General features: G+C 45.6%; 1 protein-coding gene across 1 annotated transcript; it reads right to left on the bottom strand.

Moving 5' to 3' along the window:
• Positions 1–35,449: 35,449 nt before the first annotated feature.
• LHX2 (LIM homeobox 2) lies at positions 35,450–54,511 on the bottom strand (the record flags this gene model as incomplete). The annotated part of the gene is made up of 5 exons (XM_084219700.1): positions 35,450–35,737; positions 41,670–41,875; positions 50,333–50,715; positions 51,345–51,547; positions 54,284–54,511. The coding sequence occupies 5 exons, from the start codon at positions 54,509–54,511 to the stop codon at positions 35,450–35,452; spliced, it is 1,308 nt and encodes a 435-aa protein (XP_084075826.1).
• Positions 54,512–72,089: the final 17,578 nt, after the last annotated feature.

The following is a 72,089-nucleotide window of genomic DNA, read 5'->3' as shown; positions in this document are numbered from 1 at the left end:
ACCCCAGAACCTCTGCTGCCTCACTCAGACAGTGGGGATTTGTTCTTTCAGGATGTTCTACAAGTGCCTTAGGACTAGATTTCTGAAAGCAAACCCTTGGCCTTGTTGCTGGCTTTAGGCTCCACTACAGCTACCCTGGAGGAAATGTTTCCTTCATCCTGGCTCCTGGAGCAATGCCCAATGCACCAGGCAGCATCTCCTGTATTTTAACTGTCTAGTAAATCCTTCAAATGCTTCTGGCTCACAGTTCAAGCATTCGAACCATCCTTGTCCCAGGATAACAAGCTACCCCAGTGTACAAAGAGCAATAGTTTATGCCTTTCTATCTGAGCACACAAGAGAACAATAGCAGAATGTCACCATTCTTAGCTAATTTGGCACTTCAAGCAAGAACGGGGCTTTTATCTCTTCCTTTTCATTACAACATGGTGAGACAAACATTTGATATCAATAAGTAACTAAGCTGGCTGCAGAGGACAAACAAATAGCTGCAGACGGTTGTTTGGTAAGTGATGAGCCTTTTTGGGCTCGATCACCACCTGTAGGCAAGCTTTGATTCAGACATGAGATCATGGAGGAGAAAGTCAGGCACAAAGCAGACATGGATGAGAGCGGCACCCCATCTCTTCTGGTACCTGGGACAGCAAACAAGTGCAACTCCTGTAAATGCCAGTGGGAGAAGGGGCAGAGGACATTTCTCCAGTGCAGCTCTTTTTTCTACCCAAATTAATATCTATTCTTTGTACAGGTGCTCCTCCCTATTCCCACCCAAGCACACAGACTGCACTGTGTGATGATATCAGCGGTGCAAAGGCTGCTCCAAATAAACAGGTTCATGTCACTAGAGAGAGTCTTTCTCACCTGTGTATACACATGAGCACATGCCACATCACCAGCCTGAAAAGCCTTTCCTTGGCACAGGAAACTTAGTGGCAGCAACACAACAGCTCTCGTTCACAAAGCCAGGAGGAGAATTACTTGAACCATAAGCTGCTGGATCTGTATAGTGGGGAGAATTTGGTTCTGCTTCAGGGAAGTGCAGCCAGCCTGAGATGCTGCCGAGGCCAGGAAGGAACCTCAGCGCGTCAGCCTGGCACAGCAGGACTGTGTATGGAGCTGGCTCCCGTCCCTGGAGGGCTAAACCTGACACAAATGTTTCCAAATTCCGACTCCAGTCCGGGACTTTTTGGCCTGACAGCATCTTTCGCCTTTAAGCAAAGCTCAAATATCAGACAGCCGCTAAACCAAAGGGGAGCGGAGCCGTGAACAGCACCAGCACGGCCGCGGGTGAAGGGGGGAGCGGCTGGCGGCTCGCACTGCGCTGCCGCCAGTCCAGCGGGAGCGGCAGCAGCGCCTGAACCAGGCGGGTTTAACCGGGGGTGCGTCGGCCGCCAATATCAAACGTAGTAGCCACTAGATGGCAAACTCACAGCCCGAACTGCGCGCACTGACCGCCAGACTCCTCCAGGGCTCAGGGATCAAGGGTGCCCAAAGCCAGCGGGAGGGCGGGGACGCGGGGCTGACGCACACCAAACACGACTGGTTCCTTCAACAGGTTCCGTCCCTCCGCGTGTTTCCGTCCCACCACTAAACCGCACAAAGATGAGCTATAAACGTGCTGCCAACTGTGTAAACCAGTTCCTGGTGTTAATGTGGAGGTCCAAACATCCCAGGCACAGCTATGGCAGAAGGGACAAAACAAGATTCCAACACATCCACTAAAAACATATTGCTTAAGCCAGAAAAAAAGCCCTGCAGCCTGCAAATAACATGGCTAAAGAAGCCCAGATTGCAGATGATGTATTATTCATTGCTAACATCTCTGTAAGCCTCCAGCCAATCTCATTTTCTCAGTGCTGGCTGCCGGAGACGTGGGGGCACTATGTAAATCAGCAATATCTTGCAAATGACTGTTACATATTAGCTGTGTGGCTCTGAAAAGAAATTAATTGCATGGTAGCCAAAGCTCTACACAAGCAATTGTCTTTGTCTAGCAAAGTGGCCATTTGTATTTTATCTTAGCCTGTTATTATCCTGAATCAGTTCTTGAGCAAAGATGTAAGCTAGACTGGGTAAAGCACTCCTCACTCATTATATGCCAATAATTTTTCTAAGTAGAAGTCCCTTCCAGGAGCTGGAGTCACAGCAACGGGCACTCCAATGTGCAGGGGGTCTGCAAAACGTCTCGGTCACACTGAGCCAAAATTCCAGCCAAGATGCTGAAGGCAGCTGCCCACCCCACACCCAGAGAGATGGATGGCCAAAATTGCTGTGCATCTGCAGGAATACAAAGGCAGCAATGCCATGGTAATTTTACAGAAAGCTCTGAACTTCTCCTTTAGCTGCAAGAGGAAACATCCCTTGCTTCAAGAATAATAGAAAATAGATACATTTTTATTTAGTGTCCAAAAAACCTGTGATTTTACCATGCTGCTGTACAGGGCACAACAAACTCTGAGGTAATTCATTTCCCTTGTATGCTGTAGCACAGTAGTTACAGACTATAACACAGAGCTGATCACAACTAATTTCATTTTTATGCCAATTCAAGCTAATGCTCCCCAATAGTAAGGTTGTTTGGGCACTCAAAGTAGCAGCAGTGCTGTGTACCCAGACTCAAAAACTCTTTTCATCCATAATTACTTTCAGAATGCCAGGAAAGAATAAATCCTGCAAACATTACTGAAAATATTTTCCTCACCTGATGATACTTTTACATGCCCCTTAGCAAATTCAGCGGAAATATAGGGGATTCTACTGATCCCTGGTTTAGAGTGTGCAAAGTAAGTCTGTCACCAGAAGAATTCATTTGCAAGATTACACTTTCATAGAACTTTTCAATATATTTTGCACCATCAGGGCTCAATTACAGAAACTCCAGTAGATCAGAGGATCACCACAGGCAAGATGTGCTTTGGTTGTGACACACAATAACCATTGCTCCTTGTGACCGTGAATCTCAGCTCCAGAAGAAGATATTTTCATTGATCTACTTTCCAAGAATCCAGACTAAGGTACTCTGAGGTCCATTCATGTGTTCAACCATATATACCCTCTCTGCTTTGCCTTTTTTAATTACATGGATTTACACTGGAAAATTTCTCCTGAAAGTGTGCTAACCAACAACACATTGCTCCCTTTTGCTATCCTGCTCCCTTTTGCTGTCCTGATTCTGCTATTTCCCTCATTTCCATCCGCTCCTTTAATTGTTGACCCATCTCATGATGCGTCCGTTATGACCAACATATTTGATCAGTATGTTGCAAACCTGAGCACTGCACTTGCCCATTTAATGAGCAATATTTTAGACATTTCCCAAACTTCCTGTCACCAGCATTAGCTAACACACGAGCGACCCAGACAGACTCTTTTGTTCTGAGCAGCTGTGCTGTAAAACAAGCTGAGTATCTCTGTGGTCACAAACTGCTCTCCAAGGTCTCCCCATCCCCTGTCTGCCATATGTTGCCCCTATAGCTTGTACAAACTCTTTAATTTCCTCTCTATCCTGTTGCATTTCATCAGGTTTCACTAAAGCACAACCCAGCATCCGAAAGCCTGACTGTTCGTGGTGCTCTGTGCTCTGCTCTGTTTTGCAAAGGGCACACAGCTTTTTGGTGTAGATCCTTACATGGCCTCCCATTCAACTTCTCTGGTTTTTAGGGTTTTCAAACCCTTCTGTGAGCCTTGCAGCCCAATCCACGGGGAGCACTGTGAGCACTGGAGGTGCCACATCCAAAGCAGTCCACAGCAAAGAGAGTGCTGGGTGGTTGCACTACAGTGGGGATATCTTAGGTCAAAACCAGGAAGTCAAAGATACTTAGATAAGAAAAACCACACCATATAGCTATCAAACAAACACAATATCCAGCTCATCCATAACTGTGGAGAGAAGGGCTTGTGCCAAGAGCAGATTTTGAGAAAAGCAGGGAGAACCTCAGGTTGGAAGCAGCCATTTGTAAAGGCAGAGGCTGTGCTGTATAGATATCATTTGCCCTTCTCAAGGGGAGAGTTTGTGTCCTCCGTGGGTTCCTGGAGTGGTCACACTAACATGACATAGCAGCAATGCTGAGATCGAAGAAACATTCACGATCTCTTGAGCTCTGAACACAAAGAGGAGCTGCTTTAGGTCTTCTTGGTTTCCACTTTGGAGGCCAGTGAGACATGAGGGTGCGTCAAGCGTCGCGTTGGAAGGATGCTAATGTGTATGTATGACCAGTCTGACGGGCAGCCCCGCTACCTGCAGGTTCGCTCAGCTCCGAGGGGGCTCCTCCCCCGGCAGTCCGGCCCCGGCAGCTGCTGGAGTTCACTCACTGCGGAGGGCCAGCATTTGAGTGGCAGCACTGCACTCCTGCAGCTGCAGCCCATGCACGCGTATTTCTGCCTGGACGTGGCCGTGTGAGGGCCGCTCCCCGGCCGTGACCCCGCTGCCTGCACTCTGCACTCAGCAGAACTTCGGGAGCACCGTCCCTGCTCCAGGAGACACTCCCGAAGTCAGCGGAGCTCAGTCAAAATATCGCTTCCCCTGCTTCCCCTGTATCCCGCTGGGGGACAGCACACTCTCCACTTCTCTGAACAATCTTACTGAGCTGCAAGCATCAGCAGCACTAAATTCTGCTCTTTTTTGGGAAGGAGCCAAGACTGCCAATGTAAAGCACAGGATGTGATTTCCTGCCCCTCCTGGAAAAGAAAGCTACAGTCCAAAAGGTAGAGAAAGAACTATTAATCCAAGAACAACCATTTTAATGTGGATGATCACATGATGCAGCTGCAGAAATGCCAGTTCAATTTAAACAGAGCTTGTAATGTGCTAAACATGCAGGAGTTGTGATACTGAAAAGGAGATACCAGATTCAGGTGCCAAGAAGAGGAACTACTGTTCACAGTCTCTTGAGGAAAGATGGCCCCAGGACCACTGCTCTTCTGACAGAACTCTTTAATCAAGAAAATACTAAAAAACCCATTAAAAACTAGTGGAGATTCTCCACAGAATCTCCTACAGTTCTACTTTATACTGTGGATATGAGCCGATTAGCAGCAAGGTACTGGGCTCCTTGGGAAAGGAAAAGATTATGGAGTGAAAAGAAAACCAATGAACAGCCCCAGCAGGTTTACTTTTGCACAGGCTTTAAAAGAGATGGAGAAATAAGCAGTGCTATTGAGTTGGTGCAGAGATGGTCTGTACAATTCCAGTAGCTACTGCCTGCTTAAGCACAATGAAATAGGATGAATAGAAGCCCCAATGTGGCTGACTCACCCTCATTACCCAACAGCCTAAAATGGGGGGGTGGTCTTCTGAGGAGATCAGAAAGTGTATTTTCAGATACCTGGAAGTATGCGTGCAAATGGATTATGCAGCCCAAACCACAAGTGCCCATTATTTTCCATCTGTATGGCTGTAAGAATTCTCCTCTGTACAACTACTTTTGTTTTCAGTGTCTCCAACCATTTGCAAGATTGACAGACGTGTGTGCAGACACACAGCCCGTGCTGTCATGGGGACTTACCTTCTGTTCTTTTCCACTACAGTTTTCCTCAGCCTAAAATAAAAGCATGTTATGTGCAAAAAAACATAACACAAGAGTGTTTATTTGCCTGTGAACACTATAATCTTCATAGATCAATATTAAAACCCTTCACACTTATTTTCACTGCCTACTTCAATTGAGCTTAGCAATTCCAGTGTATCTTGAAAGAGTGCTGAACAGCTGCAAACTAGCCAGTGGATCACACTCCCACAGATGATGTTAAGAGTCCAAAGCTCTTCATGTTTGACTGTGGGATATGAACAGGTCAAATAAGAAGTTACCCTGTCTGGGATCAAGGTTTCACAATCCTTGCAGACTGTTACTTGTTTCTACACTTCTTTGATTTTATGCTGTTTACTTGGAAACCGTGACATTACAGGGGTTTCTGTAGAAGTAGCTCAAGGCCGATTGGCTTCATCAGAGCCCATCATCTGTGAAGTTCAGGTACATCCCAACTTCATAGCCTCTCTGCTGATTGCTTAAAGGTAAGGTCTGAAGTGATGTTTCCAGCACTAATCTGACAGGTGTCCAGAGAAATGCATCAGGCTATACAGTGATCAAAGGATGGGATTAGGAGCTCAGGCCCATCACCTCCAGATCTGCTCAGTATTGTTCCCTGTCCTTTGCCAGATTCCCTACCCTCATTTACAATGTCTGAGACACACAGCACATTTCCTGGGTTGGGAAGGAGGAGGATGTACCTGGCCGGCTCTGGCAGGCATTGTCTGCTGTGGCCGTGCTCGGTGTCACGTGGAAGGTAAGGCTGTCAGCCCTGCCACCAGCACCCCGGCTGCTGCCTCCAGCTTGCAGCTCATGGTGTGAGTGGCCAGTCCAAGGACAGCCAGTGATCACAGAGATCGCACAGGAGAAGGCAAAGGGATGATAATAAACACAGCTACTCGCTCTTGCTTGTGATTAGTAGCACCAGAAAGGATGTTGCTGTGGCCAGAAAGACCAAAAAGCAGGGCACCAGGCCTGTTTTGGAGACAAAATGACTGCCTGCATGTATGTATGAGAGTAAGACAGAAAACGTGAGACAAGGGGGAGAAGAACAGGTGGAAGCACCAGGTGATTTTTCCAAAGCCCTGCCTTCCACAGAGGAATGGGTCACCCCATCAACAAACGGCTCAAGCAGTTGTGGCCTTCAATGACCTTCCAAACTGAAGGGAAGAGGTAAGCACAGATGCAGAACAAGATCTGGTGCTGACTGAGTCCTTCCCCAATGCCTGCAACTCACCCATCCCATCTTGTGTTGGTCTCTCTGGATATCTACAGCCCAGAGCTCACGTGAGTGGATTCCCACTCAGGGGTGTCCCCAGGATGCAGAAAGACATGGATTATCTAATCACATCTGTATATAATATATCTGCATTGCAGCAGAATGGGCAATCTCAGCACTTTCCAGTGGTATTCAGAGAGTCTTTCTTCGTGTGAGCTCCCAGAATTAATCACCAGTGCATGAATTTGGCTTCCCATCCCTTTCCCCAGCTGACAGGAATTGATGGCACCAACTGCCGTCACCATGAGAAATAAGTGATTCCTTCACTAGCATGGCAGACATATGCCAGCTAGGAAGAGAAGATCTGATCATCAGACTTGCTTGTTTTGGCTTTTCAATGCACAAAAGGCTGGTTTTCTCAGAATTAGGGTGACTGCGACAATCTGTTTTTAGACAGAGTTAGAACCACAAGATAAAAGAGGCAGAAATCTTCTCATCTGCATATTTATCATCAAAATGCAGCAACTGCATAATTTAAGCTTAGTGTTAAAAATATTGTATGTATATTTTAAGGTTTTCCTACTCAGGTGAAAAGGAGACATGCTTTCACTAAGGAGGTTAATTATTTTCTAATGGTGTGAAAACAACACAAAAAAAAAGGAATCAAAAGGAATTTTTTTACCCTTCCCCCTACCCTGAGGCACGATAGAGAGGTATCTCTGTCCATATCCTTCACAAACACACACAGTGAACTGACTCAGAACAATAGAGCAGAGGATGAGCTGGTATCCAGAGTGCTACTGAGCCCTGAGAGTCTGGACACTGGCACAAAGGTGCAGGTGACAGGACACCTGTAGAGAGAGCAGGAATGTCGGAGCTCAGGTGACTGCCCTAGCTGTGCATGAGATCCCTCTTCTTAGCAGAAGGACTTCTTGACCCAGAGGTGCTCTGGGTTATCAGATGTCCCACTGCCTGCCTCCTTAATAGAGACAGTTCTTATGTGACCTCTGCTGCTGTCCATACAGATGCGATGCTCCAGACAGGACCTCACTTTCCCACTAGGAAGCATCCTGTCCTCTCCAGCACTGCCCAGAAACCCCACGGCACAATCAGTCACTGCTCAGAAATGTCTCTGGGAGCTTGGCAGCCCCTCCAGCGCAGCAGAGCGGGCTGGCCAGCAGACCATCTGCTGCTTTCCCAGCTGACACAGCTTTCCCATGCTCTCTGCTGGCTGCCTTTGCATCCTCACACGGCCACACCATCCACTCTGCTCCGACAGGCCCATCCCTAAGATCCCAGTCCCTGTAAGTACCTGATATGCACACGTGCTTCTGTTTAAAGAGACATGTTGGAAGGGCAGTGCGTGACAACTCACCACAATCTGAAGACAGCCTATCAAACCAATAAATCCCCCCTCGCTCCCCAACAGCTGTAGCCCAATTAAACTCAACAGTTCACAGGTGTTCATGTAATGACTTTAACACAAAAAAAGCACCGCTCTCTTTAGGGGCCTTTAAAAAAATTTAGAGCTCTTTAAATTTTATATACCAACAACATCAAACCAAAGTAGGAAATAATAAAGAAGGAAAGGAGATAGAGCAAAGAAAATACACAGTGTCAGCATCAGCAACAGCCTAATTAAACAATAGCCAACAGGAAAATGCACATTCTGCTCACCCAGCCGTGGTCCTTCTGGAGTTGTGCAGGATGCAAAAGCAGTTTCCTTCTATTCCTTTCAGCATGGCTGCACCAGCCCTCTCCATTCATGCAGTCCCTCAGCCTCCCCAGAACAGAGCTGTGAATGAGCTCTCACAAGCAGCGCCAGGGCCTGCAGCTATCACTTCTCTCCAACGCTTCGCCTCTCTCCCTACCACGAGGTCGAGCCTGGGCTGGTCTCCCTGGTGTGCAGGGGAGGCAGAGCTGCTCACCTCTGGAAGTGACAAATGACCTCACTAAGTCCCATGGCCTTGCAGCACACGTTGGCTGATGGAGGGAGTGCTGGGGAAGCTGACACCATGGCTAGTCGGGTTGTCTGAAACATCTGTTTGCTGTGTGCCAGCAGCAGGCTCTTGCTAGGTGCCTCCTTGTTCCTGGGTTTCCTTGCACCTGGCTGGCAGTTATGGCCACAGCATTGTTATTTGCTTTTGTAGTTTTCCCACTGCTAGCAGGTGTTCTCTCTCCTTCTCACTCACCTTCATTCCCCTTGTTCCCACAGACCTGCAGGCATGAGCCCCCAGCAATGTCAGGATGGCAGCTAGGAGCTGCCACCTCTACTCACTGCAGGAGGGATGAGGAAACAGGAAATACAATTCCCATAAACCTAGGGAAGGCTGGAAAAGAACCAATTCTTGTGGGACCCTGCAGGGCTCTGAAGAGGCAAAGAGTTTGCAGCGCCTCAGTTTCAGGGGAAACCCAGTACAAGGCTTGTTACTGCCCCTGTTTTGATTATGTGTTTGTTTCCCGTAGTGAAATACTGAAGCCAAAGTGAATCTGACACTTCTGTTTTGAAGCAATCCTGGTTTCAGCTCTTCATTCTTATATAAAAATATGAGGTCCTCTTATAAAAGAACGTTGGTGTCCAAAAGACATTTCTAAGAGGGGCAGTGAAAAGATACTGCTCTATTATAAGCCAGAAGGTGCTGGGAGGGGAAATCAGTTTCTTTCCCTCTTAGGGAAACCCAAGACCCTAAGAAACTGAAATATTTTGAGGCTTCAAAAATCAAGTTACAAATGCCAGAACAGCGCAGAAGAAATCTTTTCCAGAGTCTCTAAACAGGGAAAAGGCCATCTTGGCAGGCCTGTGAAGCCAGGAATTTGGACAGGGGCAAAGGGGCAGCCATCGTCCATCCTCTCTGCTTAGTGGGACTGCAAAATGTGATCTCCCTACAGAAAGGAGATTCACAGAGCAGTATGGAGGCCAGTACTGCCCATGTATCTCATTCATGCACTTACAGCACCTAGCACACAGGGCCCAACCTGGGACTTTCCTTTAGGAATTATTGTAATATAAATAGTAAATAAGTATGAATAATTATGTGAGGATGATAACCAGTGATTTAGCTATGAAAAGGCCCCAGGATGCAAGTGCTAATCTCCTGAGATACTTAGCCATCCTTTCAAGATGCTTGAAGACATATAAGTAGGCTAATTACAAAGGAAAATGTCTCTTGTATATAAATCTCATCTAAATTCAGAAGGGATGCAAAAAACAAACTGAGAAGATACCCAGGAAAAGTTCAATAATGTTGCTGGGAAAGGTTAATTTTTAGAGATTTTTTTTAAGATAACCCAGAAGATCCTTAAATATAAAAATAGTTAAACCTTATATAGCAACTGTGAGTGTCACACCAGAAAAGCACTCTAAAATGAGTAGAACTATTGAACTGTGGAAGCATCATGGAAAAAAAACACAATTTCATTTTCTTAGTTTAGTTTCAATTTATAATTCACACAAGTAGCTTAAACACGTCGATTTGAGATCAAAACAGAACTTCAGGTTACATAGCATCTGTTCTATAGGAGGGTGCTGTGTGCACTGAGATAATTTTAGATGAATGTGTTATAAACAAGATCTGTGGAACATTGCAGAGTAGCAAGTTTTGAGAGAGAAAAACATACAGTTTAAATTCATAAATTGTTTAGAATGTTTAGCATGTGGTTGTAAAGCGATCAACCAAGTGATCTGTTTTCCAGAGTGGGACAGCTTGCACAGATGAAACAGCCGCTTCATCAGTACTTCATGTAAGACTCGTTCAACACTCAGAGGAACAGCTTCACACTCTGCAAACATGGTGATCCTAAAGCCAGAGCTTTTAGCCACTGCTCTTGCTTTTTCCCAACACCTCCCCAAGCTGTATATCTAGAAATGTAAATTAGATGAACATTGTATATTTCTGTATAGTTCTTTTTTCTGCTATGGGAAAAAGAACACGTGTATGTGTAACACAGGAATTTCTGACATACTGTGCATCAGGTCATGGATACAAAAGTACACTACATTCCAGATTCTCCTTCAGTCAAAACTAGAAGCAAGTTCGTGATAATGGTGTGGTTTTGGTCAGAAAAGGCATTTCATATGTCAATGCAAATGATGACGTATGAAAATATTTCTCCTTTTAGAAAACAAAATCTGAGATTTAAAATAATGCTGTGAAACAACCTACAAAACAGAAGAAAAAATCCATTCAGTTGGTAATGATAATCCTCTAAAGACTGCAGTGGAACATTTCCCTGAAATGTCTCCTCCTGTACTCGGTTATTTATGGTTTGCTTTCCAGCCTGACTGCAGCAACTGACACCCTGCACAAGATCAGCATCAGAAGGAAAGCAGCTTCCCCAGAGACAGCCACACCTTCAGGCATTCCTTACCAAGCCATCAGCACAAGGCACTACCTGAGTCCCATCCCGCTGTGGTGCTCCTGATAAGCTCCAGGTCACACCGGACCCAGGGCCCGTGGGGAGCAGCTCACAGGGTGGCCTTGTTCAGCTCAACACCGGGATCTGGTGGCTCTGGAGATCTGCTCAGGTCTGAGACACTGGACAAGTTCTCACCTGAGTGAGACCTGTGCTGAATTGTCACATCACCTCGAGCGGGTGTTTGCAGGTGCCCCCTGGCTCAAGAGATCAGGCTGTGGTGAGTGTAAGGTGCCCATCTGCTGTCTGCACTGGCTGCTCACATGGCATGCTGTGACCTCCTCCCACCCTTCTCCAGACACCAGCCGCTTCCATGCATCCATCTTCTCGCATATTGAGCCAGTGCACTGTCACTCCCAAAGTTTATATTTAAATAAGCCCTTCTGTTGAACTCGAATTAAATATAGCCCTGTTGAATCTGATACCATGAGAGAACCAAGGTTGGAGGCGAGAGAGAGAATGAGGAGGAGATCACAACTGAACAAATACATTTAAAGCTGCAAAGTTAACACCCGGCTGCACATCTGACTCCAACGCACACTGGGGTTGTTTCTTTTCAGTTCAGCTATAGTATTAGTTGCAGTGAGGTCACCCTCACATGTCCTTCTGCTTTATGTCTCTTACTAGGCAGACACACACAAATCTTCAAATTTTACAGACAGAATGAAAATTCAGACCAACATTTGTCTCCCTGACCTGTCAGCACTTACAGCAGTGTCTGACTGGCTGAGGTACAAGAGGGCAAGTCAGAACCTCTGAAAAGGCAGGTGTCTCAGGACTAATTTTGGAGCCTACTGACAACAATAACAATCAGTTCTTAGTTAATGTCAGAGAGCAACAACAAAGCCTGCGGCAGCCTGTACTGCAATTCCAGCCAAGGGCTCATTCTGGGCTGTCTCCTGATGTGGGTGGCCCTGCCAGCCAGTTTTCAATCAATGCTTAAAATCTGGTTTGGGGACAGTGGCCTGGGTGGCTGGACCTGAGAAAGGATCAGCACTTAGAGTGTGCACATTAGCAAAAATGTAATTAAGGAGCCCAGGCATAAAAAAAAATACAAGAAAATGTGTTCATAGCAGTAAAGGAGGCAACTTGTGCCATTGTACAAAGAAAGTTCACAAGAAGTAATACAATAAAGATAAAAACCAGATCTCCGGGACTGTGAGACTCAGGTGTTCAAATCCACCGGGTTGTGTCCTTAATGCCTAAAACTTTTTATTAGGCTTCAGGATGAACAGCTTCTAGCAACAGAAGAGATTTCATCCAGGTCAGTCAGCCACAAAAAGACTCATCAGTCATCACATGATAACCCTGACTGAACCATCTATATATATTTAAAATACCAGTCCCATTAGTTGCACTGGAAAGAACCAAGCCAAGTTGTTCCTATTTCTGTCCCAGTATCCTAAAAGATAATCCTAAAAACTAGTCTAGGCCTCCTTTGCTGTGGCTGACTGACTTGCCTTACAGATAATTGTTGTCTTTGATAGCGATGAAATCCACTACACCCAGTTCCAAACTGCACTGGGGCAAGGAGCAGCAGAGGGAAAAGCATGTGGAGTGAACCAGCTGGGCTGGCAAGAGTTAAAGCTGCTGTGAGTCCTGGTGCCTATGGACTGTCTGCAGCACAGATAAAACACTGAGTGGAAACATAGGATAGGCAAGCCCTGCTTTGTCCTCATGCAATCTCTTCAATTATTTTTTGTGTTGTGTATTTTACAAAGGATAAATCAGGGAACATTTCAAGAAATGTTTTCTCATTCTAAAACTTATCAAAATATTGCTGACACTGATCCATGGCTGGGAATGTCATTCCTGAATAAACATGATGTCATTCTCATTCCATTCATACTTCTCCTGGACAGCTGCTGTCAGCCTCAGTGAAGAAAAATGCCACCTCACTGGTGACAGCTGCCACTTGAGGTACTTTGTATATCAGCCTCCATAGGAGTAAAAAAAAAAAAAAGAGAGTCAGTCATGCACATGCTATTTAAAGTCTGTTGCATCTTGATGAGAAATGCAAAAGTTAATATGGGGCAGGTTGCTCAGTGTCAAAAGTCTGGACAATGAAGAATAAGGAACTTTTCTGGTCTCACCTTCCTAAGAAGCAAAGCTCAGGCAAGGCCCTCACACTCAGGCTGTATTTCCTTAAAATAAATTTATATTCTTATAAATTGTATCACAACAAAACGAATGAAACAACCATAGCAATCCCAGAATGGTTTGGGTTGGAAAATGCCTTAAAACCATCTTGTTCCCCACCCCTGCCATGGGCAGGGACCAGGTCACCCCAAGGCCCATCCAGCCTGGACTTGAGCACTTGCAGGGATGGGGAATCAACAATTTCAGTTCCAGTACTGGAACTTCCCCAATCACGTTTGCTGGCACCCAGCTCTCCTGCAATTGCTGTAGGAATTGTTCTCGGCTGGGGTAGCTCTCCAGTTGCTTTCCAGGCATGGAGACAGACAATCCCTGCCCCAAAGAACAGCCCAGACTAAATCTGTTTTCTGTTCTTTCTGGCCTGCAACTTGCGCTGCTGCTTCAGTGTCAAAGGGGCAGATGTATAATCTGGGAAGCTTTCCAGATGCATCTTGAGCAAAGCAAAGCATTGTGAATCACTGGTACTAAGCAGGATCTTTCCATCTGTCACAGTACCCCTGGCAGCACTCACCATGCACTCACAGTACACACAGGATGACAAGCACCTCATGGAGGGGACACCAGCATCTACCAGCGCCAGATTCTCAAAGAACAAATAAATAAGTGCTCTTGTCTTGCACGCTGTGGTTTTCATCACACAGACTGTGATCCAGCAGCACTACTCTGCCCCCCAAAAGAATGGCAGCAAGCCCATGCAGGGCAGGACCACCTTTGCAGCCATAAATGTTGCATTAATAAGTTTCTTTCTAGTACTGGGCCATCACTTTAACTTTTATTACTTCTCCTGTCCCATAAATGCTCTCAGGTGCTCTTCCAGGGAATCTGAGCAGATTGCCAAACAGAGAAGAATGACAATGACATGGCCTCTGGCTCTCCCCTGAAACAGCAGCTTTTCTGTCATCCCCTGGAAATGCTCCAGTTTCTTTACAGCTCTGGAAACGTGGCTCAAGCAAGGTTGCCAACACATGTTCCTCTGTGTCAGACATGACTCTGATTCTGGAGCTGTGAGGAGCCTGTCAGCTATCATTCTGCCAGGAATACCACAGCCCTGGCTCCTCTGCTTTCAAATTCAGTCTGCGTTAGGTTGAGTAAGAAGAGCTGACAGGTATCTGAAAAAACAATAGCAGCTCTTGCTTTAATTTGCATGCCTAGCCTTGAAATCCTTTGTCACAAACTCAAGTGGGCAGCAGATAAAAACTAAGTGAAATATAATGATGCAATTCACATAACTGCACAAAGAGAACATCTCTGCGCCTAACCTCACACTTTCCGATGCTCTGGTGCAGATTTGCTGTGTGAAAGCATCAGAAAATAAGTGGATTTCCAGCATGTTGGAGTCATCTGGTCAAAACGAGGTTTACTGAGTCTCCTGACAGGCTGTCCAGCTCTCCAGATTTCAGAGCAGCATGTCACCAGTCCTTTCTTTAACCTGCTCAACCCTAACACCTAAGCATCCCTGGCCCTGCTGGGCCTGGCTCCAGGACTGTCCCACATCAGGCTGCTCTGGCATTTTGAAGACAGAAAGAAAACCTCCATGCAGGCTTTTTTTTTTTTGTGTGCTGTCTCTGCCCGGACATAGAGGTCCTCTGCTTCTTGCCCAGCTCTTCCTGACAACCGGTATGCAGGTGCCTGCTCTGTTCCTGCCCCATGCTCCGGCACGGCCGGGCAGCACCCACACACCTCGGGCAGCCGAACCCGGCGCCTGTCAGCACTGCCGGCCCCTCACACCTTGGAGCGGGAGGGAAACGAGGAGCACGAGCACCTCCGCATGAAACACAGCCAAAGCGCAGAGCCGACACAGGACGTCCACAAACCGATATAGGACTTCCACAAACCCTTGTTTTAAATCAGCACTGAAATACTGCTGAACTCTGCTCCACGGCAAAGCCCTGCATGCCCACAGCCCTCTCCCCGTGTCAGCTGCCGGCCTGGCAGCCGCCGATCTCCACAGGGCTCAGGTGTGACAACACCAAACCCCACGTCCCACTTAATAAAGGTCTGTGAGCCTGCCAGCCCAAGTTCCAGGCGCTTGTGCATCCCCAGCCAGGCCCCGTGGCCTCCTTCTGCCCCGCGCAGGGCCGAGCCCGCTTTAGGGAGCCACCGAGCATCCACCCACACACGCCTCTAGCCGCTTTCCCCTCCAGCCTTACCTGGTGTCGGCTTCTGGGCGCTCTTTCCTCACATGGTGCCCATCGTTGGCCGCCTGCTGCTCCGCTGGGTGCCCGCGGCACCGCCTGCGCTGCCCCGCGGTGCCCTCAGGGCACAGCGCAGGGCTGGCGCCTCACGGAGGTTCCGGCACTGCCGCCGCGCGAGGGGTCACTGTGCTCAAACGAGTTCTGGGATTTCCTCCCCTTGAGGATAAATCACTCCCTTTGCAGAGGCCACAGCCTCACCCGAAGCCCCTTGCACCTGAGCAACGCCGCGACTTCCTCCGGGCATCCCCTCAGGGTCCTGAGCTCTGTGGGACGCCTCTTATCGGAACACGGCGGCCTCAGCAGCCCGGCGTCACCTCAGGAACGGCGCCCACAGCCCCGCTGCGGCTTCTGTGGGCAGCCTGTGGTGGGCAACGGCTGCCGGCCGCCCCGGCTCCCCACAGCGGGACCCGCTGCGGCTCCAGAACCCTCCGACACTTTCCGCAGGGCAGGGCTGGGACCCTGCGGGACGGCGGCGGCGGAGGAGCTCTGCCCTCACGGGCACGGCCGGCCGGGGGCAGCGGCGTGTGGGGGCCGCGGCGGTGCTGTGGGAGCGGAGCGGGACCCGCCGCTCCCGGCCCCGGAACGGCCGCCCCAGCACCGAGTCCCGGGGGAGGGAGAGGGCTCCCTCCATCAGCGGGCAACACAGGGCCTGCAAACCTCAACAAAGGAAAGCTCTAGAAAGGAGTTAATTAAAGAGTTCCAGTTCCCTTCGACGCAGCCCCTGGTCCTTTGTGAGCACAAAACGAAGCCTGGGCATTCCCACTGCTAATTATGAATAAGTTGAAGAGCTCTTTGATATTACTGCTGTGGTTCAGGCTGGTGCCGTAGAGTGCAAATAACACCCACATAAAACCTCCGGTGTGTTGGCTGCAGCCTCTCCCCTGTTCTGGTCATTTACATTGTGTTTTGTTTATTTATGTTGTGTTTTGTTCATTGGCTTTGTTTTCTGTTCAGTTACACGTGTTCTGTTCATGTCAGTTTCTTGCAAGTTTCGGCATCAGTCTGCGTATTTCTGGAACTAAAGCTGTAACTGTTTTCTCCAGAAAATTCTTAAAATTGCTCCAGGTGAAGTTAGCCATGTACTGGCAAAGATTTTTTCCTGTAAAAGGCCCCTGTATTTTTCCCTTCACCAAGTGATTCTGCAGGTGGCATACGTGCAGACCCGTGTAAGGCCGTGGCTGCAGCACGTGTTCCATCTTTGGCCAGGGTTCACCAGAGGCTCTCTCTCACAGCTCCGGCTGTTCCAGCGCGGAGCCAAGTGCTGCGAGCGGCTGCTCGGGGCTGTGTGACCGAGGGGAAAGCGGCTGCGAGCTCACAAACACGGACTGTTCTTCCAGAGCTGCCTCTGCTCCAGGGCTTACTGAGACATGCTCCGAGTGCTGAAATACGCAGCCACCTGCCAGAAAGGTGGCAAGGTGATGGCAGGTCACACTAACGCTGCCTCTCACTGCTCCGTGCCAGGGCATCCAGCATTGCTGGCTAATGCCAGGTCCATATGGGATGTGCAATTAGACACGGTGCCAGTGGCCTGAGCTTGAGGTCAGCTCAGTACATGGTCAGTGTCACAAAAAAACCCAGCATTCTGGACTTTAGTTGCACTAAATGTTGCAAACACATAATAACTGTCAGCTCCTCTGCAGGCTGCGTGGAACAGCGGGCAAGAAAACCGTGTCACAAAGGGGAGAATCTGGAGCTGTTTTCTCAGTGCCATCACCCTCAGGACTCGCCCCTTGCAGCCAGACTTGTCAGTTTGTTACAGACCTGCCCTCACCCCTTCTGGCAAGGCTGACCAAGGGCATGGCTCGTCTTGGCATTGATTTCCCCCAAAATTCCCCATGAGAACCCCAGGAGCAGCTGTAAGATGTTCCTCAGGTCTGCTCCAGAGAGGTGACACTGTCCAGCTGTCCACAGGCCACACTGGGCCTGACCTTCCCAGCTCTGCTAATCAGGGCCAGCTGCCACCAGCCCCCAGCGTGAGGATCCCACTGGAGCAGTAAGGGAAGCAGAGAGCGATATCTGTGCAGGGGAACGTATGCTTCAAACAGGGACAAAATCAGAAAGCAGAAAATTAGAGCTTCAACCACAAAGTTCAAAGAACACAGGGAAAAAAGCATGAAAAATAATTTTGACACTTTGAAGTAGAACTCAATTGTTCCATTAAACTGTATTTTTAATAAAAAATAACAATAACAGCATTCCAAATATCTATTTTATAAGCTTTACTAATGTATATTTTTTTAATACATGTCAGAAATTCTTACTTGAGGCAAATGCAATATTTATAGAAAGCAAGAGACTTCAAAACAGCTCCAGAGACTTTAAGCTCTCGATTTATTCACAGATTTAGAATAAGTCAGGAATACAAAATGACAAAATGTACATTTTTTATATTGTTTACTAATGTATTGTCTCTTGTCCCTGATCCGTCATTTTCCTGACTGGAGGAAACACATTCAGCTTCTTCACTCCCTTTAATGCTACACATTTCTGGAGGGAAATATTCCCATTTGGTGAAAATCTATCACAATTCTGTCTTGCAGAATATCACTCCCAGAGAATTATGTGGAGATCATTAATAAATACATTTTTGCAATGACAATCATTTCTTCTTTGGTCATGATTTGTATCTATTATTCGCTTCAGCCTCTCCAGTTCCCAGAGAAAGTGCTGGTGAGAGTGAGGAAGAGCAGAGGCAGCAGAGCTCCGGATGAAACCAGAAGGGAGCTTCTCCATGGCTATAAAGGCAAGGAGATGTCGGGCCAGTACAGCCCCAGGAGCCCGCGGTGCCTGGACAGTCCCCGCGCTGTGCTGGGCTCGGCAGGAGGAGCGGGGCCGGCGCCGGGGCCGGGAGGGGCCGCAGCTCCCAGCACCGGGGCTCACCTGCCCTGCCAGAGCCTGCCCTCAGCCCCGGCCCGGCTGACACGGACAGCTGACCGAGAGAGTCACAACAGTCACATTCGTACATCTCCCGTTTGCAGAACCAACGGTGCACGAAAGCACAATGTTTAATAAGCACATCTGTATGCAATGAATCCCTCCTCCTGTATCCTTGAGACATTCTTCAGTCTGCAGCCACCTCTGAAAGCGCAGAATTTCTGCTGCTTCCTTCTCACCTTCCTCCTTTCAGTCAGAGGTGACAGCGAACAGTTTCACTGTGCTGCCAGCGCTGTACCCAGGAGTGGCACTGTCCCTTCTCTTGTTTTTTCATGTGGCAGTGCACCTACATTTTTACAGCCAAACCTAAGCACTGCTGGGACGGAGCACTGAGAAATTTCGGAGCAGCCAGCCTTCCACCCCACCTGTGCACAGCACAACATCGCTCCAAGGAGGATGAAGGGGAAAGCCTCCAGGAGCCTTGCAGCACAAACTGAACTCTGCTGTCCTGAGCTCTGGTGGAACAAAACTGTGATGTTCGGTAGCAAATACCTCATCAGGGAAATTTCCTAGCCAACACTATCTTTTGCTCAAAACACATAAATCCTTTTTACTCACTTATTTTTATTTCCACACCATGTAAGTTTCAGAATGAAAATTGTCAGATGTTCTTCAAAAAAGTAATCCAGCTTCTGATTTTGGGGTGTAAATTTATTCTACATACTTCACTGTGTGCCTGCCAGAGGACACTGGGAAGCAAAGGAATTTGACCCACATACACAAATAACTATACACACAGCACAACACGGATCTGGGCAGACACAGGGTTATTCTTCTTTTCCAGGAAAATCCTGGATCAGAATTAGTCACAAAGGCATGCTACCCTGGCAAAAGATAAGTCCAGAGCTCTCCCAAGTGTGTTGCTGCTGAATCAACAGTGGGAGCACTTAGGCAGCTCTGGGCTGTGTTGGACACACAGCAATGAACGCTGGATGTTTGCTCCACACCCCACAGCAGCCACCATGTGCTGTGAAAGGTGTAATTGCTGAAAGATGAGCAGCACACACTGCAGAGGGTTTCTAGTCTTATTGGACTTGTCCTAATGTTTCTAATTTCTACCACTGTGTGAGATTTCTTTTACTGTTAGAAGTAAGTGCTTTAAAAACTGATGCATTTGTATTCATGAGCCCACAAAAGAGTAACTCAAAGCACAAATAGCAACAACTTAAAACTAAGTGCTGGGATTTTTTTCCCCTGCCGCCTCAACTGCAATTCCTCACATAGTGTCTTGAGTCCAGCAGCTGGGCTTTAAGAAAAACCAACAGCATGTGACAAAACCATGCGAGTTGTTAGAAGTAGAGCCAGAGGGGTGGAAGAGACTGGTGAGTCAGTTTGTCACAGAAACATGTCTAGAGTTTAACTGGCTGTAAAACCCAGCAAAGCCTATGTGTTCTGGGGCACCAGGCCAAAACATGCCCAAGAGTCTCCAGCTGTGGATGAAGAAGCTTTACCACACAAAGAAACTGGGGCAGTTTCACTACTAGCACCTGGTACACCCTTTGACCTGAGTTATTTGATTTTATTTGTCCCAATATACACAAACCCACTGTTTTTCACAAATCCCAAGGACAAAGCTTTGATGACACCAAAACATCCCCCCGTGTTCCCAGGTGCTGCAGGAGCACTGCTATCATCAGGTCTTAGTGCAGCAACTGAATGGGGGAGGGGGGAAGGCTGCTTGTGCTTTGGACATGCTGGATGAGCAGGACCCACCAGCTCCTGGGCCACAGGAGCTCCTTTCCTCCCTGCTACTTTGTCTTAGCAGGATCTCACATTCTTGCATCTTGCTCCAGCGCTCATTCACAAGGCTGACACGTATGGCTGTACCCTGTGTGGCCCCTGCTAATTCATGACAACACTAGTGACTGACAAGAGCTGGCACCTTCCCCATCAACACACACTCTGGGCCAGCATGAGCAGCAAATCTCTGGTCGAGGAGTCTCTTGAAGAAAACGCTGGAGTGAGTGCTTGTGGCTGCATCGGGCAAGCACTGCTCAAGAGCCTTGGCTCCTGGGGTTGGAGTGTGTGATCTGATGTTAATATTAAAGTACAAATATGAATGCTGCGGCTAACACAGCCTGCTGCATGAGGCCAAGAGGAGAGTTTAGAGCAGAGAAGTCCCTGCAGCCTATTAGTTCTGTGGGAGGCAGCAGCCAGATCCTTGCAGATGTGAGCCCTGCCCTGCTCCATACATGAGCACGGCAGGGCTGGCAGCTCCTCGCAGGCCAGACGTGTCACACACTGCTGGGAACATCTGTGCTGCCCACCCTGCCCTGCCCCGTGCTGGGGTGACAGATCAGCCAGGTGCCACAGAGGCACAGCCAGCAATGCCCCGGAACTGCTAGTGGGGAAAAGAGGTCAAGCAAGAAAAGTGGTATTTTTACATTTTTATGCGTACAGAGAACCAATAATTAGAGCTCTTGGTGTGTTCTATATTATCCCCTCTGGTGTCACTCTGTGCCCCTAAAAGACCAATGTTTCCTGCTCTTCCTCTCTTTTCACAGAAAGCTGTAAGTGACATCTATGCAGGTGGAGAACAAATTCTGTTCCACCAACTTCTGACACATCAAACCTGACAAATATACAAGAGATGCAAGAGTAGCTAATGCTGTGTGCTCATTGCCTTTGTGCTACATCACCACTAAGGAGCATACAGAGGGGGCCAGTCCAGAGCAAAACTATTGTTTGCAATTGCCTTTTCCTTTTGACATTTTCATTGTATGTTCTTTTAGGATTGTAAATCTCCTGCGATGTCTTTACAACACAGCTGTGAGGAGGCAACATCTAAAAAGCTGAGGAAGAAAATGTCCTGCCACCTGGGATCAGCACTCTTCATCTCCCCAGTAACATTCAGGAGTCTTGGGCTGCTCTGGCTCTCTTCTCTTCCACTCTGATATTTTTCAGTCAATGCATGCCTGATTCTTTTTTTGTTCTTTCCTGAATTGCAGGTAGCTTTGAAAAAACACGCATGAACCAGCCCTGCCAGGTGAAAAATAAAGGCTCCTGATTGCTATCATTATTATTATACCACTAGACATTTTATTAACACTAAAGTGTGACATTTCCCTCCAAAGAAAGGCTTTCTCCTGCCCTTCTGCATGGCTACTTTATTGAATCCAAACTCCGTTTCCGAGGATCCTCACCTGTTTAAACGCTGCTGTATTTCTAAAAGCAATTTAACCTTTCATCTTTTATGGATGGATCCTTTTTTAACAAAAATCCTATAGGGCCATTTTTCTCCTCATCTCCTTGTGATCTCAGCGATATTACGTGATGTAGCTTTTGAAGAAGAAATGCCGAAACAGCAGCTTCACCACCTGCAGCTAATGCAGCAGGAAGACGGAAAAGGCAACCTGGAAAAATCCCTTTTCAACATTTCTCTCACAAGCTCCTGGTAAGAATCCCCCAAACCGAGAATGTCTCTTGCATAGAAATGAAGGGCAAGGGCTCAGGAAGGCGAGAGCAGCCTGGAGATTTGCCGCTTTGTAAAACCCATCGGTTTGTTTTCCAGCCTCCATCCTCTCAATACATTGATGACTCAGACACCACCCAGCTTTAATTATTTATTTTTGGCAATGGCTGTGTGTTGTCCAAGGTAACAGGAGCTCCTGGGATGAAGAACACAACCAGTGCCCAAGAGGTGCAGCGTTCAGAGACAGAACAGTTTTCAAAGCATTGTTGGATGATTTTACTGCTTGCTTACTGCATGGTTCACGTGGGACCCTCGGTTCAATAAAACACCAGACAAACTACAGACACCAGTATGTATTTTCCTCTACTAAATCCTCTAATCCTGGTTCAGTCCAGAGCACTCGGATAGATTCAGCCTCTCTCCATGCCAGCTGTGTTTCTCCTTCTCCCTGCTCAGGTCTGTGCTCACCGGCCGCCCAGCTGCCCCTGAGCCTATCCCCCGGGCAGGAATACACCCCGGGGCCACGGAGCCACGGGCAGGTCCCTTTATCCTGCCCTCAGTGGCCTCAGCACCGGCACTGAGCATGGCCAGAGCCCCTGGGGCTTTGGAAAGATCCCCAGCAAAAGCCAAGCCCTCCCTGGGCTGCTGCCTCCTCTGCCCTCCAGCACAGCCTGGCAGGTTGTCCTGCTCCTTCCCTCTCCCTTCCCTGTCCGTCTGCACAGCAGGTGCCCGTTTGTAGTTTTGGAGCTTTTGCTTCAGAAAAGCTTCTCCCAGTCACACCTGGGAACATCCTCTCACTATGGAAGGTGTTACTGTGCCTTTCACCCCCAAATGAAAGCCTGTGCAGCCTCACAGATGTGCCACCTCTAAGCTGCAGTTAAAATCTACATTTATCTGTAATTTACTTTATAAAACACATTAATAAAAGTAATTAAAGCCACATAGCCAGAGCGTCCACCAGCCAAAGAGACATCATTAAGATTCCCCACACCTGAATAACAAGCAAGGAAAAACAACACGGGGATTTAGAGTTCAACTTGCAAAAGATAACACCATGCATTAGAAGCGAATGAGCCTCCCAATGGGAGCAGCACTAGAGAATGGAAAGAAAATAAAGTAGGGCAGTGTGCCAAATTCAGGAGGTTTTAAAAAAATAAGCAGCACAGCCATCACAAAAGAATCCCCATTTCAGCCCAGCATGGGAGGAAGTATGAACTGAAACCCAACGAGGATTTCCATGTTACTGTCTTAATTTGTAAAGGCTTTGAAAAATAACACAATGCTGAGCTGGTCTTTCTTTTTTGGGAAGAGGGGAGAGGGTCAAAGGGAACTGTATTGGTTATCAAATAATGACAGAAAAAGCTATTCTCTCTGGCTCTCCGAAACTCCCAAGTGACTTGAAGGGACACAAAACACATCCAAAGAAACCCTCACATGGGAAGGCAAAGCAAAGCCTGCACCTTTCCCCAGCATGGCGCTCTTGTGTAGCCGTGCCCGGGCTCCGTGCTGCGCTGACACACAGCAGCTGTTCCCAGAGGGACGGGGCTGCACCTTGAAACGGAGCCGGCCGCCTTTCCTCCCGCAGCAGCACGGCCTTCGGCAGCCACAAAGCGCGGGGCAGGAGCCGCAGGATCAGACCTTGTGCGTTCGGAGCCGGTTCTGGCCGCTCACCACCCCCAAGGGCTCGCACTTGTCATTACTGCTCCAAGCTGGAGGGAGTTTTTGCTCCTCACACCCACAGGGACTGGACATGGAATCTTTTTGTCCATATTGTTGGGGGATGCCACATTCATCTCTAACTTTTTCTTTGCCTCCTGTTTTCAAACCTGTTCAGGATCTTTGCTTTTCCCCATTCTTACTCTGACAATTTTAATTGTACAAACCTAGCTTTTCACCTTTTGTTGCTCCACAGATATAGGAGAAGGCGAAATGCAGGTAGAGCACCACAAAAGCAAAAGGCAGGTGAGCTTTGAAGGAAAAGGGATCTAGGAAAGGGACAAAAAGGAGCATAGAAATGGAGGGTTGATCTCTGTTGTACTCACAGCATGGAGTAAGCCAAGCAACAGCTACTGTACCTTAACTAGGCAAACGGTAGAAAATCAAACCTTCCCTGTGATCAATAGGATAATGGTGAGAGTTTGATTAGCCTTGGAAAAATTACAATGAGGAAAGAATTTTTTTCTCTCCATGGGTTGGGTGATTTCCCTGTGAAAGTTTTTACAAGAATGAGGCTGCATATAATGCGTCTTGTTAACCCAAATTACATGCACTCGAATTCCCTCTCTTTCCCCAAAGAAATCAGAGAAGAAATCAGGCGTGAAATGGCATGTGGGTGGGGCTGAGCTGAGCAAGCACCACTCTCATAATTAAATGAGACTCGCTGAGCCCCCACTTCTCAGGTTTGTTCTTTCAGTTCTGCTGGGCTCTGCTCAGTGCCCACAAACACGGGGCTGTACTACTTGTGTACAGGTTTTTCACACTCCGTGCAGGCTCAAGCAGCCTGTGGGAAAGGGGGAGCCTCTGGCCTTTCTCCAGGTCAGGAGACCCTCAGACCAGCCCTTCATGCTGCAGGGGGTTAAAGTCTGCCGGAGTTTTGCAGAGCCTTGGCCAGCCCTGGCCAAGCACACAGCGGTGCCACCCTGTGTGGGTGTGACAGGGGAGCGGGCAGGGCCTCCTGGAGCCTCCCTATTGCAGTGACACATTCAGAACTTCCCTTCCTGTTTTTTATTCTGCAATGAGGCTGCAAAAGCTGCTGTGGTTTGGAGGGAGGCAATCTCAGCCTGACCTTCCAGAGAAATGGGGGCATTTTCACCCCCAGGAGGTTCTTGCAGAGCAGACGGGGGCTGCATCCTGCCCTCAAAACTCCCTAGGGAACAAGGAATGGTGCTCAGGAGCCACAGCGGTGAGGCTGTGCTATTCCTGTACCCCACAGCTCCCTGGAGGTTGTGCACTGAGCACTCGTGTGGGCTTGGTGTCAGCTGTGGCTTCAGCTGAAGAGGCCCCATGCTGGCCCTGCACACCCGTGTGACCCTGCCTGGACTGCTGCAGTTCACTGCTGAGGCGTCCCTGCCCATGGCAGGGGATTGGAACTATGGACTTGGAGGTGCCTTCCCACCCAAACCATTCTGTGATTATAGTTTGAACCACAATCGGATGCACTTGGGAGCTGTAATTCCCAATCCCTGGTATAAAATCCTAGGAATGGAATCCCTGGTTCCCAGACAGCACAGGAAGCAGTGCAATAGGTTGCTACTATTACTAACAAGAGTAATGGAACCCCTACTAATGTAAATATTACTGATCTGCACGGTGGTGGTGCCAGCAGAACTGTGTGTCTCACCGTGGGGGACGCCTGGGCCAGAGGCCTGAGCACACGCAGCACAGAACCCTTCACAGTCCAAGGACGCAGCCAAATGCAGGTGGAAGCAGCACTTCAGCCCCCCTGTTGCAGCTGACAGCAGAGCTGCCAGTAGAATGGAACGGCAAGATGGATGTTTGGTTATGAAATAAAGATGTTGTGACTCTTTGGCTTTGCCATATGTTTCCGTGTGTAGGTGTAGAGAGCTGCCACAGCTTCAGGCTTGTGCTGCTCCGACCCCGAGGCCCTGCTTGTCCCTGGAGCCCGGTGATCCTGCAGGGCTCGTGTGTCTGTTTGTGCCGCTGCCGTGCTGGCACCCTGCCTGCTGGGGCTCCTTCCTTCCCCGCTGCCTCCGCTCGGCTTTGTCTGTGCCGCGGTGCCCTGGTGACGCAAGGCGAGGCTGCGGTTGCAATAACGAGCGAGTAAGAAAAGCCCTGGGGGAGCAACCTGGGACAATGCACCCCCGGTGCTGCCTTCCTCGGGGAGCAGGGACAAGGGACACGAACAAAGGAGCCTAAGGCAGAGAGGCAAGCAGGTGGCACTGGGGAGGAGGCAGGTGGAAGCGAGACAGCGGCACACAAAAGATGAAAAGAGGAATGTAAGGAGAATATGAAGCTCGAAGAGATGCTCCATCTGGGCCAAGGGAACGCTGGAGAAGGAGCCACGTTTTAGGCTCTTGCAACAATAGGTTGTGAGGAGGTCTGCTTGAGAGAGGATCAGCTCGCCTCCTTGACTGGCAGCTGCTAAATGTGTCAGTAGCTCAAAAGGAGATGTTTTCAGTGCGTGCACCTCAGGCTGCCCCGCTGATCCGCTGCCTCAGGTCAGGTATATTTTATACACTACAAAACAGCAGCATTTCCAACAGTTCCTGAGAATCTCCCCTCCTCAGCACTCATCAAAATGCACTCCTCATTCACAGTCTCCTTCTGACACTGGGAATATCTCAACCCTTAGCAACAGGTGATGACAGGGCATGACATGCTGTATCAGTGTTTCACTCTCTAGGAGATTAAGATTGGATTTTTCCCACTTTTGCATTAATGTCCTGTGAGATGCACAGGGCTCAGCTTGCAAGCAAAGTATTGTGTTCCCTACACACAGATCTATGGCTGAGCTCTGCAACAACACAAACTGATCTGTTGGTATTCCTTTTATGTCATAAGTCAGACCTTTACTCGGGGTCGACAGTGCAATGCTTTGACAATCCAGATGCCATGCCAAGAACACATAAACTCATTTTTCATTCATGCCCCCTTAAAACTGCAGAGATGGTCTTATGGAAAGCACAGGCACAGCTGCTTTTTTTAAGAGATATTTTGTTCAATGCAGTAGTCAGGAGATGATGCGGGGGTTCCCCAGCCAGCTCCACCTGCCTGGCTGGGGGTCCCCCGAGCCTGGGGCTGGAGGCTGTGGGCCAGGGGCTGCAGGGGCAGGCACCACCTGCTAACATGGCTTGGCTACTCCTCAGAGCTGATCAGGGGGTCACCTGATAAACCCCCCCCACAATTATGTGCTGCAGACTACTGCTTTTAGTCTTGATCTGTGTCCAAAAGCAGTAAGGACAATAAAGGAGTTGTTATTTAGGTATTTACTTCTTGTTCTTCATATATCCTAAACGTTCCTAGAAACTGTTAGGAAGTCTGAACACCAGCTTGCTTCCTGGTGCTGTGCCTCTGTGTAGAGGACTGTGAGCCCAAAGCAGGAGCTATGGGAAAAACTATGTTCGGTAGCAGGAGAATCTGGAGATTTGGTGTTAATCCAAAGAAATTGCTGCAGCTGGGCCCCATCAGCGCGTTTTTGGAAATTAATGGAACGGTGGGGACGGACAGGTTTGGCCCACAGGACCCAGACAGGGGGATTTTGTGTGTCCCACCACAGGAGCTTTCCCAGAGAGGTGACAGCTCTGCACACACGTGCTGCACTCCTGAGCACTTGAGCCCGTCCTGCAGAACCCAAGCCAACCCAAGTCTTTCATCCTCCCTAATGAATCCGTTAACTGGATCATTAACAGTGATCAGCCATGCAAATGGCAAAAGAGTAACCAGTTATTAACAGAGGGCTCTTTTATTGTTTCTAAAAATAGGCCTGTGAAGTGAGGTGTGTTCTTGTTCTCCCTGCACACATAAAGAGAAACTGCAGAGCAATAAACGTTAGTATTTAAAAACACCTAACTTAAGAAGGGCACTTTCACTATAACTTTCCTCTTTATGGAGGAATAATAAAGGATCCCTAAGCTGCTATGGTTCTACAGAGACTATAAAATGATTGTGAGTTTAACTGAATCTTTCCTGGGTTTGAAGGTATAAGATTAGTGAATTGGCTTTGTTAATACTTGAGGTTAGTCCAGCTGCATTTTCCCTGCATTTTATGGCATCTGGTTTTGTCACTTTCAACAGTTTGGTAACGCACCAAGATAAGAAACATACCCAAAATTAAACTCTGTAAAAGGTGAAATTGGGTTTAGAGCTTCCTGTTCCAGGCTTTGTAGTGTTGGAAAGAGCAGCCAGAATCGTGCAGCACCCGTGCAGTAAGTGACATTTTCCTTGTCAATTATTCGTATGTAACAACAGATCTGCTGCTAAGTAAATACATTTAACGAAGAGAGCCAGCTTACAACAGCAAAGAGCAGTTTGGGATACAAAGGCAGCATGTGCAATAGCTGGGTTTGTGTCCTTCCCATTTCTGACAGAGCCCTTGGCAGTGTGAAAGAGAGCACACAGCGCTCTGACACTCCTGCACCTCTTCCCTTCCCGAGCCCCCAGGGGAGGGTGGGACGCTCAGGTATTGTTACACACACCGGAGCCAGCTTCCTCCTGACCTGTGCAGCAGGAGTCTGAAATTGTTCCTCAAACCAAAAGCCTTCCTGGAGGCCAGAGGCAGCATCACCTCCAACACAGTGACCTCGTCTTATCCCGGGAATGCTGCACTCCTGACCTCCAGGCCCACTGCCCTTCCCAAACCCTGCTCCATGGCTTTGTACAGAAATGGGTCTTACCCTTCTTTCAGTAGTAAAGCTCCTTGGACTTACCTGTCTGTCAGGGAAGGGAGAGGACAGAGTGCTCATGCTCTCAGGCATACCTGTGCTGGCTGTGCTCAGTTTGCCACAGCCCTGCATCACAGGTCCCTGCGTTCTCATCTCCAGGTACCATGCTTAGCATCTAGTGCCTCCTTCCTGGAAAACAGAGCTCCCCTTCAGTACCTTCCAATCCCAGTTCCTCTGAGTCTGTTGTGTGGGATTGATTTGTGCCTTCTCACATATCTTGCAAATCCCTAAAGGGAGGTGCAACAGTTTCTGGTTTCTGTTCTCCAAAGTAATGTAACCCAGGCCCTCCTGGTGTGGGCAGGGCCGGCTCAGCAGCAGTCGGGACTCAGAGGTGAGACTGGAGGTGCACACGTATGGTCACACTCATCTGCTGCAGTGCCATTTTCTCATGGCCTCCCATGGGAAGTGTAGTCACTGCCACTTTGCCTTTTGCTCCAGTTTGGCACTGTTCACTCAAGGACTTCAAAGCGCTTTCTCAAAATAACAGTAAGTAACCTCTGGGCAGCCTCCCTGTGCTGGCCACAGAGCGTCTGCGGTGGAAGCAGGAGGCAGGAGTGCTGCCCTGGCCTCTGCTCCAGCCAACAGGCTGAAAAAGAAAGAACAGAAATACCTGGAGTCCTGCCAGAAACACATTCTTCCTTCTAATGCCTGGCATCGGCTCCAGTATAATTCTAGAATTAAAATGGATTATATTTTTATGCAGATCTTGTAAAAGCAGCCCAGCTTTTGGTCTGTTCCAAGGCAGCTGATAATGATGGTACCTGCATGTAAGTGGCTGCAACACACCTTGTGCTCCCAACACAGATCCCCAGGAGCTGGAGCTGTTTTGTGAGAAGGAAGTAGTTCTGCAAATAGCTGCCAAAGTCTTTTCTGAGGCTCCTCTTTTGTGCTGGAATAGCCAGAAGGGACTCTGGAGAATTCTGTCAGTGCCAGTGAGTGTTGATATGCACAATCTATAATCTCTGGGATAAAATGGAGTGATAGAAAAAGAGAGTATGGACACAAAACATGAGTAGGAACTGTCTGCACTCAGAGAGCTGAAGAGTAAAGAATAAGAGAAAATAGCATTGTGCAGCTTTTAGATTGATCTAACATGGATTCCTGAATTCCATACATACAATAGGGGCAGAACTGGAAAAGACAGACAGAGAAATGAGGGCCACAAATGGCCCTTGTTAGGTTAAAAAGCCTCTCAGAGTGGGGTGGTATGGCTTATTCCTGTAGCAGGAGTGGCACTGGCTGTGGTGTCACTTCTGCTGTCATTCAGCCTGTTGGGGCATGAAATGGAGAAAGTCTGGTCTGCATTAGCTAGAGGTGACGGAACCAGGTGATAAGAACACCCATGACTGATTTTTTAAGCACAACATCAGCTCCAAAGTGTATCAGCAGCTGGCAGGGCCCATCCCAAGTACTCTCCTAGAAGCCAGGGCCAGGTGAAGATGAGCACTGCGGCCAGCACTGGAGGGAAGAGCCTCATTTAAAGAGCAGCACAAGCTCCTGGCTATGAAACCTCTCCTCTCCCCAGTCCATGGGCAGCTCACACTTCTCTGCCAGCCTCTCAGAAATGGTCAGATCATACAGGAACAAAAGTGGATACAAAAGCTTTTGAGCTACTTCTAAGGGATCCGTGCATGTGAACTAACAAAGGCAAGTCTGTGGTCAGCAGGGTTAAATCTACCAGACACAGCCTGTGCTCCTGCAGAAAGTGGGAACGAGCTGAAACTGCCTGTCTGGGATAATCATACAAGCAATGGTAAAGTGTTCTTCTGCCTCAAAATGCTTCTTAGGAGTATTAACAAATTCTCAGAAGGTCTGGGTTCAAGAGATGAGATATCTTGGAAGATTTGGTCCAAGCAATGATGTCTCTTTACCTTCCTATCTGCCTGTGGGTGACAGACCAGCCTTTCAGAAATTGCTCTTCCCCACATTCCCAGAATCTCTACCCAGACTTGGGCGAGACTTGGCATCAGCTTCTAGCTCAATCACAGCTTGCAAAGCCATATTACAGAGTATCTCTTTTGTTAGTCTTCATTTCCAGGGGAAGGACAGCAAAAATGACTGATGAAACACAAGGAAATTATGTGAGAAAGCAAAAGAAATAGTTGGTGAGAATGCAGTTTCTGTGGGCTGGAGGTTGCAACCAGAAAAGAATACTTGGAACCTGTGCACTCCGATAAGAACATGAATATGTCTCTTGGACTCGTTCCTTCCTTCAGTCATCAAGGAGAGCTGGTGTGATCTGTGCCTGGAGAGCCACTGGGAGAATTTGGGGGTTAGCTCTGTGTAGGGAAGGATTCCTCTGTCTGCCTGCTACGGGCTTCAGCCAACACAAATAGTCCATGGATTAGAGCTCCGTATCACTGATACTCTGTGTCTGACCCATGGAAAATCAATACCCTTTTCTAGGAACACTAAATTACCAAAGCCTGAGGATCTCACTGCTTTTGAGTAGTAACTAAGGAGTGTTATATTCACAGTAATTACTGTGCCATGGACAGAGAAGGGCCTCAGCAGTTTGGTGTCACTGCAAGAGGAACACATGGTGGTTCCAGTGTTTGCAGTGCTGCAGATCCAGTGGGGCTTCCCAGCACCAACCACCCCTGGATGTGGATGCACTGGAGAGAGGCATCACTGGGATTTATCAATTAAAACAGGTCCCACAGAGTGAAGTCATGCTTTCCAAATATTTGTGTCCCTCTTGTTTTGGTTGCTTTCTTCCCCCTGCCCCCCGCCATGGCTGCTGGGATAAACTATGCAGGGGAAAGAACAGATTTCTTTCTTTAACAAAAAGCTTAATTATTTCCTTTTTCTAGATGTTGTTGCAAAAGTGTAACTTCCTGTTAAGTGCTGAATTTTACAATGCAATAAATTGATACAGTGGCATGTAAACAAGCTGTGTAAATACATGTGCAGAGCCATGCCTTCTACAGGGCAAAGAGGAATTTGCACAGAAGTGGTTTTCTGCAGAAATAATAATTTGCACAGTGTTACGCATTAGTACAATAAATGATATTGCAAGGTCTGAATTTACTGACAGCAGGTTGTGTATTTTGAGTACTATGTTTTGCTCAAATTAAAACCCAAAAAATATTTATTGGCTACAAAAATCCAGTTATTAGGCCACAAAGGGCTGCTAACTTCATACTAATCTGAGAAGAAATCCATCAAATGCCCAGTGTATCTTTTTACCCAGTCCTTGAGAAAAGGAATTGCTGAATTGATAAATGCCTCTCATGGCCCTGGTCCAGCTCAGCTCTGGTTTTCCGTGTGGAATGGTTGGAATGGTGCTGTGGAGCACTTGTTTAATGAGTCTGACAGGTTGGGGGGAGAGTACAATTGCAGCAGAAATGGCAGTAATATCAATTTCTATCTATTAGGCCTGTCAGTATTTGCTGCTTCAGTGGAAATAATTTTTGGGCTGGGCTCTGTCTCCCTGACATGGACAGGTCTGATGCTGGCAGGAATTTGTTCGGGGTGGGCTCCCCACTGTGTGTGGCAGTGTTTCACCTGCAGCCTGGGCAAAACCAGGTGAGAGGGACCTCAGGGAGGCACAGGCCACCCCATTCACAGGCTGGTTTCAGCTAGGCACAAATGAGTTGCTACCAGGGATGCCATAAATCGTCCTTACTCAGAAGGGATAAATCCCTGTGGGAGCAGGAGAAACTCCACCCGAGTACTCACACCTAAGTACAGAGCCTGATTCTTGGTTTGATTTGTGTCTTTTTCTCCTTTTCCTTTAGATGAAGATTGTTCTTACAGGTGCCTAAGTTTCCTTCCAACAGACAAAAAAGAGCAAACACTTATAGGAAAGCAGCCTAATTATGTGGGGTTTTTAAACAGCCAGGAGGAAAGGTAGCTTGAAAACCAAAATATCTTGGAGGCCCCTTGTGCATCTGTAGTATATTTGATAAATTGAGTTTTGCTTCCAGGGCACTCATTCAGCTTCTTCATTAGTATAATGATCCTTGGTCTTCTCTTCCCAAACTTAGTAAATTTTAATAAAAAAATAAGTTTTATGAAGCGTAGCCATTAATAGAGTCAATAAATTTTAAGCTGTGATTACATATCACTTGCAGCCATCCCATCCCTCTCTGCTGTAGATCAAAATATATTCAGCATTCTTAAAATACACTGTCCATTGTCTGTTTGACAAGAATAATCCAGTGTGCTGGTGAGTACCAAGGTGACCTGAAAGATTTTCTAGTACATAATCTCCTCTTATTTTGTATTATGTATGAACTCAGAGACAGAATATCTGCATTATCTTAAATAAACTAGGTAAAATGTATTTCAAAAAGCTTCTTGAGTCAAAAAGTAGCAAATCATTGTATGTATTTCCATATTTGTATAGTTTCATTATATTCTCGTTCTAAGTTACTTTTAAGTCTCTTTCATATTTAAAAAATGAACTACACACCTATCATGCAAAATGTAAAGAAGTATGTTCAACTAGTTCAAATTAGATATACAGTAAAAATACACTTCCAAAGAAATATCATTTCCATTTTTGTTCATGTTTTTAACAGAATTTCAGACTAATACATCAAATGCGGAACTGTACAAGAATGTGAAGAAACATTAGGATCGCAGTAGTAAAAAAATGTACAGCATTCAAAACCAACAAGCTCTAAACAACCAAACAATACCACAGGATTGAAACAGTCATGGGGACAACATAGGTCATTGGAGCCAGAGTGAATCCTAATGCACCTACATAAAGACCCTACATAGAATATTGTCTCTTATTTATATGCAAAATCCCTGATTTGATTAAACCAGACAATTTCTCTAATTGTCTCGTATAGGTTTCAGATAAGATTAACATGAGAGTATTCCCCTTCATGAAGGTCAGGTGTCTGAAAAGGCAATATTGAGAATTGATTTGAAAGGTATTTCCATCCTCATGGATTCAGGTAGTTAAGATACAAGATCACAAATAATAGCAGTACAATTTTAAAGAACCAGTGGAATTGTTCTCTGCTACATTTGCCGTAACACTTCAGATTTCAGGATTCAGTATTTTTAAACTGTTCACAGGTTAATACACAGGGTTTTAATTGTGGGCTGTAACCATTTAACAGTGGACCAAAATTGCCTTTTAAATCAAGAAAAGATCCAGCTTACCATGTAAAAAAAAAATCTCCGAAGTGATTGACAATGAACAAAATGTTACAAACAGCAGAGTGTCCGTGTCAGAACAGCTTTGAAAGGAGATATGTACCTGTTACAGTCCACCAACCAGCACAACATCCTTATCAGACATTTGGATCACGAGGAAAAATGTCCTGGATAAACCTGTAACATTTATAAATTCAACACAAATAATCTTTTTTAATGTCTCATTACTGTGCATAAACTCAACAGACCCTGCCACCCGTGGGTTTGGTGACCAGACCCCAATCCCTCTCACAGATCTCAGCTAGTTCCCATCTTTGAGGACTGTCTTGCTTTGCCCATAGCTCACCTCTGGGGTTTTTTAAGCTGAAGTGTTAAAAAGGTTAATAAATGACCCAATTATGTCAGCTTTTCTGCCCCATAGTCCTCATGCTCTGAAATCTCTCCCTGATCTCAATAGGAATTTGGCTTGCACAAGAATAGCAAATTTGCAGCTCAGAAAGGTGAATAAATGTAGCGTTTTTAAAACCAGAACACTGTTCAGAAAAAGTCCAGCCTACAAAATCATCTTCAATGCCCTGAGAAGGGCAAAGAACACAAATCTTGGCATACATCTTACTGTTTATTTAGAATAATCTTTTAGTAATTCTGATCCAATGGGAATGAGGGATTAGTTTTAGAGAGCTGGCCAGTACAACCCAACATCTGACTGAAAGAACTGATTGGAACAGGTTTGAAAAGGAACAACCATCTGCATCTTATGTACCACTCCAAACCTCTAAACCTACTGGGCAAACAGCATAGTGTAGATTCGTTCTTATACATATTTAAACTTTGCTGAGGTATTTCTTTTATTACAGAAAAGCAATTTTAAAAACAATAGGAAAAAAACTCAAATATGAGTTCTATTCTGCAGAGATTTTTGGGGAGAAGGAATTCAATTGTGTTGAAAGGTCCATAATCATTAAAGGAATAACCACTTTTAGCGTCAATAATATTTTCTTCCTTGGCTTTTTATTCCTTCAAAACATTACAAAAAATGGAAGGCTGTGACTTTATAAAACATAATTTGGCCTCAGCTTTGGCCGCCGATGTTGTAAAATAACCTGAAATACTTCTGCCTTTTTCATAGGGCAAACCTTTCCCAGTGCCCACTTTGGCCGTGGACCAGCTGTGGCCACACAGCTGTGGGACCCCGCTGGCCTCCTCCAGGACATGGGACAAGCCACACCTCGCACAAAGACAAGATTCATGCATGCTGGCCAAAGCCAGGTTTCCTTCATGTGGCAAAATGAACCGTAGTTCTTCTACTTGAGTTTTAACATTATCTGATAACGTCTACCTGCAACTAACATTATTTCTCTACAATGAAGATACCTAGACTGTTGTACAAGCTGGATTTCTCACCCATAAATACTTTGGGAACCAGAGGAATGTGTACATCATATTTAGGGTTTTTCCTAGGCAGACACTGTGTTTGAAGTGCATTTTTCTAACCCTTTTAGATCCAGTCAGCCTACCTCGATCGGGACACTAATGTTAAACGGAACTGCAGCCGTTACCAAGTAGTTTCCATAAGTGGTTTTATTACTGGTTAGATTTTACAAATTCAGGTATTCGAACAGACTTCGACCTTAAAATTCTAAAACAACAAAGCAACCAATGAAAGGCTTAGGACTATTCAAAGTAACAAACTCTTTAACATTTTTTGCCCTGGTCATAAATATACAGAGAGAAAAAGAGAGAAGTGGACATGGAATCCAAAGAATGTAGATAAAACAGTATATAAGGCACATGGCAGTCTTTGAAAATACAGAAGCTTTAGCCAACTTAAATTAATTGCTGTTTCCCTTGCTCAGTCCACAAAACTGTACAGTTACACAAATGTTGTGTTGCAATAGATCTTCCAAGTTATTCTTCAGTCCATACTCCATAATACCAGAACACTACATTTCCTTCTGTTTTTTAGGAGAGATCCTAATTGTGGTTAGTCAGTTGCTCAAAGCCTCTATTAAAATACACTTGGAATTTCAGCTAAGAATAATTTCTTTTTTAAAGAAATTATTAAGAAAGAGTCATCAGAAAAGATTTGTAAGAGTTGTCTGTGAAGGACTTCGAGATTCATGAACCTCAAGACTTCCGGGCACTGATGTCAGGACCGACGTCACAGTTGGCATAGTGGGATTAGTCAAGTCTGTTAAAGTAGTGGGAGTGCTGGATGGACTCATGGAGGCATTGGATATTTCTGAGGCAGGACCTGATGGGGTCCCTGCTTGGAGTGTTGAGTCTGAAGTCTTATCCACCCCTGTGTTTTCTTGACGTAAGAGGTTCCGTCTGAATTTGGCTCGAGCATTTTGAAACCAAACCTGAAACAGTTTAATATAACAGGGCAGCATTTAAAGACCTGCAGTGTTTAAAAATGCAAAAGCATATTCACAAATTCATCAATGCTGGAATCGGGAAAGACGTTTTTTACCGGTAACATATTAGAAAAGTAGTTCTAGCCATGAGAAATGGTGTCTGCTTGCAGAATATTCCTTCTTCCCTGTCCTTCGACCCCTGCAAACAGACTGCCCGGGCCAGGAGTGTGCTGGGCATGGAGGCTGGAGGCTGACTGCACAAGGTGTGTGAAAGGATGCTCAGAAATTTGGCAGCCTGCAGAATCCTGGAGAGCCCTCAATCCCAGCAGCATTGGTCTGGGTGAGGCCAGCACCACACACCTGATGAGCACAAAATCAGGAGTTTCCCCCCTTGTATCTCACGTCATCTCCCACCTAAGTGCTGCTGGCACAGCCCAGGGCACCCTGCCCTCCCACGGGCTCCTGCTGCCCCAGGAGCTCCCTCGCATGCCTGCAGCACTCCCCTCTTTGGAAAGGACTGTCCTTCTTTCTTGCTCCTCTCTTATTCTTTCTCAAATGCTCCAGCTTCCTTTGCCTACGCCTGTTTCCTTTATCAAATGTTTTCAGCACTGTTATAATGTTGGGAAAGGGGCTGGAAAAATATTTACATTACATCAAAAACTGGGATTTCAGTAGCAATGGTAACCGCACAGAATTTTTTTCCCAAGGTTTCTACTTCTTGGATTCTTTGCTTATCTGAGTGAAGGATGGAAGAAGTGAGTGTGTGGGACTCCTGAGGACACAGCAGCCCGTGCAGAGATTCCGCTCCTGGCTCTGGAGGTGTCTGGCCCTGCGGCGGGACGGGCTCCGAGCCGAGCGCCGGGAGCGAGGGAGGGAGGGAGGGAGGGAGGGAGCGCCGCAGGACGGCGGGCGGAGCTGGCGGTGCTCCCGCTGCAGTCCCGGCTGATGCACCTGCCTCCACTGCTTCACCTTTCTCCTGCTTTCTTCACGTCTAGGGATGATCCGGCTCCAAATTCCCCCTATCGAGCACTCTTCCTTCCTTGGAAAGCTTTCTCCCCCAGCCAAAGGTCTTTAATGCGCACACCCTGTCTCTCACACTCTCTCCAGGGAATGCCACAAGGAAATAATCCTGAGGCACAAACTCAAGGGCCGTGCATAAATCACATCCCTACAGGTCCTTCTTTCTGAAAGCTCAGTATTTTAGACCAGTTCGTGTTGCCATTTGCTTTGTTAAAACACCTCATTTAAAGGCTGTTTATCAATTTCATATACAAAAGTTCTCCTAAACCAGCACAGGTAAAAATATTCCCCTGATTTTATCGGAGTCCAGTATAGCAGTGACCCTGCTACAGACCAGTCAAGAAGGGGCAAACCCCAAAGTGATGTTTTTGCCTGACACGTTCCCAAGCAGTGTCCTCTGGTGGGACTGCTCAGAACCCCTCGTGCGCCGGGGCTGTGGGCGAAGCCAAGCACTTTGCTCTGGTCACTTAAACCACAAAGACTCGAGCATCAACTGCTCAGGAACAGCAAAAACAGCAACTGGAACTTTCATAGGACTTTTTACCTTTCAGGTAGAAATCATTTCTATTTGTGCCACAAAATAATTTAGTGGTTGGTTTCTTTAAAATACCTTCTGGCAGCTCTATAAAGGATAACAGCTGTGAAATGGAGTTTGGAGCTGGCTGCTGTCGCTGTGTGTGTTCATGTAGCCATGGCATAATTAAAAGAGAACAGACAAACCAGTTGGCCAGCTGTAGATACACCTAGTTCTGCATAATTTCACATTTATGTTCATTAAAATACCCATATTTCTATATTCAGTAGCCCCAAATATGGGAAACATGACACTCTCCTAAATGTCCAGCTGCTCCTTAACCTTGCCAGGGCAAGAGGCTCTATGGTATTTTTCAGAAAAATGTAGTTTATAAAGTGAGAAAGATTCCTAGTGTTTATGGATTTCCCTTCATCTTCCACTAATATGAATACCTGAGCTCAGCTGCCCTTACCAATGACTACCCATACTGCTTTCAGGAGCTGCACATATAACATGGCATGGCAGAAATAACCACCCAGACACACAGAACTGGAAGAATCCTTCCAGAAGGACTTATCTCACATCAATTACACAATTCCTTCAGGACTGAGGAATAAACAAAATCATTGGGAAGTATTTAGTGGCTTTCTGTCCAACTGTATCAGTACAAGGCTGAGCTATTTCAAATCAAAGGGGAAAATACAGACCCAAACTGCCAGTGAAAAAGGAAAAGCAGCTGCAAGACCCACCACTGCTGCTGCCACACTCCGGTGAGCGGGGCTGGGTGCGTGGAGCCGGGCACTCAGCAGTTAGGCAGAATAATATTTACTGAGGTGAAAAGATTGCACTCCCTCTTCAGTGATCTGTGGAGCAAATTCTTTGTCTCCACCAAGTAAAATAGGAATGAAATAACATCTCCATATGATAAGAGGGTGTTGAAAATAAAGACATGAAGTGTTTTGAGGGATTTGGATACTGAAGTTAATGGGATCATCACCTTAGATAACTTTATTTTCTGGTTTGTAACACCTCCATTGCTGCATCTGTTACATATTAGCTGTGTGAACAGCTTCTGCTAAAAACAAATTTTTAAACCAATTTTGCTCATTCACACAGCTACCTGGAGACATTTAGGTTCTCTGAGTTTCACTGAGTAGTAAGTGGAGAAACAAAACATACAGGATGTAACACCACAAGGCAGACTATGTTCACTCATTGCACACATATTGTGATGACTCTGCTGTAATTAATAACTGCTCAGTCAAGGAGATGTTTAATGAAGGGGGACTCAGGAAGAGCCTGCAGCCTAAAGCAAATCTTCACTAAAGGGCAGCATAGGTCCCCACATGGGACAGAAATATTTTAGGCTTGTTTACTACTGGAAACTGGACCAGCAGAGTTCAAATGCATGCAGGGATTTCTGTAGGATTCTGGTAGTGACTTTACTGGGGACTGATTCAAGAAAAAATAAGGAGTGTACGAGCCACACACTGAAAAATGATGCTTTCTGTTCCTGAAGTGCTCAGGCTGTGGATAATCTTAATCCAGACATCTGGGAGAGAAGAGGTACATACCTACAGCTAACACATCACACCTCCTCAGGGCTATCTACCTTCACCTTCCTTTTCTAAACTCACAGAAAGAAAGATCAGTTCCTCAGAGAGCAGCATTTATGCCAGCTAGGTTAGTTAGCTCACAATTAGCTGGGGCCGTTAATTACTAATGATAGCTTACAATAAAGGGCTTGTGCTCCCCAGCTGTAGTACAAGAGATAAATGAATTAAATTGCAAATGTAAACTTAAATTGGAAGGAAAGAAAATAAAAATAGATGTTAAAAACATAAATAAGTTTGCTATGTTTAGAATGTGGCTACTTTGAGAGAACAGTGTGCATCACAAAGGTGTTGAAGGAAGTGCATTCTGAGAACAGTGTTACATTTCCAGGCCATCCCACCTCTGGACATGTGCAGCTGGTGGCAAATTGTATACAAAGCAAAGACATCAGTCAGGGCTTCCAACTCCAGTATGACAGAGCATTTAGAAAATCCTCAAATTCTCTGCTCCTCTATGAAGTCCCCTCATTACATGACATGTGGGGCTGTCCCTACAGCAAAGGCGCTGCTGCTGTTCCCTAAATCACCAGGAGCTCAGCTCTGTGTGTTTAGGAAGTGCACCTTTCTCCTGAGCTGCTCCCTGCATTTCCTCTCAGAATAAATTCTATGAAATGTGTCCACAGAGCCAGGATCCTTCCCAGCTGAATGGAGATCTGAGAACACAGAAAGTCCCACAGCTCACAAACACCTCCTGGGGAGTGTGGCAGAGTTCTGGCTCCTGGCAGGTGTGCTCCCACACATGCAAACACCTCTGGGATGGGGGACAGGCTGGTGCTAATGGTGCTTGTTTCCATCAATAATGCCAGTGAATCACTTTGTGTTCAATAAGTGACACAGATGGAATGCCAGCCTTTCTGGCTCCAAAGAATTAACAAGTGACACTGTCTCAGTAACCAACATCATGATGAGTTTTCCCAGCAAAGAGCAACCCTAAACTCATATATGTGAACTTTATCTTCACTCACAGGTAGAGATAAACCAACTGGGCAGAAAGGTTCTAAAACATACAAAATACAAGTTTTTGTTCTCATGGCCCAAATTCATTTTCAAACAAAACATCCATGACTAGAGAGTGCTCATAAGAGGCGGGAAAACTCAAGTGATACCAGACAAAGTGTCACTCCATTTTCTAGAATTGCCTCCAAAAGCACCATCCCCAGGGAACAATCCTCACCACCAACTATTGTCTTCTACCACCGCAGCTAAAGGAGTCTGGACATAAATGAGTATTTAACTCTGAAAGTAAAAGAAGTGAAACACGAAATACCAAAATGATAAGAAAACTTTGGTAGAATTGAAAAGTTCTGCAACAAACAAAAGAAGAACCACAAAGCACCTTAAAACTGCAAATTGTGACATGTGTAAGATGAAATTAAGAAGCAGTGAAGCACGGAAGAAACTGAAGTAGGAACAGAAGAGTAAAAGTCCAGTTTTGGAGACAAGGAAATATGTTCTGAATAGGAAGAAACAGAGACAATAACTTGGAAAAAAGATGCAAGGAAAGACCCATTTAGTGAAGAGAGAAGAGAGGGATGGAAATCAAAGTTGGTGTGGAGTGACAAGAAAGAACAGAAAGATAATCGAAAGACACTGCCTAGACAACGATGTGCCATTTTTCAGGTAATTCAGGTGTGAATTGGTATTACCAAAGTCTCTAAATTCTAAGGGTAAAACAGAGGAGAAGGGTCAGTCTAAGGATAGACCCATGCAGTAAATTACTTCAGCCATGTGTGTGGTTTAAGGACAGTTGATGTTCCCTCTGCCAGAGGAACCTGTTCCAGGCTCAGACAATCAAACCCAATGCAGCTGTGAGGACGCAGCCACGAGAAGCCGTTACGTACGGTTTGTTATTTTATGGGGAGCCTACAAAACCTTTGTTCCTTCTTCTGGTAGGTGTTAGCTCTGAAAGCTCCAGGATCCCTCCAGTGAATTCAGTTTTCCTCAGTAGTTGTCTCCTGCCCTCCACTTGCCTGTGACTTGGGAGCTGTCCACGATGCTTCCCAGGATGGGACTTGCAGCCCTACCTGTCTCTAGGAAGATCACAAATCCTTTTTCTACAATTAAGACCCATTTACAACTTTCAGCAATAAATCCTGGAATGCCATGGCTCCTATATGCCCAAGTTTATCTCTAGGTATTTGGGTAAGTGTTCATTAAAATCGACTTCTTGAGTCAGAACTATAAATTAAAAGGCAGCTGAATCAACGAATACTGTTCCCTTTCCTTCCCACAATAGCTCAAATGGAGTGTGTTCCCATGAGCAAGAAAAAGTACTTTTAAAATGCAGTTTCATTTCATTCTAAGTTACTAAGCTATGAGTAAAAGTTTTTGAAAAATTTAATTTACGTCCACTTCAATTATGAACGAAAAGCCCTCCTCCTTGTCTTGATAAAATGAATTCAAACTGTTGATTAATTTCTAACAAAGGTAAGCATTGACATGTTTTCTGAATTTCTAAACTAAAAGCTCTCTATGTACAGTGAGCACACTAACTAAAATAAGTCACTTTTTTTGTACAGCAGCCTGGAAGCTGAAACATGCTACAGATTTAAAGAACTCCAGGAAAACAAGCAGGGCCCCAGACCTCCCCAATTCTCATTAGATTTAGAACCCAAGTGATCTGCTCTGCTTGAAAGAAACTGAAGAGAAATAACTCTTCTCATACTTTCTGGGAATTAACTTAGAGAAGGTACAAATGATTAAGAATATCTTAAAAACCAGCAAAAGCCATGGCTTTTTGAATATAAAATTGATATTTTGATTACTTTGCAAGGCAAAAGACGACTCTTACCTGAAGAACTCTTTTGGTGAGGCCAGTTTTCTGAGCTAGCTGTTTCAAGTCCTTGGCATCAGGGTTGTGGTTAATAGCAAAGTATGACTTCATTGTCCGCAGCTGGTGGTGTTTGAAGGACGTCCTCATGCGCTTTGTTTTCTGATTGCTGGGGTATTGCTGGTCTCTGTCCAGGTGGTCACCATCGTTCTCATTGCAACTCAAAGCTTAAGGCAACAAGAGGAAAAGACCTGTAAATCTCTTGCTCCACAACCAATACTGTTTGCAATTTCCCTGAGTGCAGCAATTAAAATGACACACCACAGCATGTACTGGCACAAGCCCTACCTGTCTTTGCTCCATTTCATGGATTTGTGGAGCAGTTTAGTTTGGAAAAGCCCTCTGAGGTCATTGTGTCCTACCGTTAACACAGCGCGGCCAAGGCCACCACTAACCCGTGTCCCCAAGGGCCACATCCACATGGCTTTGAAATCCCTCCAAGGACAGGGCTTCACCTCTGCTTTTGGGGAAGTTTCCTAATATCCAACCTGACCCTTCCCTGGCACAACTTGAGGCCATTTCCCCTTGTCCTGTCCCAGTTCCCTGGAGCACAGCCAGACCCCCCGGCTGTCCCCCCCTGTCAGGAGCTGTGCAGAGCCACAAGGGCCCCCCTGAGCCTCCTTTTCTCCAGGCTGAGCCCCTTCCCAGCTCCCTCAGCCTCTCCTGGATCTCCAGCCCCTTCCCAGCCCCGTTCCCTTCCCTGGACATGCCCAGCCCCTCAGTGTCTCTCCTGCCAGGAGTGGCCCAGAGCTGCCCCCAGCACTGGAGGTGCCCCAGCAGTGCCAGCGCTGGGGCCAGCACAGCCCGGGGGTCATTGGCCTCTTGCCCACCTGGGCACAGCTGGATCATATTTCTGCACCTTCCAGCCATTCCCTCACAATAACCAGTCTGCAAGGACCCTGGCCTTCCCTTCTGTGGCTCTTAAAATGTCAGCTCTGTTTCCTTTCCCCTCTGCTCCCCCTCCCCAGAACTTTTCCTCCACTTTCTGTGCGAGGACAGGAGCTGTCCTCAGCTCCGTAAAGGGTTTTACTGTACTTGGTATCACCATAAATTGCACTGTAACACACAAAGAGAGCTGCACAATACACTCCAGTTAAATCTCAATGGAACAGACTAGTTAAAATCATAATTATTTCCTCCATCAAACTAAACCCTGTAGCGTACAAGGGAGACCATTAAATGAAACACTATAAAAGAAATAAAGTTAGTGGCTACCAGACAGCAAATTATGACTATAATCTGACTAGCTAAAGAAATAAAGTTAATACAACATATTCACTGGCATGCCAAATGAAAAATCTTTTTAATTATTTATATGTTTATATTTCAATTTTTTTTAAAGTGTTTGCAAATACTAGTTTGAATGATCACTTCTGCCATATCCTTTTGAAATCGAGAATGACACTGTTTGATACACGCACAGAAATCAAGCTCAAGAAGAAGGTCTGTGAGAAAAGAACACTGTAAAAATTATCAAGAAGTATTAAATATTGAATGCCAAGCAAAACAATCTTGTAGAGCAAAAGTAGTTTTTCATTTATTTGTGCATACAGTAAAGCATAGAAACCCCCTTAAAATAACATTAAGAATAGAGCTTAAATCCAATAAAAATTAGGAATATAACTGAAAATTAGCATTGACAAACTGTTGTTAATTAGCTTTTCCTGTCCAAATATCGACAAGTCCCTCTTCCTTTCCTACAAGTTTTATGCTAAAAGCAATGAAAAATTGCGATCTCTGTTCTACACAGCATGAGAAAAATGACCAAAAAAATTCTTTTGAACAGGAATTATTGGTAAACACAGGAACAGGCTTGTTTTCAATTGTCCACTATTGCTGCTTAATTACAACTGAGTACATCTGTATATGTGACTTGAATTCATTGTCCATCAGTGGGTCTCAGCCCTACTGAAAGCACACACATTCTGACAGACTTGTATTAAAAACAGATTTTAAAAGTACACGGATAATAAAATGCACGGATTCCTAAGTAAAGATGCATACAGGTTCCCTAAGCAGGTTTGCAGTAGCTACAGTAGCTGCTTTACAAACTTCAGCCTTTCAAAACCTGCTAAAATGCTGTGGCACAATACAGAGCAAGGCCTGCAAAATTCAGCTCCAAGCCCAAAAGCACGCTTGTTTAGCAGATATGCCCAAAGTGTCCAAAGCCTCAAACTTTTCTGTGTTCCCGTACCCCTATAATTTAAAAAGTAGCTAAAAAAATGGTACTGTATATAGAAATGTGAGTGTCTGTGTGCGTGTGTGCGTGCATGTGCATGCATTTGTATAAATCCTTTCCAGACCTCTGGATTTTGTGCCAAATTTTGGCCATAAGAAGCATTTCTGCTTGTTTTCCTGCAGCATGGAAAACTGCAAGCACCTGAATTTAAAAGGTGTAAGATACTTCGAGGGAGAGAGTAACAATGGAGTAGTAATGGAGCTGTTTGGGATGCAGCCAAATCTTCTTGGGTTTAAGATCTGGGACCTAATTGCCCATCTGGAGTCATGGCATGTGCTCCAGTCTCCTTCATAGCCACAATTCCTGATATAAAGAGCACGGGGCTAAATAACGTAATAATGCTCATAGAAAATTCTGTTATGGAAATGTAAAACCAAATCATGCTTGTTTTTAAAATATACCCAAAAAATTTTAGATATTAGTCATGGAAAAGACCTCTGTGTGTCATCTTGAAGGCTTTTGAACCCTCCAAGAAATAGCAAGACAGACATAGGAGGAAATGCATCAAAATATCTGTCTGAGGTCTGGTTCCTGTTAATATGCAACAAAACAAAGCCTAGGGCTGCAAGGAGCTGGATTTTAATGTGTCCCATAGAGAATGAGATACATTCAGAGTCCAAGGATATAAAACTGATTCTAAACCCTCCCAGAATGGATTGAGGGTGTCAGCTTTTCATCAAGCCCTGATGGCAAAAGGAGCAACTTACTCTGGGAATTTCTCATCATTTTTCCTCATTATCTACTAAGTAAAAATAATATTAAAATGACAATAAACATGTACCATTTGAGAGTGGCAAAATGTCCTTGTCTACGATGGAAGTTGCAGAAGAGATTTTGAAAGTGCCCGAGGGCGTGTGCCGTTCCCTGTCTTGTGCAAGTGGTTTGGCTACTCCCAGGCATCACCCAATATGACATAAATAGTCCTAGCTGGTGCCAATTCCCCTCTTGTATTTGGTTGTGGTGCCTGGCACCATCCTCAACAGGCTATTTTATTCAGTCTAATATTATCTGCATCTCTCACAGAATCTGCAGTGTCCATGGGTGTTGCAGCACAGATACACAGAACAGGCCAAGGGTGTAAGTGGAGATTTTAAGAGCTGAGGAGTTTCTGCAAAAGGCATCAGGGTGTAAAACTAACACTGTACATGCTCCTCACGCAACCCTCTGTTTTTCAGGCACTGTCTTCCCTGTTCTTTTGTGGTGTCCTGTGTATCTCCCAAAGGAATTGCTGAACTATCCATATGTAACATTTCCATTCCATTGCAGTATCTCAGGCTCCTGCTGGGATTTCAGAAATACAATTGGTAGAATTCCAGTCGAATAGAGGAGCCTTAAATTAATGAGTGTTTCACTTCTATTTTTTGATAAAACAAATTCTGAAGCAGTGCCGAGTCTCTTTTTTGACCCTAGAACATTTCTAAGGTCCTGTGCCTTTCCCCAGACCCCACAGCCAAGCCACTGCCCTCCCCACCTCCGCTGGTGCAGCAGTGGCAGCACACACACCCTCAGCCCCATATGGGCCACCTGGTCACAGGATGGTGATGTCCACAGGCAGCATCACTGCATCCCTACATATCAAGAGGAAAACATTTTGTTTTGATATTGGTAACCAAAATACCCTTTGCAGATTAATGCATAACACCTCCCTAAACCCAACAACAGGAGCATAAAGCAGGCTGTGCTGGTGCTTTTTCAACAAAGTGTGTTAGAGGAGGAGAACTTGGGAACATTGCTTCACCCTCAGATCACCAGAGCCACCCATGGCTTGGGACTCGGGGCAAAGTGTGCTCTTAGCAGTTAGTAGGTTGCTAAGGATATGGCACATGAAGATGAGAAAGAGAAATTTCCTTTGGGGGAAATTTTGTTCTTAGTAGCTTGTGCTTGACATGTTAGATTATGCCAAAAGAAAGAAAACTAATCCTGATTCTGAAAGAGTGATGAAACAAGAGACACGTTGTGCGTGCATTATCTCTCAATAGGGGCTCAGGAACATACACCCCTTTCCTTCAGTAATCGGAGTCAAGGGGGTGTTTTAACCTCCTGCTGCCTGGAGAGGGAACTTGTGATTAACTAGACCAGGCAGGGGTGCAGCCTCATTTGCCGTTTGGTTCGGAGCGTGTAGAGGACTTTGTGGTACCCTTATCCTCAAAGGGGACAGAAGTGAGACAGAGCCCTCAGAGTGGTACTTGGGACAGGAACAGACATAGTCTTTCTCTTTGGAGGAAGGAGAAGACACATAGAGAAGGCAGATTCCTGAAATTCTCACCACAGGCATTAAAAGGGGTGAAGCTGCGGCACCGGGAGCAGGCAAGGCACCCCTGGCTGCTTCTGAGGTGCCTGGCAGCGCTAAAAGGAGCGTGTCTCTGCCAAGCCACGGAGCAACAGACACAACAGCGCTGCCTCAACCTTGACATTTCAAGAAGCGTTTCTGAGGAGATAAAGCTAGTGAGTCCTAAGGAGCCCAGGCCGAGCATCACAAGGCCAGGACGGAGAGCCCGATTAGAAGCCCTCTTCCTCCGGCCTTCCCCGGGCGCCTCGGACAAAGGGGCTGCGCGTCCCGGCGCCCCCCGGGGCCGCCTGAGGCCCGGGCCCCGCGGCCGCGGTGGCCCCCGGGGGGAGCGCGGCCGGGCCGGGGCTGCGGGGCGGGAGAACAAAGGGGCCGGGAGGGGCGGCCGGGCCGGGCCCCGCGGGAGGAACCGCCGCCAGGGTTTTTCCCCTCAATTAAGCCAGCTGAATGGCGCTGAATGGCCGGTGCGAGTGCGCGGTCAGTCCCCGAGCGGCGCGATTAACCCGGGCGGCCCCGGCCGAGCCGGGCTCCGCGCTGCCCGCCCCGCCGGGGGAAGGGGCTGGCGGCGGGGCTGCAGCGGGCTCCGCTCCCCGGGCCCGCCCAGGGACCCCGGCCCCGCCGCCGCCCGCGGAGCGCTCCCGGGGCCCCGCTCGCCCTTCGGGGCGGGAGCGGTGCCCGCGCCCTGCCCCGGCCCCGACCCCAGCCCCAGCCCCTGCGCCTGCCCCGGCCCCGACCCCAGCCCCAGCTCCCTGGGGAGGGGCCAGATGCGCCCGGGGACCCGAAAGGTGACCACAGCCGGGGAGGAGGGAGAGAAGGGGGAGAAGCAAGAAGAGGGGGCTAAAGGGGTAAACCCTAATTTTTCCTAGGAAATCTCTGCAAGACATCCGATTTTAATCCGCGATTCCCGTCTGCTCGCTCTGTCACAGGAGTCACAGGGAAGCTTCTTGAGAGCTTTTAGTCCCAAGGGAAACGAGGAGGAAAGAGGGATTCGCTCTTCAAAACTTTCCGGGCTTTTCTCATTTTTGTCAGGAAAAAAAGCCCCAAACCACTTTTGACACAGCCACTTGAGAGGGTCAGCTCCAGGCGGCACCGGCGCTGCCCCGAGCCCTGCCGGGAGCTGGGTCGGCGCCTCCGCAGCCTCCCCTCCCCCGGCAAAAAGGCGCCCTCAGCCCCAGTCCCCATCCGCCAGCTCGTCTATCCCGCCTGGATATTCCGTCACCCTCTCAGCGAAGCACGAGGCATCTTCCTGCTAGCAAAGGAAGGAAGTGTTTCTTAATATCTTGGCTGTTTGTACAGATTATGGGTATTTTATCAGCCCGTCGTGCCCCAAGTTTGCGCAATACATCTGTCATTTTCCAGGATATTTTAGTGTCTTAAAGCCAGACTAGATACAAATGAATAAAACATAGCAGACTGTGGGAGGTTTGGGGTCTAATTCACAAAGGGAGTATTCAGAATTCTTTACAGGTGCTTCTGTGTTCAGCAAGCTTTCAGCCATTGATTTACTGACCTAAAAAACCCATCAAACTCCATTCCAACAAGTGAAGGAGGAAATTATGATCACAGGAACACACTTAAAAAAAAAAAAAGAGAGAGAAAAGAAAAGAAAGAAAAAGAAGTCTTTTTGAAGTTTCAGCATCCTTCTAAGCTATTTTCCACTTGTCAGGCTCTATCCACATCTAAACCCATCATCCCCCTACAAACGGAGTCTCGTTTAAGTAGAAAAAGAAAAGAAAAAAAGTCAGTCTAATTCGTGGTGCAGATGAATATTTGCTGCAATTTACAAAATTATTTCAGTCTCGACTCGGCCAAGTTTATGGGTCCCCCTTTTCCCATCACCTCTGGGTGTAGATTTATTTACACAAAGTATTCTACACAAATCACCAGGAACAGATCCCTTCAGAGAACAACGTTGTGCACTTGTAGCGCATTTCTGAGAAGGAAATTACAAGTTCCACTAAAAACAAAAAAAGAAACTAACACATTTTTAGATGGTTTATCTTTTAAAGGCACAAAATCCAAGGCTTTGCAATAATTTACTCGTTTGTGGAATTTTACATCAACGAGCAACCCAGTCTGATTTCCAAGATCAATGGCACTTATTACCGCATAAATTAGTCGATTATAGGTCTAGTAAACAGTTAAGTAGATAAATAGCTTAAGCGAAGAAGCCAAGGGTTACTCAAAGAAGATCTCTAAAGTTTCAGTTGCACGCTCTAAACAACGACTTAAAGTCGGGCGGCAATTATTTTGTAAACGAATTTTTCAAAATGCAGTTAAAGGCGGTTTATTTAGGAAGTCAGGGAGCAGTGAGACTTTCTCGGGCTGTGCTGCCCTCCAGGACAGATGCCGCTGATTCGGTTTACAGGTCCTTTGAATCTGAACATCTGCCCTGCACAGGGAGACAGCGGAAGGACAATTAAAAGCTAATCCCTCCAAAAAGGAGACGTTTTTTAACAGGAAAAATGTGTGTTTTATGCATGTTTTAAAGCTGAACTGTTACTCACGAGAACACTACATCCACCTTTCATCAACCTTCACCACTGGGACTACTACTGCTTTTTGCACTACTTCCAAATTATTCAGCAATTAGTTCAACCAATAATAGCTGGGAAATTCGTTCCCGAGGTGCGTTTGGCGGTTAGAGATGCGCCTTTTCTCCCTGCCGTTTTCAGCGCAAACCACCCCATTTCGTCGCTATTGTCACTCCCTTCGGGCGCAAAACACCCGCAGCCCCCCGGTCCCGAGCTGCCTCCCCCGGCCCGAATCCCGAGCTCCTCGCCACCCCTGCACTACTCGGCGTCCCCCCGCGCCTTCCTCCCCCCGTTCCTCCTCCTCCTCCCCGCGCAGGCGGAGCGGCGGCCGCCCGGCACAGCCCGCAGCTGTCGGGGCGCGCAGAGACGCGGCTCGAAACAAACCGCAGCAAACTCGGCCTTTACCGAACGCCCTCTCCGGGAAAGAACATTAAAGGCAGATCTGTGCCCTACGGGACACGTCCGAAGCAGGTAGGTTAAAAGAGAAAACAGCCTGAAACAGTTTGGGACGAGCGGAGAAGCACAGAGGGCACCGAGGCACAGAACGACGCAGGGGAACGAGTTCGGCGCCCAGGGCCTGGCGAGACGGCCCGAGCGCCCGGCTCGGGAAACGCCGGCCTAGGGGAAACCCTCCTCCGCCTCCAAGTCCTCGAATAAAACCAACATCTAAGAATTTTGTTTTGTCCAAGCATTTTTTTTTTACCGTTGCATACAAGCAGCAGCGCAGGAAGCCCCCGGGATGGCAGCCGTTCCGGTGGCAGCCGCACGGAGAAATGGAGCGAGGGGCAGAGGGGAGCGGGGATGGGGGGGAGGGAGGTAGGAATTCCTTTGCCTGTACAATTACAGTGCTGTGGCGGTGGGGAGGTTAAACGAGGAAACACGTCGGAAAGTTTGCTGCTGGATCCAGAGAGCCCCAGCTGCTGCCAGGCTCGCTCCCGTTCCCCCTGCCGCTGGGCTCGGTTCAGGGGCAGGGGCTGCAGAGGGGATGCTGCGAGTTTCCCGACTCTTCTCCGAGTCACGTCTCATGAACAAAACTCCAGCGGAACTTGCCCCCGTGTGAGCAGGCTCTGTGCTGCCCGCAGACACCTGCTGCCCGCGGCCCCTGGCCGGGCACAGCCAGCCCTGCAGCCCCGACCGCCCCCCCTCCAGCCCTTGGGAAACGGCCACTTCCTCTCTCTCTTTCCTTCCAAAGCTTTGGGGTGCAAGAGCTCAGGACAATTCACCCGTCAGCAGCTTTAGAGTGTAGCCACCAAAGAAAATTCACGGGCCTCTGAAGTGCTAACTTAAAATCTCTGGTTTCCAGATTTTATTTCAGGCTGCACTCCCCCTTCTCCCCCCACCCCCCTTAACCAGATGACCTTGCTTCAAAACATTTTATTTCCAGCTGAAGTGAAAAATGCTAACATATTAGCTTCTGTAATTGCAGTTTGACAGCACTTGATCTCAATAATTATGCTGCAGCTAAACTATTATTAACAGTTTAAGCTAAAATAAACGGAAATCCCCCTTTGGAAGTGAACAGAAACAGACCATTTGAACTGTTCTGGGGGGAAGGGTCTCTTACCTGCATTGTAGGCTGCCAGATCTGCTCCAGGCCCCGGGCTTTTTCTCTTCCTGGGTCTCCCCTTCTGGACAGTCCCCACGCCATTGTAATAAGGCAGTCCCAAAGTGTTGGCAGAGCCCGCTCCCAAAGCCGGGCCCTTCCCAGCGGCTACATCCGAGTGATTGAAATGCACCTGGTACTCCCCCTGGATGAGAGTCTCGAAATGGAGGCGGCAGTACACCAGATTGTCCTTCATGCCAAAGTGATCGCCAGTGGTCAGCATCTTGTTGCAAGTGGTGCAAGTGAAGCAATTTAAGTGATATACCAAATCCCTGGCCCTCATGACCATCTCGGAGGCTGAAATCCCCAGGTGACATCTCGCACATCTCTGCACCGAAAACCTCCTGCAAAACAGAAAGGCCAGAGGAGACGGTGAGAGCCGCATTCCCCCCCACCCTGTCCTTCGTCGGTTCTGCCCGGAGGGCGGCAAAGGGCCGCGAGCCCCGGAGTGGCCACCTCGGCCGGGGCAGCGGCAGAAAGCCGGGACGTTTGTGGAGCCCAGCCGGGCGGGCATCCCGGGACGGCAGCTCGGGGAGTCTCCGTCCCGTTTCCCACCTCGCAGTGCATCTCCCGTCCCAACAGACCCCACCAGGAAAAGGCACCGACCCCCGGGCCGCGAATGCGCCCGCAGCCCCGGGCCGCAGGAGGCACGGCCGGCGGGCGAGGAGCGGCCCCGCTGCGGGCCCGGGTCCCCCACCCAGCACAGGAGGCCGAGAGGGCACGCCTGGTGAAGGCCCCGGTAGCCAAAGCAGGCTGGGGGGAAGCTGTGCCCGGGCCGTGCCCCCCTCTCGGCAACACGGGACTCATCCTCACCACCGGTCTCCCTCCCCAGGGAGAGGTTGTAGGAGCTCGCAGCCTGCCCCACGCCTGCCCACGGATCCCCTCCGCAGTCTCGTCAGGACGGGGTCTGCTCAGCGGGGGGAGCGGCGGGCAGGGTCCCCGTCCCCGGCTGGCGGCCGAGGGCAGGCTGTACCTGTAATAGTCCTCCTTGCAGTAGATGCTGCCGTCCTTGCTGAAGCAGGTGAGCTCGGACTCCAGGTTGAGTTTACATTCACAGCACTTCAGGCAGCGCATGTGCCACTGTTTGTCCACAGCCAGGAGGTAATAACGGTCGGAGATTTTACCCCCGCAGCCGGCGCACAGGGCAGCCCTGTCACTGCTGATGGAAGGCATGGTCTGCTGGGGGAAAACAATTACAGACCGTTAGCGAGAAGGAGAAACTCTTGAGCACGGCTGGGCTCCCCCCTCCCCCTGCCCGGCCGGGGCCGAGCTGCTGCTCCCCTGGCAGAGGAGCGGGGGCTGCGAGCCGGCCACCCCGCCCGGCCCCCGCGCCCGGTCCCCAGGGTCCCGCCGCATCCCACCTTCCCGGGAGGTGGCGGGAAAGCGGGCGAAACAAACAGAAAACCACCCTGTCTTTTAGGGGAGGCGTCCATACCAGACCCAGAACATTTTTTTTCTGGTAGATTTTCCAGTCTCAAACCAAGAAAAGACGCTGTTCAAAAACTGGCGCAATAATAATAGAGTAGGGCAAATCACAGATAGTTCATTTTAAAATTTAGAATTACGGATATACTGAGAGTGTCTGCATAGTTAATGCTGTGTGAGTGCGTGTATGTGGAGCGTGTCTGTGTGTGTATTTTCCTAGCTATAAAATTCCAAATGAATTACGATCAAACCCCCAGTAGTCACAGTGCTGCAGACACAGCTCTCTGCAAGCTGGTTCCAAACAACACGGATCGCGATCTGCTGTGACCCAAAGCGCTAAAGGGATCAGTAAATAAAGCTGCGGAGTAGATGAGCGTTACTAAATCCGAGGTGCAGAATGTTTAATCAGGAAAACGAAATAGTCGGAAACATGCAGGAATGAGAGCGGGTTAAAACCAAGAGAGCACATTAGATTATGCTAGGATAAACTTGGAAGCAATAAAACTAAATATAAGCCCTATATAATTTAATAGTTTAGTGTCAAATCACAATCCAATCGAAACCCTCAAAAAAACCCAAATTCATGCATATCCTGTCAACTTCTACCGAGCAAGAAAGAGGGACAAATATCGGAACCGTTTAAGCATGCTTATTTATTTCAGCAGGCACTTTAAACCAGCATTCGGGAGAGGAGGCTCGGGTGGAGCAGCGTCGGGGGCAGACCTTGCAATATGCTGCTTTCCACTTCGGTCCCAACTTACTCTTAGCCGCTTTGCACAAAACCCCACGGCAGATCTGTTCTTGTGCACGAGAACCCGAAACATTTCCTTACAGCTGTGCCCAACACGCAGCTTGTTTTGGTTCGGGGCGGGAGAGAAGTTGTTTGTTTGCTTTTACCTCCTCTAAAGCCTTAAATCCTCGCGCACAGCAAAAGCAAAGACAGCTAATCGGAGGAAATCGAAAGGAGCCGAGGCTGATTTTCCAGAGCATGCCAAGCCCATTGCTTTCATCCTGTGCTTGCGGGGATCACAAAACCCCATCTCTATATGAGCGCTCCCGTTCGCACCGCATCATTCCCACTAGGAGAACTCCACACAAATAAAACCCAGGCACTCCACTGGTGTTAGTCACAGGAACCCACCGGCAGCTTGTTTCTTTAAGGCATTAACTGAACTCCGAGTAGGGATCGTTTTATAACCAAAGTAGTTTCTTGTAAATCCACTTTAAATGAAATAACGATTTTTTCTACTTTGCTCTTCCAGTAACAAAAATATTCTGCGGTCTAGAAATGGTATTCAAGGATCCAGTATTCCAACCCACTATTTGTTACACATGTGTATCCATATAGATTATATACAGTTATATAAAACTATCACACCGCAATATTTATTTCAGCAAAGATCATTGGATGTTGTGTAACTGTAAGGAGAAATATTAACTTTTTAAAAGAAAACAAAAACCGTTTAGATTAGAAATTGCATCCCACCCTTCTAGTACAAAGGCCGTTCTCCAGCCAGTGTTTCAAGATTAAATAGTCTCACTGTCATCTTTAAGCAAATTTCATATAACATTACAAGAAAGAACAAATACTGATGAAGTTTGAAAACCTGAGAATGGATCTTCCTTGCATACTCCTGTATCAGTTTATGAGACAGCATTTAACCAACGTATGAGATAATTTCACTCCAGAATTGTAATTTCTTTTTAAAAAAATAGTATACATAAATTGTTAAATCACTTAAGACACTTCGAAAATTTCTTCCACTTCGGCAGCTTAACACCAGTTAGACGGATGCATCTTTTTATTATCTAAATGTATTAATATACAAGGTCTATGCATCAGCAGACAAGATGAAATGTGGTAAAGTTATAAAAATTCCCATCCACCCGTCTCCCTGAGACATATCTTCTAGTTCTGTTTGCCATGTTTACAAACTCACATATTAAAATAATTTTTAAAATCCCATGACTTAAAGACACTCATGTTTGGTTTTTTTCTTCTTAAATAAATGCTATAAAGACTATCTCCATGAAGGCATCCTACCTGAAAAATAACACAGAATTGGATTCTTGGGTGTTTGTGTTTCCATTCTGCAGACAAAAAAATTTGCTGTGCCAAAATGTTACCGGTATAAAACCACACTTTGGCTCTTCCTAAAAACTTTGGAAGGCTGGACAGGCTGGGGGAAGGGAAGGAGTTCTTGGACGCTACCAAAAGGCTGGTCTATCTGTTTGCTCACAAGAGCAGTACCGTTCATTTCACCCAAGCGTTACTATTACTATGCATATTATTAATAATTAACAGTTTCATGCCTTTCCCCACGGTTTCATTTAATCTTTTGGGGTGCCTTTACGCTTAATTTTCTTCTGATTTAGTATTTTGCATATGCTTCCCCCCAGTCTGTTATTTTAGGGGAAAAGCTGTATCTGTGATGGGTTTGGCATGTTTAGGGGGGTGCATGACTCTCCCATTCCTTCGGCTCCTACCGTTTCCGTCTCTCCCCTGTCTATAGCCGAGCTGATGGCCGGTGCTTCGCTTTTGGTTCTCCGATCCATCTCGTCGATGACCCCGTGCATCTCCGAGCCGGAAAGACTGTGGAAAAGCATCGCTGAGGAAGCAGAGGAGGAGGGCCCGAGTTGCTGCTGCTGCTGACAGTTGTCGGGGTCCCTGCAGGAGCCCAGAACTTGCATTAACCGGAGCCCTCCCCCATGCATCTAGCACGGCCGCCCCGTCTCTCCTTGGGCACCGGGTTTTTCCCCAGCAGGGCTCTCCGGAGCGCGGCGCAGGCACTGATCCGAGGTTTCAAGGGATGGGGTGCAGAAAAGGCGGGCGAAGGGGATGAGGGAGAGGGGATAACTGGTGGTGTAAGCTTCGGGGCTTGAATCTAGTCTGTTGCGCGGCCCCGGCACATCTCTCTAGGAGGCTTCTTCAGTGCAGGGCTCATTGCCCCAGGTGCAGTCCCAGGCTTTATGCTCTGGCCCAGCTGGCAGAAGGCTGGGCAGGCTTACGGTTGGGAGGGATTAATAAATAGTAGAAATATAAAAAAAAAATTAAACCATCTTCGGTGAGAAATAAATAAGAATTTGAAAAAAAAGATTACGACAAGCCCCTTACATCGTACTGTGCGAAATTTAGAGGAGGAAAGCAAGGGAGAGGGAGGCTGCAGCAGGCGGAGAGCAGGCTGGTGCTGCAGGAGGCTGGGGCGGATGCCCACCGTACGCACTCACAGTCCAGAGGGCTGGCAGCGGCGGCAGCTCAGGGGCAAAGTTTGCTCCTTCCCCCGCTCCTCCCCCAGCCCGCTGGAGCTCATTGGGAAAAGAAAAAGCCAAGGGGAAGGAGGAAGAGTTGGACGGGCACCAGATGGGACGGGCACTCGCGGCCCCCCTCTGTCCTTAAAGCGGCGCGGCCCGCGGGGCCCGGGGCGGGAGCGCAGCCGGAGCCGGAGCCGCCGCGGAGCTGCGAGCGGCGCGTCTGCAGCGCGGGCACCGCGCGGGGCTCCGCGCCTTTTCTACAGCCCCTCTGACATCATGTCCTGCCCCGCCGCCATTGGCTGCGCCGCGCCCGGGCCGCCGGCATGTGCTCGGGGCCGGGCGGTGTCCCCGCGCGGTCCCCGCGCTGTCCCCGCGCTGTCCCGGCCGCCCGCGCACCGCCAGCGCCGCCGCGTCCCGCTCGCTCCGCGGCCTCGGGAGCGGCCCGGCCCCGCGCGGACGTTGGCGTTTGTCGCCCGGTGACCGTCGGCGACGCGTCGGGCCATGGCGCGCCGAAGAGGCTGCGGGGCACAACTTCTCCAGCGCGCGGGAAGGAGGCGTTCTAGAGTATGTTTCACGATACCCCAAACATTTACGACCAGTTGAATGCACCCAATAACTCTTCGTTATGAAAAAAATTCACTGTTAGAATATAATAACTTGAGTCACTCCAGTTTGTGGAGCCTTCCACAAACCAAGGCCTCTTGCATCTCTCATTCCCAGGCAGACTGTAAGAAAACCAGGCCGGGAAGGTCTCTGAACTTGAGGAAAAGCTTCAGAAACCCTCCAGGAAAAACAAAGAGTGCACAGGGAGACTGTTTATGGTGTCTAAATATTTATCCTGGAGGTGGGTAGTAAGGAAGGACTAATTAGTATTAAAGATGTCAAATATCGCACTTCTAATTATGTTAGCAAAGGTAGCACGACGGAAGGTAAATCTGAATGCACATCTGAGATCATGAGACTCGCTGCCTCATCCGTGGCTATGAATTATTACATCACTCTGCTTATTCCCATCAGGTGTTGTTTTCTGACAGAGCGATTTGCCTCTTACAGGTGTAGTGCAGTTAAGATTATCCTTGCTAAAACTGGAATTCTTCTGTTTATAGCCCAACTTTGCTGGGTTTATACATTCCATTCTTACAATAATTGATGCTTTTTATCATCTTTCTGTTGGGATTGCTCTGAGTAGTTAAAGTCATTTGCATGTCACAGAGGAGAACAAAGTGTCTCTTGTAGAAATGCATATGAAATAGCCACAAGACCCCTCAAGAAACCATACAGAATGCAAGCTAATTTGGCCTCTGTGGGAACTATCCAAAGTCTATCCTAAAATCAGACCTTGGAAACAATGGAAGTTCACGTCTGAATTCAGATTAGAATCCTGCAGCACCATTAGTGGCTCTGTATAGTATTTATCTTGATAAAATCATCTTTCCCTTCTCCGTACAGTTGTGAGACGCTTTCCAGCCCCGTCTGTGCTGGGAGCTTTGCCTCCAGGAGCAGCTGTGGATCATTGCTCACTGGACACCACGGACACCCGGAGTGGGATAGCACCGCCTCACCTTTGCTCAAGCAGTGCTGCAGAATATCCTTCTCACAGCTGTGTACCGTGCTATCCTCAGACGTTTTAATACCAGATTAATTTCCGATCACCGAATTGATTACGTACTTTTTGCAGTCAAGAAAGGTCATGGATTTGTACGCTCTATCAGACATTGTTAATTATCAAAAAGATTTTAGGTATTAAACAGAATTAAAGTACAGTATTTTATGTTTCAGAATTGCCTCAGTGGAAGGAACCAATAATACCAAGTGCACGCTGAGAAAGTGTTGCACGGCCTCCAGTTCACAGGGTATCTTTGATTATCTTCTAATGGATATACAAACACAAGAAGACATCCAACCCTTGCTACCAAAACACAAGGAGAGTAACAGAATGTAAACATAAAGCTGCTAATGTACACACTGACACATGAATGGCATTTACATTGTTCAGAATAAAATCAAGGATACTTTCAAATAATGAGCCACAGAAAAATTGCTGGAGCAAAATCGTCTTCAGAATGAAACGCAGGCTCATTTGAAATGAGAGTTTTTTCATTAAAAAAATGGTGCAGCTAATAATAAAGTCTTTTAACCTGTATTTTGTTATAGGTGACAGGTGAACAAATCACAGGTCTTGAGTTTCTCTACCCTGCCTCTCTTGGTAACGTCATCTCCAGTACCATCTGCTACCTACCAGACAAACAGACCAACCACATAATGAGGTACCAGCTTCCACCCAGCTACCGTGACTAAATCAGAACAAAAGATTCAACGCCTCCTTCAACAAAGGAACACAAGTCTAAGCTGTCTTTGCTAATTGCTGGGTTTCAGGTTGTCTGTTACAGATTTTAAGTGAGCTACAAACTTCTATCAAATACTTATAGCTGTTGGATAAAGATACTAAGAATAAAAGATAAATGGAAGCAAAAGGTAAGAGAGAAGAGAAGAAAGCTTAGAAAATAAGCAACTACTTATGGTAATTTAAAGACTGTGGAATAATATAAACATGAAAGACCAGGGGGCAGAGTGATTGATATCTCATATGTTTTCAATGCCCCTACGGTTATTAGACTGCAATATATGGGAACATACAATAAACTATGAATTAAAATGTAATTGTAGCTTCAGGCATCTTCTTCATTGTCTGCTGTGGTGTTATGTCTTCATGCACCGTGATTGACAAGGTGTAATTAATCATCTTACTCAGTTGTAAATATGGGCACCCTTCACAGTAGGCATCAGGAAGTGTGTACCAGCAAAGGAAGCAATAGTTGACGCTGAGATACCATTAAATCAAAATCAGAATGCGTATATGTTCAGAAATGTGTGTTTGGTGTGATGCTGTTATAGTTTATTCCTAAAATGCTGTACCAACAGATTTACTTGATTTGCAAGTTAACTACAACATTAAGCAGTTTTATATATTTTGTCTCTGCTTCATTTTTATAGGCAATGATGTTGTTCTCCTAAGATGTGAGCCAGTTTGCTTCCTGTCAGTGTTCTCCTAAGATGTGAGCCAGTTTGCTTCCTGTCAGCAAGTGGAGCTCAACTCAGCTCTTCCTCTGCCCAGGTTGCTGCACACAGACCAGCAGCTTCGTGGTCTCACCTGAAATGCTTCGAGCAAATTATTACTCCATTCATGGATCACCTTCTGCACTTCTCATATACAGAGTTAGACATTTTGGGTCATTTTAAAGTGAAAGAGAATAATGAAATTATCCTAACCAGGAACACTGTTCCATTTAAAAATAGGAAATTTCTTGCCACCAATGCTGTCCCCAAATTGTAAATGAACATCTTTTTAAAGATTTTTTTCATTATTCCAGGGTAGGAAACATGTCATATCTGTTTCTTTTTGTAAATGATTGCTATCCTTATCTAGTTAGTACAGAAATGGTGTCTGAGTCATGGGAAATTAAGTGGTTTGTCTCAGGAAAATTTGGTGGTATGCATGTTTTTGAAGCACGTAGAGCTGCTGAATGAATAATTGGCCCCTATTTAATGTCCTCTGCTTTAAAGCTGTCTAATACATTTGGTGTTTAAAAAAAATTTCTTTCAAAGCTGTTAAATATGTAACAAAAAGAGGTTGCTCTCCCCATTTTGACATGAACAAAGCTGTACAGTGAGCTGCCCGAGGTACTTCCAGCATGGGATTAATTACAAACACAATCATAAATGGAAATTTTCAAAGTTTTCTGATTCCTTTTCTTTGCAATACCAGCTGATGAGTGTTTGATAAAAACATGCAGTAAGAATATCAGTTCAGGAATTAGCTATTAAATATTAAGCCAAGCATTTTTCAGAGAGCATGGGATCTGTTGGATCTAAAATTCCACCATTTACCCCGATGGAGTGAGATCTCTGGCTCTCTTCAGAAGCAAACCGAGCTTAAACCGGAATGCACGCTCAAGAAGATGATCGACTAAGAATGTGTTTTATTTTGATTTGAAAAACCGTCAATCACAGATAAAAAAGACCAAATACTATTATTATATATACTAGCTAACTGTATTTGTCTGGTAAACCAGGCACATGCAGGAAAGAGAAAAAATACAGTTTAAAAGGAAAATATTCTGAAGGTTTTGCCCAGATGTGCTGAAACTGTTGTTCCCTGGTACAAGCAATTAATTTCAGAGGAAAATACAAGCACGTATCTATAGATGTGAGAGAGAAATAAGATGTCCAATGTCTCACATATTTCAGTTTATATAGCCACAGCTATTTAAACAATTCCAAAACTGCCTCTACGGGTGTCAAAGAGGGAGGGAAATCTTCAACCACATGATCTTCTCTCCAGAGTCCTGTTAAATCCACTGAACTTAAAACAGAACAAGAAGTGTGAAATATGGGTTTGAACATGTTATGTCAGAAATGTAAAGGTTGGAAGCCTTTTTAGTAACTGATATTAATATTGTATTAAATGTTATGAAAAGGTAGGTGTTGGAGAGAAGGGCTGGGCTCATGTGCAATTTTGTCAAGGTTTTTATCTGTGATTATGATTCCAGATGTATCTATTCCCTGAGGACAAAAATGAAGTAAAGTTGGCATGTGACATGTGTTTTAAGGTGTTTGGCACAGTTTCCCAAAGTGATGACAAAATGTTCATTTTTATTACAGTGAATTGGTACAGAAAACACGATTCTGAAGGTCAGTAGCTGTATATTTACCAGAGCTTTGGAGTTTTATTTTGGGGAATGTACATTTTTGGATGTGCTTACATCTGATTGCCCGACAAGCATCTACTATAATGAATAATGTACATAGAATAACTTTTACAAAACATGAAGTGGCAATTACTAGAAATTCAGTAAGTTCATGCACAGGACATGGCAAAGATTGCAAAAATGCCTCTTTTTTTGCACCTAGTAGTGTAGCTGCTTCTTATTAATGATTTTAAATGTGTTTACTGCAGACTAATCTTATTGCTCTACAGTTAGAGCTCAAATAATCGTAGCAAGGTCCTTTGTAGGAACATGTTTTTAATGTAAATGGACAGATTTAAATTTGTTTAGCAAACTGGGGAAGGCTATTTTTTTGGGTGAAGCCTATTTTACTCAAACGCACGTAGGAGTTGAGAGAGGGGCTCCTGTGGCTGCGCAGCTCCCCCCGTGCAGTCCCTGCAGCCCCTGGGTGTGCAGCAGCTCCACGCTGGCAGCAGGGCACCCCGGGCTGCAGGAGCAGCAAACACTCCCTCATAAAGCTTTTACAAGTTCAGCATCCACCAATCCGCGGGGTCTGGGAGCCTGCCCCGATTGGGCGTACCGGGGATTTGGTAAACACGGCTGCATGACAAAAACAGGGTTTGTACAGAAAAGACTCCAACAGCATTGCCTCCTTTGAGTACTCAGAGCCTAAGAATATGATTAATTCCATACTTTATAAGTAAACTTCCCCAGCTCTGTATCCATCTGCAAATATTCAGAGTGATGTGCTCAATACATTCCTTTCTGTTCTGCAACCGCATTTCTTTGCAAATTTAACCACATCAGAAAGCACTTCAGATTTCTAACACAAATATTCAATGCATTTAATGTAAGGAAGCTTCCTTTATTGGAGGTGATTTGGAACATTTTGTATTTTATAGGTATATTTAAGAGGTTAGCAGTAGGGGGGAATCGTCTGTGGAAAATCTGTCTACAGCTGAAATTCTTAGATGCAGAAGTGTTGCTGAAATGCCTAATACATTTACATTCTTTTGTTAAGTAGCTTACAGGACTATCCTCTTAGCTACCAGATACCCAGATCCTTTTTTTTTTTTTTTTTAAGGTCAAATAACATTTCTCCCCTTTCTTCTTGTTTGTTATTTTCAGGGGAACATATTTGGTTTGGGGTTTTGTGTGCCATTAGAAGATTTTCATTTTTGCTGGCTTTTTTACTTTTTTAATCTACAATTTTGTTGTTCCTTTCAATAATCTTCTGCAACTTTATTTCATCTTTAGTGCATGCAAAGAAGCCCCTCATTGCCTAGTACATTACTGATAATGATTTACAAGTTTTCCCAGATTAATTTTCCATGGGATTATTTTTTCCCCAAAATAACATAGCTCCAATTAAAAAAAAAAAAAAGAATGCCAAAGGTTTAGGCATTTTATAATACAATTTGAAAATTAACTTTTGAAGTAGTTGTGTTTGTATTTTAAATTTAGAATCTGTTTATACTTCAGTATCAGAAAAACAATGTGTAAATTTAAAAAATTAGCAGTGCGGTGTTTTCCAGATATTGAAATGTGCCTGCCTAATGAAGGCAGAAGACTTGCTCACGAGATTTATTTTAAAGCAGTGCTTTTAGATAGTCATAAATTAAAATGGCAGTTTTCAACTGGATACTTATTACTATTTTATTTGATATTTGCAAGATACCTGACCATTTAATATTTGTCCTTTATTTGTCTGAGCTGATCTAATTGCACCTCTCTATTTTGCATTTATTTCTTTTTGCAAACACTACATTATTCACTCTCTCCTGTGCTTATTAAACAGTGCCACCTGCACCAAATGAAACAAAGCTTCTCCATCAATCTATCCCAGCTAAAGAACCCTGACTATATATTATAATTAATTGAAGCTCAATTGAACACTTGAGTCTGAACTAGATACAGTAACCTGAAAAAACATTAAAAAATTAGGATGTACTTTAAAGAAATCTTTTAAATGAAAATGTTCACTCAAAACCGAGAACCTAACCTTGCACCAAGCACTCTTCATCAGCTCTGCACAGTACCTCAAGTAGCAATTAGCAGGTCCTTTAATTAATTAACTATTCCCTGTACATCACAGGGATTTTTGTGGCACTAACGTCATCCTCCATAAGTGAATACCAAATCCAGTCAATATTTTGTCACTCCAAACCCTTCTCTGGACTACCTGAATGCCACCGCCTGGCTCTGCAGCCCCTTCCCAGCCCAGGAGCAGGTATGGACAGAGGGAACTTTGTGCTGCAGCTGGCCAGTGGGGACAGAGGAGTGACATGGCCAGGGACTCACGGGGCACCTTGTGTGCAAATATTGGCAGCAAGAAGTTAGATAAGATGCAAATTGAAACAGTGGCAATGAAATCTTATCAATGTACCGGAGTAAGATGATTTTCTTTAAAAGCTGAACGCACTGAGAACTTTGGGAGTGCTGGAGGCTCTGCTGCTGCGCTGCCCTCGCTCCCACTGCCCGCTCCCAGACAAGAGCAGATTAATTAAGTGGCAGGTCAGACACGAGAAGGTGAGAGGGCATTTCCCAGCAATCCGGGACATTTTGCCCATTTTATACTTTGCAAACTTTTTATATAAGCGTGGCTGATTCTTTTCAATGTAATTCTCACTTGGAAAATATTAAGTAATTTTAAGAGAATTAGCATCTAAAAATGAGGCACAAAATACGTAGTGCTGGTTTTAAGATTTCCAAAGATGCGGTATGTAAATTTGTTTATATAAATATGTATAAGAGATATCACAGTATGAGGCTGTGTGTGTGTGGAAGAACATATGTGTGTGTAACCATCTATCTATTTGCAGATTCAGACACAGACATATGTTATAATTACTTAGAGGCAAATATCCGCAGAAATAATTCTTTGTGTTAAGTAGTTTTCTTTAGTGTGCAGTAAGTTTCTCTTCAGAGATTTCTGTGTTCAGGAAAGATCTTATGAATTTATGTAATGTATAGGATTATGAAATCAAATAAAGTATGCCTTGTATGATTTTGCAAGAATTATACATTAGCATTCTCTTTCAACATGTGTAATATTTTGAATGATGTAACCAACTTTACAGATATTTTAAAAATAAACAATACATATTATGAACTTGTAGAAATACATATTGTAGAAATCTCAAGAAGAATTATTATTAAAATATTTTAAGATGTTTGCCAAATGACATTATAATTTAAAAACCCACCACATTTAATTTGAACTCTTCATGAGGAGTAATATGTATTCAATTACTAAAAGATAGTAAAAGATAGTAACTTACTGATCCCAGTAAGATTTGCTAATTTCTAAGAGTAACAGAAATTTCCATTTTCGCTTTATGGATTCTCCTGCATCACTGTTATTGCAACTTCAGTTAAAAAAATTTTGGCATGAGCAAAATGTAAAGTAAATTGTAAAGGTCAACTGATAAGCTATGATTGTATCTCTGTTTTTGCTGTGTAAATCTGCTCTTATCAATAATTCACTATTCATGTTCTACAAAGGCTCTGTCTTTACATTTTTAATTAGCACTTAAAATATTACAAAGACATTTAAAAAAGGGAAATACTCTGTACATGGAGTCTTTATGTCATAATTTACTACACATTTTTTCCAATAGATTTGGCAAATGAATACTCTGTTTTGATACATCAATCTCAAACAAAGGTGGACTCTGATGCAATTTTTCACTGTTCATTTCCCTGAACCTTTTGGGATATAAAGAATCGTGAACAAATACTTAACAGCCTGATCAATAGCCATTGACCATTTGGAGCTCCTCGTACCCTAACAAGCACAGCTTGATCATGTATATTTGATCATGTAAAATTTCAAAGCACCTTGATACAGCAGAGCAAGGCTTTCTATGGCATCTTTGTGTTATTTCCTAAAGCACATATTTCCCATGATTTAGCTTTACCATTAATAGAAACTTATTGCACATATATTTGATGAAGCTCAAGATCATGAATTTCAGTGTTATATATCCACAGTATTTCATCTGAATGGCAAATATAAAACACTATCCTCACATTTTAGGATAGGGAACTCGGGATGTGCCTATGGATTCAATGGACCCCAGAGTGCAAATCTAAAAAGCCCTATCGTTATAAATCTTGCATTCCTGTTAAGTGCTGGCATGCACATTTCACTGAGGTGTGTTAAGTTTATTTTAGTGGAAAAACTGCAGCAAAAATCTTTCCCTTGATATCCTTTTAAATATATGTTCACACATGTATAAAATAAATAATATTCACATTCGCAGCTGTGTTAGCCCTCAGCCTTATTAATATCATGGAAGGAGATAAAGATCTAAGCAAAAAATATTTACAGTGGAAAATTTCTTTGCAGAACTTTATTATTGTTCATAATTCCACATCCAATGTTTTTCATACATTTTTAGTTTATCATTAAAATATAACACTGATGCTACATTTGTGTAGCTGCCTTCTCTGCTTATAATCATAATGTTTATTCTAACTTTCTGGGCTTATTATTTTAGACAGATATCAGTTTAATTAGCTTAAGCTGTCATACTCTAATAAATACAGACGGGTTGCCTGGTTCGGGAGGAGGAAGGTGGCTGCAGATTTCAGAAGCAGAGACAGTTAATGCCTTGTACATTATCATGTAAACAGCAAAAGGACAAAAATAATTACCTGATAAACTTTCAATTTCTGACTCTCCCCTATATGCTTTCTGACCAATTTTTCTATAGAAAATCCATTCAAATTAGGCAAGTCCTCTAAATATCTGCAGCATCTGCTGGTTCAGACACCTTCCTTTATGCAGAGTACCATTTTCATATGATAATACATGTAATATGATATAGAATGACAGAATGCATGACAGTTGCCCATAATACATAGAAAGTCACTCAAAGGACAGAAGCGACATTTGGATAATTAGCATCCATTGGGCAGTCAATCATGCGAATAGAAAAAAACTGAACAAAACCCACAATGGAGTTAGAAAACAAAAGGGACCCTAGCCAGTCTCAGGATTAACTGCTCTAAAGCGATCTAAATGCTTTTGTATCTAAAGAACTGAGGCTCCCAGGGCTGCCCTGTTCCCCTCTAGATACCCAGGGAACTAATTGTGGCGATCAAAGTTAAAGCATTCTCTCTTCTTTACAGACTGCTAAATACACAGAAAAATTATTTCTCCATTCGTGTTCATTAAACTATTTTAAAGTTAAAAAACTGATGCCACGTTCTTTTGCCAAGTGAAATGAGCTAGCGTATTGAGATTGTCCTGCTTTTATGAGAACACAACAGACCTTTTAATTTTAACTCTGCCTTTGTTTGATTAATATTATTTTGCTGTTGTCCAGTCTGCTATCTCTTTCTTTTTGGATAATGAATGCAATTGTCATTAGAAACTCCTGTGTGAGAAAAACCTGAACACAGGAATAGGAATAATACTAATACAAAGCCCATTAACAAAATTAATCAAGAAAGGTTCCACAATTTCTCAGTTCATAAAATAAATAAAATATTTTTTCATTTAATATATGCAGCTCAAAATATTTCCTTTCCCCAGATTAGGTGGAAGATGAGGGCAGCCTCCTTTAAAGCTCCATCTAACAGAAGAGAAAGAGAAGAGATACAGAGAGAGCCCCAGGATGTGGAAAGTCATGAAAATACCTACCCTGGAGACAGTATTCCCATAGGATCCTTTTCATACAAATTCCAACTTGCCTAATGCCCTTAATGAATGAAATAAAAAGAGAATTCAGAAAGGCCCATGCTGATGGCTCCTGCTGGAAAGTGTGTGGTTTAAGGCATAGCTGCAGCAGTTCTGGGAGGGAATCAGCTCCGGTCCCCATCAGCCAAGCAGACAGGAATCACTGGGGCGAAATCTTCCCCCTCACACATTTGCAATTGACTTGAAATAACATCACGACACCTTTGGATAATTGACGCCTTCTTACCTTTCGTTGTCCTTTGTAATTAATATTTGTAGATCTAGAGGTTTCTGCCAGCCAGAGAACAGGAAGGTGGAAGGGGTGGGGAGACAGAGTGTGTGTGTGTGTGTGTGCGTGAGTGTGCGAGTGTGTGCGAGACAGAGGCAGAGGGAAGGAGAGAGGCAGAGAGAGGCTTTGGTTGTGTCTCTGCTTGGGGAATGGAGTGCTGGTGAATTTGTGTGGATGTGTACTGGGGGCTTTGCAAACCTCTGGAGTTCTAAAGGCAAGACAGAAAGAGAGGAGTAGGATGCGCTGGATGTCCCCTGTCAGTCCTTACAGAGTTTCAGCAGCCGTGACCTTCAACCCTTTTGCTGCGTGTCAGTCCCAACTGCAGCCCCCTTGCCCAGCTGCTGTGCCAGCCTCCCAACGAGGAGAAGGGAGAGGGGACAGCAGAGGTAAGGAGGCAGAGGGAGATTGAGATCAGAAGGGCTTTTCGCCCAGTCAAATGGGCCTCTGGTGACAAATCAATCACGGCCCTTTCAAACCAATGGTGCTGCCAGTCTCCAGCTCAGCAAGCCCTCACAGCCTCCCCCGGCTCCTCGGGCTCTCCTACATGACACTCAGCTGATGACGGGGGCTCCAGTCAGTTTTACAGGTTGATTTGGTCATTAGCATCATTTCTTCTCTATCTCCCCCTCTTGTTCTGTCTTTACCTACCATCTATTTATTTATTAAATATTGAAAACTAATATTAGAAGAGAGATTGAGATAACAGAAACATTTGCAAATCAGTTGGTGTACTGCCTTGCTAAAGGAATCCAGATTTATATTTTTATTTGATTTGGTACTCTTAGGAAGAGCTACTTATTTTAATGAAATGAGTTGATCTGATCAGTATAATCAGGAACAAAGAAAGCAGGCTTTACAAGATGCTCACTTCACCTCCTCCCTCCCTATATTTATTTTACACCAATAAAAACTAACCTCAGTGATTTTTCCCACTATATCCATAGGACAGGAATTATTTTTCAAATTTTTTTTTTTGCAGACATTTGTTAAAATACGATATTAGGTCCCTTTTAAAGCTATGAGGAAGCTCCTTGTCTGAAACAAATCTGCATTGCCACTGAAATTCTTGTATTTCAAGAAGTGTACGCTAATAAAGCTCTAAATGAGGTAGGAAAAAAACCCCAAAATTGCTACTAAATCCTAATAAGCACTTCCTTCAATGCTTTCTTCTGAATATCTGAAAAAGTGTTTTAAAGCAGTTACAGGAGAAACAGTAATAGAAGAAGAGGGCTTAAAAGTTTAGGAAGAACAAAGTACTCTTTTGCAGATTTTGTGATCGTAGGGATTGCATTCTCTGTTTCCTCTCTTCTCTCCTGGCCACACCTCTCCCTCCAACTCCTAATACATAGGGGAAAAAAATTAAAAACAAGGTCTTAACAGAGTATATGTTGCTCTGTTTAAGTCTTTTTTAACCTTAATCTCTGGAATAAAATCTTCCTACACCCCCCCAAAAAGGTATCTTGCACATTAAGGAAATGGGAGCGGTCCTTCCTTTCTCATCCTCGCTCATGCCCAGTGCCAACCTCCTGGGCTGCAGCCAGGGGTGGCATTGCATGTCTGAACTCACACACTGACATGCTGGCCATCTGAGAGCAACTGGCCAGTGTGCAGCGGGGTGGGAAAGAGGGATGATGGAAATGTGCAGAATGGAGCCCAGCTCTTCCAGGCTCTGTAAAGAGAGCCTGGGCCAGACACAGTGGCAACAAGAAATAGCACAATATACTCGGAAATGTCTCCCCTGTCTCCTCTCTACCGTGAGTGAACTGTGTGAAACTGAAGTGCATTGCAGACAGCAGTGTGGGGTGCTGAACAGCCTGTAGCTGGAGAGTGCTTCAGTCTTTATCTTCAAAGCTGTCCTGTCAAATACAAGGTCTTTTAAACATCAGAGGGATAAAGTTTCTGATTCTGAAGGGTTCGTTTTCCTCTTGGTTTTCCTCAATCAGAAGTTAAGCCCATCCGACCCCCACAGTAAGCTGGCTCTGGGATTGCTGCCCTGCTACTTGCCCCATGATTTGGGGATGCTTGGCTAGAGCAATCTTGATTTGCTCACTGTTTGTTGAGTTCAGTTTTCTTCGTGTTAGTTCTTTCTTCCATCTTACGTGTCTTGAGGCTGTTTCTGTGTGGCAGTGAATTGAATCTTATGAACTTAAAAGAAAATTGTGGCTGGGACCCGGAGAATATTCATCTGTTGCAGAAAATGCTGAACTCTAAACATGTGAGAATTGAACTAATGAGTTTTCCCCTCATTTCAGTCCCTCAGTCTCTTTTTTTACCATACCTTAATTGCAGTATTTTCTGACAAAATAATCCTAGCTCCTAAAAAAATTTAAATGTGCATCTTCATTTCATTGCTTGTACTTCCTTCTACCAATATAATATAAGAAATTAAGATGATTTACAAAATAATGTGCCTTTCTGTCATCTTACTGTCAATACATAAGTACTACACCAAAATCTAGTTGATTTCCAAAATGAAAATTCATTACATTTCTGGAAACTTGAACAATCAGCTCCGTGCATTTTAATTAGATTGCCTGTTTTTTCATTTATTACTAATACAGTCCTCTTAACTATGATTTATTTGTTAAACAAAGTGCCATAATCCGTCACTTATTCATCTTAATTTCAGCAAAATTAAAGTAGTCGCTGTTATATTACACCTAATTGCACTTGCAATGAAAAGAACGGAGATGTTAATCAAAATAAATTGAAGATAAACAATAAAATCATTAAATCTTTGCTGCAGTAAGTGTAACTAATCAGTTTTGACTTGAAGCGACCGAACACAAATAATGAATCTGTCAGTGAAGACGCGCTCATTAAATCCAGCCTGGTCCGCCCGGGTCCCGCAGGCAGCCGGCACCCCCGGCCCCGCAGCCCCCGCGCCGCTCCGAGGGAGCGCCGGCCCCCGGGCCCCCGGATCCCGGCCAGGGCAGGGTGCCGCAGACCGCCCTGGGATCAGGCGAGGGTGCAAACGCCACAGGTACGCGGGAACTCCTGCGAACACCGCGCCGGCCACAGGGAAACATTCTTTGTTTTATTCAGCCACCAGCAGGGCAGGGATTAGAAAAAGGGGGAAAGGGAAATGAAACCCAGAAACTCAGAGGTAGTAAGCACTTGCTTTTAAAACTTACTAGAAGTATTAGTTTCATAGCAGATCACTAGAGTTGGCATTGTGTTAAACAATATATGTTAAATAACATGTTTTGCAGTAGTATGAAATACTGATTATAGTCTTCTGCTATCCCCACGGAGTAGGGACAATGCCTGGATTAGCAACAGAAGCTGTTCATGTCCTCATTGTCTTTCCACCAGTTACCACTCCTGGCCTCACTACCTCATTACAAGGGGCAAAATGGGCATTCCGGTTATTTCCAAATATGTTGTTACACTGGCAAGGAGTCCTGTGTCTGAGCAGCCTGGTGAGCTGAGCTAGAGCAATCAGCACTTTCTACTTCAGTTTTTAAATTGTTTACTTAATGATTTCAGTTTCCCCGATGGAGTATTTGTGAGTAATCACTGGGTAGCAGGAATTTACATGGCAAGGAGCAATTTCTCTTAAAATAGTTGTGCCTGATACGCCTTTGTCTGCTCTGAGCCAGCAACTCAGCGCAGATATAAAATACAGGCAGTGGTCCTTGCCTTTAGTCACACCGAGCAAAGTCATTATTTGCTTGAACAGTTATCAGTTCCTAAACAGAAGATACTGTTCTCTATTTTTATGTTTACCCTCCTTGTATTTTATCAATCATTCCACTTATTTACAAATCTTCCTGTGCTTTTTTCATGTAATTTACTTAAGCAATACAATTCAGCTTTAAGTGTTGATCAGCACAAAGGATGTCTGCCTGGCTCCTGGGATCAACATAACCAATTAACATTTTACAATGCTAATGCTTTCTCCTGTATTTTAAACAGTGGTCAGTACAAATAAGTGATAGTTTAACAGTTAATATGCTCTAGCTCAAGTATATTCGAGAACTACACACATTTTTAAGCTTATTTTTTACTGTCTCTGTTATGTTTTACTGTCTCTGGATAAGAAATGAACAAGATAACCAAGTGCCCACCGAGCAGGGGGCTAATTTCAGCTCAGTTCTCTTTCTTTTTCTTTCTTTTTCTTTCTTTTTCTTTCTTTTTCTTCCTTCCTTCCTTCCTTCCTTCCTTCCTTCCTTCCTTCCTTCCTTCCTTCCTTCCTTCCTTCCTTCCTTCCTTCCTTCCTTCCTTCCTTCCTTCCTTCCTTCCTTCCTTCCTTCCTTCCTTCCTTCCTTCCTTCCTTCCTTCCTTCCTTCCTTCCTTCCTTCCTTCCTTCCTTCCTTCCTTCCTTCCTTCCTTCCTTCCTTCCTTCCTTCCTTCCTTCCTTCCTTCCTTCCTTCCTTCCTTCCTTCCTTCCTTCCTTCCTTCCTTCCTTCCTTCCTTCCTTCCTTCCTTCCTTCCTTCCTTCCTTCCTTCCTTCCTTCCTTCCTTCCTTCCTTCCTTCCTTCCTTCCTCCCTCCCTCCCTCCCTCCCTCCCTCCCTCCCTCCCTCCCTCCCTCCCTCCCTCCCTCCCTCCCTCCCTCCCTCCCTCCCTCCCTCCCTCCCTCCCTTCCTTCCTTCCTTCCTTCCTTCCTTCCTTCCTTCCTTCCTTCCTTCCTTCCTTCCTTCCTTCCTTCCTTCCTTCCTTCCTTCCTTCCTTCCTTCCTTCCTTCCTTCCTTCCTTCCTTCCTTCCTTCCTTCCTTCCTTCCTTCCTTCCTTCCCTCCCTATCTATAGTGCATATTTGAGTCATACCAAAAGACAATAATGATGGGACAGCAACCCCCCAAATTCAGGGTTGGATGACTACTAAGCAATTTTTTTCCCTCTGTTTTTCTCATACTAGTGTAATTTGATATCTGTGAATAATTACCCTTTATTTTTTTAATAAAAAGTCTAGCTGATGAACCTTTTTGTTTCTGTTCTGCATTTTTGCAGCATTTATAATGTTTAACTTGGGACTTGACATCTCTCAAGGTGCTCATTTGGAATGATTTATATGGGCTTTGTTAGTTCTGTGGCAGGTAGGTAATTCTAGAAATTAAATATTACCTGTTTTTTATTGATATAACTATAAGCACTTAACAGAAGTAGTAAACATTACTATTCCTATTTTCTAGGAAAGGTAATAAAAATACAAACTGAAAAGTGGCTATCAGGATAGGAACCAGGTAATGATAAAAAATTACCAAAAGGATGGACCTGATCCTTCATTAGCCAAAAACTCCTAGAGACTGCAGTCAAAATCTGCCTTGAATGAAAATGATCAAGGGCTTTGGAGCTGTGGCCTGTATAAAGTTAATCCGAGAATCTTATTCCAGTTGCTTTCAGCAGGTCTGTAAAAAATATTCCCCAATACAAGTGGCACTAATTGGACCCCATGTTGGGAGGCCTTGCAGAGGAGCTCACGATTGAATGGGCCCTGGCAGTGAACTCCCTCTCCCGCCTGGCTGCGGCTCCTCCGGGTCACAGGCGCAGCCCCCGGGGGGCGATGCACGAGGTCGCTTTCCTTCACTGGTGCTCTACCTTTGCTGTAGGGAGAATACTGCCATATTCAGGCTTCTCAATGTATTACCTTCTGCTTGCTCGATATTTTACTACCCTTTGTGGGCTTTTTTTGTTTTGTTTGTTCATTACTGTAAAGTGTTTTGGACATTCTTCAAGCTAAACACATTTTCAAACCAGAAGCATTGACCATACATGGTGAGAAGCTGAATGACATGCAGTACATATACAGTGACTAAGGAAAGAGTGGGGGAAGACTGCAGAGCAGGAAAGAGGGCAGGAATTCTGTTTAGTCCCATTTTGAACAGCAGATTATGATGAGGTATCTACGAAGACATTTCAAGAACACAAAGTGAGATTTCACTTTCACAAACAGGAGAAGACAGGTTCAGAATAAATAAGTGGATCTGACAATTGGGAACATAGGAGTGATAGCTGAATCTGTTTGACTGGGAGATTACCAAAATAAGACTGGATTGGAAGGGGGAGAAGACAGCAAAAAATATAATTCCGCTAAATATCTTCAGAGAGTTGGAGATGTGATGTCAGGATGAAGGATAAGTGTAGAAATTATTATAGAAGCAACTGAAGAACCATGAAAAGACAAGGTCAGGGAAATCAAGAAAGACAAGATGTCAAAATCTGGAATTCAGTCAAAAATTCTGAATGATGAAATGTAAAGGAGGACAAAATTGGAATAGTATTTTTCAGCTTTAACAGAGAAGTCTGCGCTGTGCACAGATCAGCCTACCTTGGGTATTCACCTCTTAGAGAGAAGGTTTGTGGGCATGTAACACAATTCTCATTCTAGATCTCTAAC

Source organism: Fringilla coelebs (genome assembly GCF_963513975.1).
Source record: "Fringilla coelebs genome assembly, chromosome: 21".
Taxonomy (NCBI): Eukaryota; Metazoa; Chordata; class Aves; order Passeriformes; family Fringillidae; genus Fringilla; species Fringilla coelebs.
The sequence above is the reverse complement of the archived record's forward strand: the minus strand, read 5'-3'. Positions and strand labels throughout refer to the sequence as shown.